We start from the raw sequence: 69,975 nt of genomic DNA, 5'->3' as shown, positions 1-69,975 counted from the left end.
GCAAACTCCAAGGGGAGGAGGTCGGGGCCTACAGGAACCACCTACACTTAACCACCTACACGTAAGCTAGCCCGCAGGCTGCAGGTCATGCAGCAGTCAGCTGATGGGGGTGAAAATCCCTGGGGACAGACCATCAGAAGGGCAGAAAGAAGGAGGCCGAGTTGTGGGAACCAGGCCAGCACTTTTGGTTTCTCTTCTTGTTGAAGGGGTTGAGGCTGGTTTCTTGAAACCAACCAGGAAGAAGACTGGAAAACGGGCCTGTCCCGACACCCAGCTCAGGAGGACGACGCCTTCCGGAAGCCCACGGCACCTATGCGGCCAGGGCCGGGGAAGCGGCTCATATCACCAGCGGGCAAGGAGAGAAATGAGAGCCCGGACTGCCCGGCTGGAAAGGTCAGGGTTGCCTGGCGCGGCTGGCGGCGCAGGCGGGAAGCCGCGCTTACGCACGCCGAGGATGCGCCCCCGCGCGGAGACGGGGCGCGTCCGGGACCCACGACCCTGAGCTGCGAATGGGCCCTTGGGAACGTCTGAACACGTTCCTGGTCCAGAGCCGGGTAAGGGAAGAAAAACCAAACTGCGGAGAGCAGGAAGGGGCGGGGCTCCTAAAGGGCTTCCCATTCACAGCCGCGCAGGACACCAGAGCCCCACGGATTTCATCAAAGCCTGACTGGAGACGACCCGCGCCCGGCAGGGGGGAGACCTAGCCCCCCAGAGCAAGGCCCTGGAGGCCATAATGGGACTCTGCGTCCAGGGCCATGGGGGAGGGGAGTTGTGAACACGGCCCCTCCCTCCCCAACCGTCCTTCTCTTCTTGCGCCTTCATGTCAGCCGGCCCCCTGCACAGCCCACGTCTGTGATGCGGGAGGTGGGTTCTCAGGGCCCAGGTCACACTCAGACCTCACACCCCTGTCCTCAACCTACGCCAAAGTGTTGCTTTGTCACCAGGCAGGGATTCAGGCAGCAGCAGGTCCCTGGAGGGGGGGCCCGGGGAAGAAGCAATGATGGGGGTGAGAGTGGCGGCAGGGTATGGCGCTCTCCAGACAGGATGGGGCTGTGAAATCTTAGTCAGAGGTTTTCGAGCTAGCTAGGCCAGCACTTTGCAGACCTGATAAGTGGCAGTTCTACAGGCACCACAACCTTTTCTTCCGATCACCCCTCAGAACCGGTCTCAAACCCGTGACAGGTAGAACCCGCACCCACAGGAACTGGCCTCCTAACACCAGCCTGTCTCTGCGGTTCCCGGGAATATCGGTCAGCAGACCATGTCACCGGAAACATTTTCACAAGTGCTGGCTCAGCGTCTCAAGCAAATCACTGGGTTGTGGAGAGGCAGTGCCCTGACTTGAAGAAGAGGTAAAAGGTTCACGAAAACCTTCCTCATGTGTTCCTCGAAGCAGCCGCCTGTCATGGCTTCTCTCTCGGTGAACTCTGGTGTGAATGGTGCTTGCAAAACAGGGACGGAGGGCAGAACACTGGTGGCAACGCCAGGCGGTGTAGGTGTCCCGCTGGCTCCCACCTGGGACTTTCCTCCCCCCACCTCCCCACAAAGAGAAGAGGGGGTCGCCTACTGCCCAGAGCCCAGTCTTGCCTTCCACCTTTTGTTAAGAGGCTGCTGAGGGACATGGGAACCAGTGTCCCAACAAATTGCTTCCCCTCAGTGAGAGGCCACAGGGTACAAAAGACAACTTCTTGCATGGGGCTGTGATTTCCTGAGGACACTACCTACTAGATGCACCCAGTGGTTCAAAAGGAATTAATGGATTTACAGTTTGTAGTTGTATTTGTTTTTATTTTTGTAACACAAAGAGGGAGAGAGGAAGTGAAGGGACAGGGCCCAGCGTCGTCCCCCAGAACAGCTTCTGAGGCATACGTTCGCCTGGATTCGTTTTGAAAAGGCAATTTTGGGGTCCGTGTTTTAGGAAACTCTCCAGGCTGTCAATCTCAGCGCAAACAGCTTAAAATAAAAACCTCCCGTCTGTTCGTCACACAGGGATCTAACACAAAATGCAAAACAAACCTGTTTGGAAAATGCCTGCCCTTAAAACAAGAGTGAGGGCTTTAAAGATTCATTAAACACAGAATCTTCAGGAATCAAGTTGGCTGCGACTTCACAAAACCAGAAGCACAGAATAACGTTTCCAACTGTAGAACTGCTGGCTGACAAAAAAAGAGGAGGATCACAAGATGACAGGCAGGGGGGTCCTCCCCCAACACCTGCCTCTTCTTTTTGTTCTGAACAGACTCATAAACTGGAGAGTAGAAACGCGGCCTTGCGGGTGGAAGCAGATGCCCGGTGGCGGTGGCTCAATCTCTGGGGAACAGAGGGGCGGCTCACTGTTTGCCCGCCTGTCTGCCTGGCTTCTTTTCTGGTTGACCTCTGCCGGTGCCTGGGATTCCACCTCGGCCCCGGCCCCCAAACACACCTGTGAGACAGGGGAAACGGGCTTTAGCAGAGCCAGGCTGGGAGGCCCACTGTGGACTGGGACCAGGAACTGGAATCCTTAGACTGTGGCCAAGTTGTTTAATCCCTCTGGGTCTCAGCTTCCACTTCTATAAAGTGAGGGCAGTGATCCCACCTCTGGCGGGAAGGGCAGGCCGAGAATCTGAGATGGAGTGTCGACCAGGGCTGGGCATGGGTAGTGCTCCAGAACATTCTCAGTGTGACAAGGGACCAGACCAGGCCCCCCAGGGGTGTAAAGGATGCCAGGGAGGACAGAGGTTGGCACCTTGGGCTTGGGGCGGGCTTCCTGGAAGAGAGGGCTGGGGGCCAAGGTGGAGGGCAGTCACCAGGACAAAGCCAGAAGGGCTTCCAGGAGGAGGGGGGGGGCACGAACTAAGACAAGGCCTGGACTCAGTCCAGGGATGGGGCAATGACCCCCAGCTGTGAGGCTGGGAGCTGCACCAGGGGACCTGGACCTTCCTTGCTCTGGCACCACCCGCATCTGGCCCAGGAGAGAAACGACTGGGTGGTTTGTGTGTGTCCAGCCTGGAGAAGGGGCAGGGGAGCCTCCTGAGCTCTGACCTCTGCAGTCAGTGGTGGGGCTGTTTCCAAAATACATTTTACGTGGAACAATGGCACTGCTGTTGGGGGAGGTGAGTAGTTGGAGGGAGGGCATGCCCCTGGCCCAGGGAGGTCCCAGAAGGATCAGGGCAGCATGGGGACATAGAAATGTACACACAGGCCCCCTTCCTCCACAGACATGCAGGGGGCCCTCTGGGGACAGAAGCCAATGCTGGCAGGGTCTGCCTAACCTCACGTCTCATGGGGCAAGACCAGCTTTGCCAAGGGGAGCCTGGCTATGCGGGGACCCCTGTGAGAGTCCCACTGGCTGTGGAAGGCCCCGTGGCCTCCGTTCGGAGCCGCCCGAGCAAGCCGCTCTCCCCGTCCTCCCTGCTCCTTCAGGCAGTTTACTTGACAGTGGTGGCCTCCAGTGAAGGGTCTAGCCCCGGGGACAGGTCCTGGGACCCCTGGGACCCTGCTCACCCCCATCCTAGGCTACTCTCCACCTGGGGTGCCCTCCTGCCCTCTTCCATCTGGCTCCTTTCTGATTGTCACGTGAGCCTCAGCTCATGGCTGGCTCCTGTGCCCTTCCCAGCCCTGCCCATGAGCCCCCAAGGTGGGCCCCGGGCCTGGCACACAGGAGGCCCCTCCAGATGCAAGAGACAAAGCCAGGTCCCTCCAAGAACAGGAGCCGGGCGGGGGAGGCGGGAAGGGCAGGGTCTGCAGATGGCCTCTGGGCTCAGGCCCCAGCTGACTGCACAAGTTTAATTTTATGCCAGATTTATAATCTCAGGGTGGTGTGCTGAGATCTATCCAAAAGGCATGACCTTGGCTTTGTATAAAGGAGTCATAGCAGGGAAGGGTTCCATGCCGGGGCCCCGCGCTGGGGTACTCACCCGCAGTCTAGTGAGGCGGGCACTGTGGGACCCTCTCTGCAGAGGGGAAACTGAGCCTTGGCGAGGTGCCCAGAGCACCTGCCAGGAAACACAGGCAGGGCTCAAGTCCCAGGTCTATGTGGGCCTGGACCCAGACCTAAGGGAGCACTGAGAGCCACTGTGGGGCAGGAGGGCCCAGGTGGGTGAGGGTCAGCACTGACCACCAGGACTCAGCTGGGCTCCCCGGGTTGGGCTCCTGCGGTGGGGACAGGCGGCAACCAGCAGCATCAGCTGTTCTGCAGAGGAGCCCCATGAGTCACAGCCCCCCAGCTCCACGTAGGAGGGGCTCAGAGCCAGGCCCTCGGCACCATGACGGCACCAGCCAAGAATGTCAACACTGGGCCGGGACGGATGCCACGTGCTAGAGTCACCCCCGCCAATAGGGAGGCCCCAGCAGCCTGCTAGGGAGGAAGCAGGGAGAGAAGGGCATACCTCGCCCAGCGCCCCCCATTCCGCGGCCCTTCTGCTGCTTCTGCTGCTGCAGGCCACCGCGGCCGCGGCCCTTGGCCACCACCTCCTCCTTGACCATGTCGATGATCTCATCAGGGATGCGCAGGTACTTGATGGTGCTGCCGCGGATGTAGCACTCGGGCATCCGCCAGAATTTGTCCCCGTCCTGTGAGAGAGGGTGTGTGTGTCAGATCTTTTGCGGGGGTGGTAGGGTCCCTGCAGAGCAGGTGCAGATGGCCGGGGCAGCATCTGTCCCCTCAGGCCGCCTGCACCTGGCATCGCCCCCGCAGGCCCCGCAGGCTGCAAAGTTCTTCGTCCTGGACGGGACACTGGAGGGGCCGCACTCCAGCAGGATCTCTCCAGATCCTTGGCAGCCCTTCACACATGAGAGAGGGTGGGGCAGGGCCTCGTGAGAAGCCTCCGTGTCCTCAGCCTGTCCTCCAGTGGGGGATGCAGCCCGAAGCCTGGAGAGGGGTGAGGCTGTCCCACGCGCCAGGTGCTGCCACAGCCCAGCTCCTCCCCCTCCTGCCCCCAGCCTTCCAGAATTCACCTTCTGGAACCCTCTCTATGCACCCTGACTCATTCATTCACACAAGTATCTCGTGGCAGGGTCTGAGCTGGGCATGGGACACAAGTGAGCAGGACAGAGACCCTGCGTGATGGGTGAAGAGGGCCAGGACGGGGGTGGGGAGCCAGGTCTGGGGCCAGCCAGGGGCAGCTCCCAGTGATGCCAGTTTTCAGGAGAGCTATTGGAGGCTAGAGAGACAAGGGGCTTGTAAAGTTGCAGACTCCTGAGCAACGCCAACCCTGCAGTTCTTAGGATGCTGACTGTTTCCCCCCCACCACCATATACCCTGCGACCAGCAAAAGGCCTTCCCTCCACGCTACCTCCTACTGCCCTTGGGCGGGAGCCCGGGGCCTCATCCATCAGATGAATTCTCCGGCCCCATCCCTGTTGCCCAGGCCAGAAGCCTGGTAACCCTCCCCCGCCACGCCTAGAAATCAGACCAAGACACCTCCCTGCTTAGATCCCAATCAGCGCCCCGTTGGCCCAAGGACGAGGTCCAAACTCCTCAGTGTGGTTCCAGAGGGCCTGAGATCCAGCCCCACCCTGGCTGCCCTCTCTCGGCACTCGATGTGCCTTCCAGATGGAACTTTCTGGAACACACACGGTGGGCTTCCGGGCCCCAGCACTTTGCACACGCTGTTCCCACCTTTTCACGTCTGGCTAACTCCAGTCCTCAACAGGCCTTGCTTCCAGCCTCCCTGCAAGCCCCAGTCCTGCATGACACTCATCAGCGGTGCCTGGGCCGATCTGGCCCAGCCCAGTGGAGGTACTCGGCAGGGACAAATGGAATGTTTGCGGGCCAACTCTTCCCAGGAACACACACGAGAGCCCCCGACCCATACAGGAACCCCAAGAGGCCTCAGAGCATTCCTTTCCCAGAAATGGTAGGCGAGGGGCCAAGTCTGTGGGGATGCAAAGTACAGCCAGACAGAAACAATGATTGTGTGGAAGCTCAGGGCCGGGGCTGGGGCTGGGGCCGGGGCCGGTGGCTCAGCGCGAGGCTTTCCCTCAGCCAAGGGCAGGCCGAGCCCAGCGCGCTCCCTGTAGGAACAGGGTTTACTGTGCTTTCCATGGGGGGCAGCTAAATGCCTCCCGACCCTTGCTCTCCCGTGCTTTCTCAGCCCCTGGGATCTCTGTTCAGCCACCTGCTACCCAAGGGAAGGAGGGGCTGCCATCACCTGTTTACAGATGAGGACTCTGCGTGGCCTGCGTGAGACGGTACCTCCCACCAGCCTCTCCTCCCAACCGCTGGGTCACAGAGGGGGACTCCCCAGGGGGAGCCACGTGTCCAGTCTCGGCTGGCCATGGAGGCCGGACGGACCTTGCCCTGAGACCCAGCGATTGGTTCTAGGTCCCAGAAGTGGACACAGACGTAACAGCGGCGTGCAGAAGGACAAGCGCTCAGCTGTGCACTGTGGCATCGTCTGCCACAGGCACACTGGAAACGCCTGCCACCAGGAGTTCGGTCCTAAGAAGCAGGTCACAGAGCCAAGCAGGTGAGGGTAGGGGGTCACAGCCCTCTGTCTGCCTTTTGGGGTGTGAACTGTCCAGGAGCACAGACTGGGGTGAGAGTGGCTGCCTTGTGCTCTGCCGTATGCTGGCGTTGTGAGCCCTGGGGCACACTGCCTGTGGCTCAAGACAGCCGGGCCCTGCCTGGGCCCTCCAGGAGCTTCCTCCCTGTAACATGAGGGGCTATCTTGGGCAGGGGGACAGAGACTGGAATCAAGGTGAAAGGAAAGCTCTAGCAGAACCCAGTGCAGATTAGGGGGAGGGAGTCCTGCCTTCATCACCGTCCTCATCACTCTGTGGATCATCCCAAGGCGGGGATGACCCTGGGGAACATTCTCCCCCACCCCGGCCCTGCACTTCCTGGTTTCAGGCCTCAGGGGAAACAAGCCCCGTGGTGGCCTGCACATCCCCCAGTCACGCCACCACGGCCCACATGGTGGGCAATGCCCACAGCCAGGACCAAAGGCAGCAGAGGCTAACAAGGAGGGTGGGGCCTGCCCTGGAGCCCACCCCCTCCCTGTAGAGCAGGGATTTATGGCCAGAAGCACCCCCCAGGCCTAAGTCCTTCTTGGTCAGGGGTGGCACCCGGGGATGCAGGAGCAGCTCAGTGCCTGCTGGGCAGCATCCCCGCAGGTGCAAAGTCCAGGGCACTAGAGAGACTTGGAGCCTTGTCCGGCTGTTCCCCCCAACATCCTGACTAGTCCCTCGGGCCCCGCCCCTGCAAGAGGCCCTGCCCCTGGCAGGATGACTGGTGGTATAGGCTGCGGTAGGCACCCTCCCACTCCTCCCACACGTCCAGGGAAGGGCTTTTACCCCACTTGGAGGCGAGGATGCTGAGGCTCTGTAAAGCCCCAGGTCCCAGTGCGCATTCCTGGCCACACGACCCCCACTCGCTCTGCCCACCAGACCGGAGCTGCCCCAAGGCCCCCAGGCAGCAAGAGCAGACTCGGGGCGGAGGGCACTCACCCTGGACGTGCAGATCACTTCACGCAAGTTGATGTTCATCCAGTTGTCGCAGCTCACCAGGTGCCCATTGTACGTCTCCCCGTTTTTGAGCTCCACCAACTGGAGAGAAAACGGGTCCCACGTCAGTCTCAGGCCCTAAGAGGGGTGCAGACTTACCCCGAAGAGCAGGCCACCACCACCAGGCCTCATTCAGACACATCCTCGTGTCTTCTTCGGACCCACTGGCCACAGCACACGGTGCCCAGGCCCCCAGGGGCCCACCTTACAGGAGACACGCTCTGCTTTCTCGCTACGCTTTGCTGGGCATTGTAGACTTTCTACGATGAAATCATTTTTTTGTGTGCGGAAGAAAGAAACAGACAACCCCCCCCCCCACATCTTTAAAGGAATGAGTAAGGGTGGCCGGGGGCCGGGCAGGTGCCCGGTGATGGCACACATGTGATCCTTGGTGGTCTGGAAAAACTGTTTTTCATTGCAATAACTACTTGCTTATTTTGATGTGTTTCCGGAAAAGCGCGTCATGCAGAAGACAGGCTTTTGCTAGGAAAAGGCTGAGACTTAAAAAAGAATCAATTTAGAGAATGAACTTATGGTTACCAGAGGGGATTGGTGGGGGGAAGGGATAGTTAGGGAATTTGGGATTGACATGTACACAGGACTATATTTAAAATGGATAACCAACAAGGAAGTACTGTATAGCACAGGGAACTCCGCTCAATATTATGTAACAACCTAAATGGGAAAAGAATTTGAAAAAGAATAGACACATGTATATGTATAACCGAATCACTTTGCTGTACACCTGAAACTAACAACATTGTTAATCAACTATACTCCAACATAAAATAAAAAGTTAAAAAAAAAAATCAACTCTCAGGGCTGGAGAGGCACGGGGCTCACAGCCGCCACCTCTGTATTGTTCCATGGGCTGGGCATGGGTGCAGGCGCCGGCATAATGAGCGCCAGCGGCAGCCTGGTCCGTGCCTATGACTTCCTGCTGAAGTTCCTGCTGGTGGGTGACAGTGACGTGGCGAGGGTGAGATCTTGGCGAGCCTGCAGGACGATACAGCCGAGTCCCCGTACGGCCACCTGGCAGACATCATGCGCTCTCCTGCTGCCTTCTGCAGTGCTGCAGACATTTTCCAGCTACTCTGCCCGTTTCCCTTGGCAACCACTTTAAGATTTAAAATATGATTTGTAAAGTCATCACTTTCAAGTTTGGAAAAAAAAAAAGAAATAAAAGGAATCAACTCAGCTATCTGCCCAAGAGAAACGAAGACATACATCCATGGAAAAATGTGTTCACGGATGTTCCCAGCAGCTAAAATCTTCACGAATAGCCAAAAAGTGGTAACAACCCAAATGTCCATCATCAGTGGACAAATGGATAAATAAAATGTGGTGTATCCACACAATGGAATATCACCTGGCCGTAAGGAATGAAGCTTTGACACATGCTACAATGTGGACAAACCCCAAGAACATCACGCTAAGTGAAGGAAGCCAGACATGAAAAGCCACATGTTGTGTGATCCCACTTACAGGAAATGTCCAGAACAGACAAATCCACAGAGACAGAAAGCAGATTCGTGGTTGCCCGGGGCTGGGGCAGGGGGGCGGGTGGAGGGGGAGGGGAGCAGCTGCTAATGGAGACTGGGTCACCTTTTGGGGTGACAGGATTGCTCTGGAACTACATAGAGGTGGTGGTTGCACAAAACTGTGAATGTACTGAACGTCCCTAAACTGTACTTCGAAAGGTTGAATTGTATGGTATGTGAATAACGTCTGAATTTAAAAAAAAGAAAAGACAACAGGACATATTGACAGATACTACACTTTATCACGAAAGGACAAAGCAGCTTAGGGAATGAGCATCGCATGAACCTATCCATATTTTAAAAACTCATTCACGCTTACACACACGTTAAAAGTCCAGATGTGTGTATATCAAAGAATAGTTAAATTGTTGGGAAGATGAACGAAGAGGGGCTTCCACTTTCTCTGAGTCTCTAGTATTTGACACTTTTAATAAGCATGTATTACTTTGATCAGGAGCAGAAATGACACAGGTCCTGACGCATGTGGGAGGGAAAAGAGGACAGGCAGGAAGTGGCTTTGGCTGGAGGCACCTCACCCTTTGCCCAGTGTCCCTGTCCCTGTGCTGAGGCTGGTCCCCGCTGAAATGTGCCATCCCAGACCAGCATGTACTCACCATTGGGTGATTCTGAGCCGTTTTCAGCAGTGACAAAGGAAGCTGAAAGGCAAACAAAAGCACATGACTTGTTTCATCAGCCAGCGCTGTGGAGCCCTGGCCTCTGGGCAGGGCTGAGACTCCAGGAGCACACATTCCCCGACAGAAATGCAGCTTCTGAACTCTGCCCAAGCCCAGGACACATACCTGCCTCCTAGCTTAGGACAGAAAAGTCTCAGGAACACCCCCACCCCTGCAATTGCAGAGGCATCTGCCCTCTGGTCTTGGCGCTGACCATTCCGGGCATTTCTTTGTAGCTCAGGCTGCATATAGTCCCACCCCTGACAGGACCAGGTGTAGCCCTCCATGCTTATCAACAGCATCACAGCACACAGGTTCTGCTGCTGCTTGAATTTTTTGCTCCACTGATGTTTCTGAGATACATCCAGGCTAATACATGCAGCTCTAGCTAGGCCTTTCATTGTCGGCATGGTAGGTGGTTATCATCACACCCACTTTATGGACGGAGATACTGCAGCTTAGAGACTGAGGAACTTGCCCGGCACCAGTGAGCTAGTGAGAGACGGAGCTTGACTTGACCCCATCTGTCAGAAGCCAGCTCACGCTGAGCCCACAGGGGGCTCAGGGGGCAGCTCTGATTGAACCAAGAGTGATTTGGCCAGGCGCAACTGGCCTCCCAATCAGAGGCCACATCTGAGCTGGGTGTTCATAGAGGAATTCACCAGGTGAGAGGAAGAAACATTTCAGAAGAAGCCTGTGGTCACTGCAAGTGAGAGCAGATAAAGGATGGGATTTAAAAACGCCCCCTGATAAGGTGAACTTTCAAGATAGTTCTTTTCCCATTATTGCTGAATTTCTTTTTTATAAAAAACATATAGTGTAACTGGGGAAAATAAGTCAGTTCTTTTCATTTTAGGTACACAAATCACAACCCATACACTGGGGCCTGTCTCTGGGTCTCCAGAACGGTGGCTCAGGTGGCAGTGCTTGGGTCCAGGGTCCAGTGACAGCCTATCCAGTATAGTCAGGTGAAGGTTCTAGACCAAGGGCCCCACAAGATGGGAAACTGCCTCAGCAAGGATCACACCTTGCCCGAGCAACTTTGCAATCCTAAGTTGGCCTGAGCCCCAGGACTTCTTGGCAGGGGAGTCCCAGCCCACCCTCACCCTCCAATAGGAGGCAGCTGCTTCTCCAGGTGGTGGGGACTGTGTGGCCTCTCTCAGGAGGCCACAAGGGGCCCTCAACCCCCAGAGGATGGCTCCCTATGGAAGGGCTTGGTGGGGGGATATCTCACATCCCACGGGCCTTCCCTAAGAGCCACCCGGGGAAGATCCAGGGGCGGCAGGAAGCCAGGCCCAAGCCCACTTCCTGCACTGGCTTCCTGGAAGGGCACGATAAGGAGGAAGAAGGAGCCACGTGGAGAGGAGGTGGCTGCTCCGAGGAGGGTGGGCAGGCAGGCTGGGGTCCCAATGTGGCCAACCTGCAGCTCCTGCCCTCTCCTCCGGAATGCATCTGTGTGATGCTGCCGGGTGCGGAGAGCTGGAGGCTCAGCCGCGCGTGCGCGAGCCACACACCCAGGGGGTATTTTACAACGGAGAAGCCTCACGCTTTGCTGGGCAAGCCTGTTCTCTGTGCCCACAATGGGAATCTGGACCAGGGCGATGACACACCTAGGTCCTCCTCCCAGATCAGCAGAGAGGGGACAGGACCAGCTTAGCCCTGGAAGGCGAGAATGAAGATGGACTCAGTGCTGAGAGGTGGAGGGAGGGTCACAGCAGTACAGTCAAGGCCCCTCTAGATGAGGCACCAGCGGTAGAGCAGATGGGACCTGCCCAGGGACATGGAGCAAGATCCCGCTAAAGCCGGGGAAAGTAGGCTGATGCCTGCCAGCAGGGGACCCACAGACGTCCTTCAGTGGCATACAGAGCCTCTATGCCAGTCCCTCTCAGGTTGCCACCCTGTCCCAGCTACCGGCAGCACAGCCCTGAAGGACCCACAGCCTCCTTAGCTGTTGCTGGCAGTGTGCCCTCAGAATACGGCTGCAACACAGATGGGTCCAGCACCTGCTCACAACCCTCGCCTGCGCAGCCGCCCCCTAGGCGGGCCAGAGCCAGGCCTGACACGGTCCAGCAAACTGGCCCACTCAGCGCCTCACACACCATGCCCGGTGCTGCTGGCCAACCTTTGTTCCTCGGTTCCCTCTGCCTGGGGTGCCCTTCCCCAGGCTGGTGGCTGCTCCCTCGGCCAGGCCCTCATTATAACCCCATGGAGGGAACACGGTTTCCACCTGGGCCACCCTCTGCTGTTTCTATTATAGGACGTAGCCAGTCTCTAATTAACTTGTTTATTTATTATGTCTCCCTGGCTAGACTGGAAGTGCCACAAGCCTCCTGCTAGACTGGAAAATTCAGAGGGTGTGGACTTTGTCCAGCACTGAACACCAGGGCCAGGCACACGTGAAGGACTCAGTAAATATTTTCTGAACAAATACAGCACACACCACCAAGGGAGGCACTTGGGGCAGGGGGGATTCTTGCTCAAAGGAGAGGCTCAAAGGAGAGGTGGCACTGGGATAGCAATGCCAAGCAGTGGTCACATCTTGCCATCTTCTACGTCCTTGTCCCCAAACTGTGCTGGAGACAGAGCCGAAGGGAAGGGGAGGATCCTCGGTGAACTTAAAAGCCAAGGGGAAGGGGCGGCGGCAGGGGTGTGGGGATGGAAGACACTTGAAGGTGCCAGGGAGACAGGAAAGGGCCAAACACCCAGTTCAGGGGGAGACAGGGTCATCTGGAGTCGGGAAAGTCATAAAAGAGCTTTAGGCATGAGAACTCCTTTTTCTGGCCTTTCTCAGAACGCCTGGGGTCTGACCCTCAGGCCTGGACCAATCCAGGACTAGACCTAATAGTATCCTGAGGCTCCCAACTCAGGAAGCTGGTTGCAGACCACCCACTCCCTCGCCCACACCTCTGCTTCCGGCCCTGCCCTGCCCTGACCACAGGGAACAGGCAGTGTGTCATGCCTTGTCCACTCCTGAACACTCCTCAGAAGGCGCGAACAGGCTGAATGAATGAATCTGTACTTCACACAGACACTGTTCTAGGCTCTGGGACTATATGAAGATAAAAGACAAAGATCCTGTCTCCACGCCCAGTCCCTCAGACCAACTCTACCCTCCAGCAGAGAGGAACCTGCTTCCTTCTCTCCATCCTTACACTGACCAGGAGAATTTAGCGAGCCCTCACGGTCGGCTCTGAAAAATGTGCAACCGTCTCAGAGCAACTCAGGTGCTGATGGGCCAGGTACTCTCCCAAGAAGCTCTCAGCTCTCAATTCCTCTGTGTGGACCTCCGTTTCCCTGTCATACGCTGGGGGCACAGACACTCTCTGGGTTAGATCTACAACTTCCACAACTTGTGAGCGCCATGGCCCTGGGGAGGCTTCCTGTCAGGGCCTCAATTTTTCTTTTTGTGAACTGGGAGGGTGCAGTTAGTCCATCCTTAGCTCAAAATACCCCCTCTCCCTCTGAACGACATACTGTGTGACACAGGAAGAAGCAAACCCTTCTCTGGGTCTGTTTGTCAGCCTGAAAAAGAGAGGCACAGGAGGTTGTGCGGCTAGCATTCTAAGGGCCTTACAAGCCCTGAAATTCCCTAAATTGGTTTAATTTGAGAACGCACACCGGCCCCCTACTTCTTGGCGCTCTAGCTTTACAATCTATGAGGTTAGACTGGGTCGGATGCACTCGGAGTCACTTCCCTGCCCGAAAAGTCACTCTGCGGCATTCACCGGGCCCTTCGGTGGGTCCCTTTCCTCTCCGGCCTGTTTCCCCACCTGAAAAATGGGAAGACTGCGGCTACACCGCTATACTATGATTACACGTTCGGTCAGTCCCAAGTTCCCCTGAGACCGACATGCTGGGTGTCCTGAAAGAAGCCCCTGCCGTCCCCGGTCTCAGTTACCACCCCCTCGGGCCGGGGGTGGGAGGACTCGAGGCCCGGATGGCACGCTCGCTCCGCAACACCCCCTGCCCCAGCACCGCCCCGAGGGCCCTTGGCGGCCGGCTCCCCCGTCGTCTTGCCCTCACCATGGTGTCGGCGGGGACCGGGCTCGCCGGCCACTTCCGCCACCGCCGCCGCCGCTCACGTTCCCGCCGGTAGCAGCCCCGCTGCGCGCCACTAGGCTGAAATGGAGTGGCAGCGACGCGAGCCAGTCAGAGAGGGGCTCGTGGGAAGGGCAACCAATCCACGCAGAGTAAGGCTAGGCCTACTAAGCACGAGGGCGGGGCGGGCCGTATTCTCACAGGAGAAATGAGGGACAGACTCGTAAAGTGCCGCCGTGAGTGCTGCAAAAGGGGGCGGAGCAATGTGCGCAGGCGCAGGAGGCCTTGTGGGCAAAAGCGCATGCGCAGGCGAAACCCTCGCGGATCTCGGCTCCACGTCGTGGGCGAAGGCGGTTATTACCTCCAGTTTCGAGAGAGAGAAATGGAAGCTGTTTGGTTGTTATTGGGATGTGCTTATGTCTCCCTTCGGGCCCCTCCTCTCCTGAGTCTCATGATTGTAGTTGACCATTATCCAAGGCATGTCTTTTGGTAGGTTGGAATCCCGGCTGTGCCCTTTGAGCCTCAGTTTGCCTCCCTTTGAAATGGCCGTAATAATAGTGTATGCGCTAGAAGGTTGCAGTGAGGACAGAACGAGTTAAGCCACGGAAGAGCACGTAGAACAGAATCTGGCACATACTGAGCACTTGATACACGGGTGTGCAACATTGAGCACCTACTATGGACCCGCTCCTAGAAACACATAAGTGAATAAACCGGACAAAACTCCAGGCCCTCCTGAGGCTTAGGAGCCCACTGAGGAGACAGCCGGTAAACAAAATAATTAGGAAAAGGTATTAGTTTCCTTGGGCTACCGTAACAGAGGGATCAAACTGGGTGACTTTAAACCATAAAACTTGACCCAGAAGTTGAAATCAAGGTGTTGGCAGGGTTGGTTCCTTCTGAAGGATCTGAGGCACAATTCATCCTATGCCTCTCTCCCAGCAATCCTTGTAGTCTTTGGTTTATTTATTTCTTTTTATCTTTTTATAAATGTATTTATATTTATTTTTGGCTGTGTTGGGTCTTCGTTGCTGCGTGCGGGCTTTCTCTAGTTGTGGCGAGCAGGAGCCACTCTTCACTGTGGTGTGTGGGCCTCTCACTGCGGTGGCTTCTCTTGTTCCAGAGCACGGGCTCTAGGCATGTAGGCTCAGTAGTTGTGGCACACGGGCTTAGTTGTTCTGCGGCATGTGGGATCTTCCCAGACCAGGGCTCGAACCCGTGTCGCCTGCATTGGCAGGCAAATTCTTAACCACTGTGCCACCAGGGAAGTCCTGTAGGGCTTGGTTTATAAACACATTACTCCAGTCTCTGACTCTGACATCACATGGCTTTTCTCTGTCTCAGATCTTCCTCTTCATTTCTATGAGGACACTCCTTTCTCTTATTAGACCCACCCTAAATCTAGGATAAATTTCATCTTGAGATCCTTAATTATATCTGCAAAAAGACTTTATTTCAAATAAGGTCATATTCACAGATATGGAGGTTAGAACTTATCTATGTTATCCAAGATATGCTAGAACATTTCTTTTTAGGGACAATACTCAACCCACTACATCAAGTATTAGCTATGATTCCTTTGAACATAGACATTTATTTGAATAGTTCATGTCTCCTAGGTGACCATGCATGTACTTTCACACACTCATGAGCATATCTGCAGCCTAAATTTCCAGGAAAGGTCCAGCTGGATGACCATCGAGGGTTCCTTCCTCTGCCTTGACTTTCACAGATGTCTTGACCTTCAGGTCTGTAAATGAGACATAGGTGTTCTCCTCCAGTGACTACCCTTTTCCAGGCCTCCTTAGTGTCAGCGCTGGCCCGAGAGCTTTTTCTTTTCTTTTTAATTTTTTGACTGCACCACGTGGCTTGTGGAATCTTAGTTCCACGACCAGGGATTGAACCCGCCCTGGCAGTGTCACTGACAAGTCCTAACCACTGGACGGCCAGGGAATTCCCGAGAGCTTTTTCTTACCAAGCCCAGAGCCAAGCTCTTCCAGCTGTAAAGTCCCTATTCCTCTCAGAGCCAGCTCAGGGAGCCCCTGATGCTCAGCTTCTCAATAAAAGATTCCCCTGCATCAGGTCTACCCTGATCTACCCTCCAGGACCTGGTGAGGGGAAAGGGGTCTGGGGACCAGCTTTGCTATGAAGGGACCGAGTGACTCAGGCATGTTTCTCCCTCTCCCTTCTCATTAAAAACAGGAATACAGGAGCTTCCCTGGTGGCGCAGTGGTTGAGAGTCCGCCTGCTGTTGCAGGGGACATGGGTTTGTGCCCCGGTCCGGGAAGATCCCACATGCCGCGGAGCGGCTGGGCCCGTGAGCCATGGCCGCTGAGCCTGCGCGTCCGGAGCCTGTGCTCCGCAACGGGAGAGGCCACAACAGTGAGAGGCCCACATACCGCAAAAAAAAAAAAAAAAAAAACAGGAATACAGATCTTCCTGGACTTACGATGGGGTTACGTCCCAATAAACCCATCATACGTTGAAAATATTGTAAATTGAAAAGACATTTAATACATTTAGCCTACTAAACATCGTACCTTAAACGTACTCAGAACACTCACATTAGCCTATAGTGGAGCAAAATCATCAAACACAAACCTATTTGATAAAATGTTGAATATCTTACGTAATGTGTTGAACACTGTACTGAAAGTAAAAACCAGAATAGTTTTAAGTGTATCAGTTGTTTACCATTGTAACCATATGACTGACTGGGAGCTGAGGCTCACTGCCAGCTGCCCAGCATCACGAGAGTGTATGTCTAGCCCCGGAAAAGATCAAAATTCAAAGTTCAGTTTCTACTGAATGATTGCTTTTGCACATCATGAAGTTGAAAAATCTGAAGTCAAACCATCATAAGTCGGGGACAGTCTGTGATCATCTCTGCAAATCAGGGTTACTGTGTGGAGTGATCACATGTGAAACCCATATAGAGTGCCAAGCACCTGGTAGCCTTGGACCCACAGTTGTCCTTCATGTCTTAGTTTGGGGTCTGCCCTCCCCCAGAAGCTGACCCTGAGATGAGGACTCAAGGACACATGGAGTATTCAGGGGGTGACCCCAGGAAGTCCCCACTGGGGATGGAGACCTGAGACAGGGAGGGAAGGATCCCTGCAGTGGATGCCAATGAACAGGTGACAAAGTGGGCACCTGAGGGTTAGTCCAGCTGTGGACCTTAGGGAGACAGCATAAGAGCTTGTGTCTCAAAGTGGTCCTACCCAGGGTCAGGGCAGAGTTTATTTTCCCCTCTATCATTGTCTTGGGGATGCTCCCAGTGTTGCTGGTGAGGTCAGGGAAGTGTGCAGGATGCTAGTAAGTGGCCAACAGTGATATGCCGATTGGGCTAGAGGAATCAGTGTGACCAGCCGAGACTTATTTGCCAAGGGTAAAGGCCGCTTTGATGTAAACAACATAAACTGGGCTACATGAAGTGCTCCAGCGTCAACATGGTGGTGGAAGTAGGAAGAAAATTGCATGCTGGTTCACCTCGTTCTGACTTTATTCTAGACTTTTCTATGTTCAGTCGTTCTCCTTTTGCATAACTGACAAACTCCTGTTCATCCTTGAAAATTCTGCTTGGGTGACCCCGTGTGGCGGACTATGGTTACTGCAGATTTGGTCAGCTCTTTCAACACAGGGGTGGCCAATCGGAGTTCTCCGTCCACCTGGGCATAGTCGTTGGCCAAAGAGGAGCAAGTGACCAACCAAAGCCAATTAGACTCACCCTTGGGACGGCTACTGAGGGCCAGAAGGGAGAAAAGTGCTTTTCATAGAGGTTTTTTAAAGTGCAATAGTGAAAGCCCAGTGCCATCCCGATTGATCTTCTGGAAGAAGCTCTCTGCAGGTTGAATCTAACATAGAATTCCTCTGTGGAAAAGAGGCACAGTTTGAGCCCCTGGATCTAGCTATATCTGAAGTCATAAGGTGCGACTTTCCACTTATATAAGCCCAACAAGTTGTCTTTTTTTTTTTTTTTTTTTTTTTTTTTTTTTGCTGTACGCGGGCTTCTCACTGTTGTGGCCTCTCCCGTTGCGGAGCACAGGCTCCAGACGCGCAGGCTCAGCGGCCATGGCTCACGGGCCCAGCCGCTCCGCGGCATGTGGGATCTTCCCGGACCGGGGCACGAACCCGCGTCTCCTGCATCGGCAGGCGTACTCTCAACCACTGCGCCACCAGGGAATCCCCAACAAGTTGTCTTTTATTGCTTAATTCACTTGGAGTGTGGACTCTGTCCCTAGCAGTTGGCAGGCCCTTCACTAATGCATGGCTGCTCTGTGAATTCTTCAATGACTGCCCCCCCCCAAATCTAATCATTCCTTCTCTTATACTTTGAACTTCAGTACCTTGCATTGATTTTCATCATTACCTGGTTTGTAATTGTACCACGCTGTAATTGCTCATTTGCACACTTAAGCCTTCTTGACCCTGACTTGTAGGAGCAACGTGAGAGTTTGCATGGGCCGCTATTTTAGGCTGTCAGCACAGTTTTTCCTTCCCCCCATCATGGACACATGACCCGGGCTTAACCAATCAGAGGTCTTCCCTGGAAGTCTCCTGGAATTGCAGAGCTGGAGTAATGTGAGTCCGGTACAGACATGGCCATCTTTTCATTTTAGAGTCTTGGCCGTGTTTAATCCTGGATCCAGCTGTACCTGATGCTTCAGAAAATCGTCATCCTTTCCTATCCCTTGAAAATACTCCTCTATTTTCTTCCAGTCCAGTTTAAATTGTATTTCTGACAGCGGAAACCGGAAGAGTGTGAACCAAGGTACCTATCAAATTTAAAAAGATACACTATCCTCCACTTAAAAAAAAAGGGGAGGGGGATCATAAAACTCAGTGCTGGCAAGGTTGTCGTGAAACTGGTAGACATATATTTTCTTTTAAGTGGGGGAGAAATGGCATTATGTTTCAAAATCCATAAAAGTGTCACACCCTGCAACTCAGTAATTCACTTCTGAAATTTTATACTAAGGCGGTCTTGCAAATGAAGGGAACTGCTCCACACCAAGACCTTGCAACAATGTTGCCAATTCTAAAACAGCAGAAAGAATATAAATGTCTAACAGCAGTGGACTGGTTGAGTAAGCTATGTTTCCTCCACTAGACAGAATATTTTCCATTCGTTAAAAAATTATATGTAAATCCTCCCCCACCCCCACCCCCCCGGGAGCAGGCAGTGGGCTGAGCTTAGTGGTTAGATTCTTAAAAAGAGAGAAAAGGGGGGGGCTTCCCTGGTGGCGCAGTGGTTGAGAGTCCGCCTGCTGATGCAAGGGACACGGGTTCGTGGCCCGGTCCAGGAGAATCCCACATGCCGCCAAGCCGCTGGGTCCATGAGCCATGGCCGCTGAGACTGCGCGTCCGGAGCCTGCGCTCCACAACGCGAGAGGCCATAACAGTGAGAGGCCCGCGTACCGCCAAAAAAAAAAAAAAAAAAAAGAATCTGCCTTCCAATGCAGGGGACTCAGGTTCCATCCTTGGTTAGAGAACTAAGATCCCACATGCTTCGGGGCAACTAAGCCCGCACTCACCACAACTAGAGAGAGCCCGTGTGCCGCAACGAAGATCCAATGCAGCCAAATAAATAAACAAATAATTTTTTTAAAATGTAAGTTCTTAAAAAAAAAAGATTTATCTTCCTTAATTTTGTTTTCTTCTGTTTTAAGTTGCAGGTGGAAACTGCTTCCCCCATCTCCCCCTCCTGCCACTACAGTCATAGCTTCTGAGGATTACCAGAACCCACTTCGCAAAAGGAGTACAGGAAAAAAGGAAAATTGCTAGAAAACTATATGCATCTTTTTTTTTTCTTATTCTCTGTTTCTCTGTTTCTTTCTTTTTTAAATTTTGGCCACGTGGCTTGAAGGATCTTAGTTCCCTGATCAGACCTGCGCCCTCAGCAGTGAAAGCACGGAATCCTAACTACTGGACCGTCAGGGATCAGCACAAGCTGATCACATACCCTGCGACCCACCTCCCTCACTTGGCCTTGAAAAATGCTTTGCTGAAACCTTTCTGGGTGTTTGGGGTTTTTGAGCACAAGCCACCGGAGCCACCCTTCTCCTTGGATGGCACCTTACAATAAACCCTGCACTTTCCTTCACCACAACCTGGTGTCAGTAGATTGGCTTTACTGCACGTGGGTGAGCAAACCCAAGTTTGGTTCAGTAACAAAAGCACCCTCTCCATCCTCTAGTCTGAGCCCCCGAAAGGACTCACACATCTCAAGACCACCTGGAGAAAAAGGGGCATTCACCCTTTGAAACGCGCATGTCTACCCAGATGTCACTCTGCCTAACTCGGCCAAAAGGCCCATCCAGTCCCTGAACTGGCAGAGCCAAAAGGAAGGAGCCCCAAGAAGGCGCCATGGGGTCCCGTGGGCTTCCACTCTCTCCCACCTCCCCCAAGGCCACACCCAGCAGGAGCTGGCAATGTGAAGAGTCTTGGAGATCCTAGGGGTGGGATCTGAATCCAGCTCCAGTCCTAGCCTCCCCCACCTGGCTCTCTGTGGCTGTGAGCCCCTAATCTCCCAGGGCTGTCAGGGTCCACAGAGAAATGCAGCTTCTTTCCCAAGTCAACCTCCAGCATGGTGGGTTCTGCTCTACTTAGCATATTTATTGAGCACCGATTCGTGCTGGGCCCTGTGCACAGCAGTGACCAAGTCAGATCAGGTCCTTGCCCTCCCATGCTCACAGTCCAGAGGGAGACAGTCGGCAGCTGCACAACTGTATGAATAAAAGTGAAATTACAGCAGTGACACGTGTTAGGAGAGATTGGAGTTGGCATGGAGAGAGAGCATGTGGAAGAAACTGGATAAACTGTGGGTTTGTTGATTGACTAAGCAATACATCACACTCATCTTTCCATATGCAAACAGCGCATTCTATTTAAAAAATACTGTATAGTGCAGGTAATAAATTCAATATCCTGTGATAAACCATAACGGAAAAGAATATGAAAAAGAATGTATATATATGTATAACTGAATCACTTTGCTGTACAGTAGAAATTGACACATTGTCAATCAACTATACATCAATAAAAAAAAAGATGCTCCATGAAGACATTCTGTGTGACCACATTGTTATCTATGTTAATACTCCTATTATATACTTTACCTTCCTTCCCAGGACTCACTGGGGCCCCAGTACTCTTTGATCCCCATTTTACAGATGAGGAAACTGAGGTTTGGAATGGGAAAATAACTCATCTGAGAGCAGGCACCACGTGAGGAGCCAGGCAGAATTTGAACCCAGGCGATCTGGCTCTAACCACCACACTTGCTGCCCTCCATTCTCTCCCTAAGAATATTGCATAGAAATTCTAAAAGGAAAAATTCTTCACAAATGAAATGTTTTTATTTGTTTGTTTTGTTTCTTTGTTTGTTTTTACAACTCCAGGAAATAAGGTGTGGTACCTGAGTCCATTGCATCGTACCGTCAATTTCCTGTTTTTTGAAAAAAATTTATTTATTTATTTATTGGCTGCGTGGGGTCTTCGTTGCTGCACCCGGGCTTTCTCTAGTTGTGGCGAGCAGGGGCTACTCTTCGTTGCAGTGCACTGGCTTCTCGCTGCGTTGGCTTCTCTTGTTGCGGAGCATGGACTCTAGGCGTGTGGGCTTCAGTAGTTGTGGCACGCGGGCTCAGTAGTTGTGGCTCGCGGGCTCTAGAGTGCAGACTCAGTAGTTGCAGCGCACGGGCTTAGTTGCTCTGCCGTGTGTGGGATCTTCCTGGACCAGGGCTTGAACCTGTGTCGCCTGCATTGGCAGGAAGATTCTTAACCACTGTGCCACCAGGGAAGCCCCAATATCCTGGTTTTGACAATGGTTTAGTTAAGTGTCCATGGAGAGGGAACTATTTTTGCAACTTTTTCAGTCTTAAAATATTTCCAAATAGGAAGTTAGAAAAGTTGAATGGTCTAAAGAATTGAAAGCAGGATCTCAAAAAGATACTTGTGTATCCATGTTCACAGCAGCATTACTCAGGATGGCCAAAAAGTGGAAGCAACCCAAGTGTCCACTGATGGTTAGATGGATAAACAAAATGTGGCCCATTCATGCAGTGGAATATTATTCAGCCTTAAAAAGGAAGGACATTCTGACACATGCTACTACATGGATGAACCCTGAGGACATTATGCTAAGTGAAACGAGCCAGTCACAAAAGGACAAATACTGTATGATTCCACTCATATGAGATCCCTAGAAGTATTGAAATTCACAGTGAAAGATAATAGAATGGTGGGTGCCGGGGGCTGGGGTGGGGGGGGAATGGAGAGTTGTTTCGTGGGTACAGTTTCAGTTTTGCAAGATGAAAAGAGTTCTGAAGGTTGGTTGCACGACAATGTGAAGAATGTACTTTTAACATTGCTGAACTGTACACTTGAAAATGGTCCATTTTACGGTTTTACCACAATTTAAAAAAATCGAGTGGTGTTTTTTAAAAAAGAGAGTGTATCATCTTTATTTCTTTTTTTAAAAAATTTATTTATTATTTATTTTTGGCTGTGTTGGTTCTTCGTTGCTTTGTGCAGGCTTTCTCTATTTGCGGCGAGCAGGGGCTACTCTGTTTTGTTGCGCGGGCTTCTCGTTGCGGTGGCTTCTCTTGTTGCGGAGCATGGGCTCTAGGCATGTGGGCTTCAGTAGTTGTGGCTCATGAGTTCTAGAGCACAGGCTCAGTACTTGTGGCTCACGGGCTTAGTTGCTCCGCGGCATGTGGGATCTTCCCGGAACCCGTGGACTCTGCCTCGGCAGGTGGATTCTTAACCACCGCACCACCAGGGAAGCCCTCATCTTTTATTTCTGAGTAGTCCATGTATGTACACAGTGGAAGAAATGCTGAGGGTGTCTCCCCTCCACCCCCACTTTCACCTCCCCCATATTCTGGTTCCCTCCCCAAAGCCCCCACTGTTATCATGTTATCAATTTCTTACTCTTCCTTCCTCAGATATTTTCTGCATTTGCAAACACATTTTTCTTACTCTGACATTTGTTTTTCATTCCATCAGTGCTTCCACGCTGTTTTTTTTTTTAATCATTATGATAAAATACACATAACACTTACCACTTCAACCATTTTAAAGTGTATGATCCAGGGACTTCCCGGTGGCGCAGTGGTTAAGAGTCTGCCTGCCAATGCAGGGGACACGGGTTCGAGCCCTAGTCTGGGAAGATCCCACATGCTGTGGAGCAACTAAGCCTGTGCGCCACAACTACTGAGCCTGCGCTTTACAGCCCGCAAGCCACAACTTCTGAAGCCCGTACTCCTAGAGCCTGTGCTCCACAACAAGAGAAGCCATCACAATGAGAAGCCTGCGCACCGCAATGAAGAGTAGCCCCCCGTTCGCCACAACTAGAGAAAGTCCACATGCAGCAATGAAGACCCAACACAGCCAATAAATTAATAAAAATACAATTAAAAAAATAAAGTATATGATCCAGTGGCATTAAATACATTCACCATGCTGTGCAACCATTGCCTCTTATCTAGTTTCAGAACACTTCCATCACCCCCAAAAGAAACCCTGTCCCCATTAGCAGTCACTTCCCATCTCCCCTCCTGCAGCCCCTGGCAACCACTAGTCTGCTTTCTGTCTCTGAATTTTCCTGTTCTGGACATTTCATATCAATGGAATCATACAGTATGTGGCCTTATGAGTCTGGCTTCTTTCACTCAGCCTGGTGTTTTAAGGTTCATCCACGCAGTAGCATGTGTCAGTGCTTCATTCCTCTTCACTGTTGAGTAATATTCCATTGTATGAATGGACCACGGTTTATTTCTTTAACTGTTGATGAACATTTGTTTTCTTTTCTTCTGGCGATTGTGAATAGTGCTGTCATGAACTTTCACCTATAATATTTGGACACCTATTTAATTATTTTGGCGTTATCCCTAGGAGTGGAATTGCTGGGGCCTATGGTAACCATGTTTAACTTCTTGAGGAACTGCCAAACTTTTCCACAGTAGCTGCACCACTTTACTGCACTTGGCTTTCCAATGTAACCATCTTGGTTTTTTAAATAAAGAGCTCTCCATCCCTCACCCTCCCTTCACCTCACCCCTCACAGGCACTGAGCTGCTTGTTACACTGTTGCAAAGCCAGACTGTGTCTCTCTCTGTGAACACATAACTTAGCCCCATCTAGCCAGCTTTCTTTGGCCCTTCTTGTGCTTCCTTAAGGACTTTGGTCCTGCTTTTCCTTCCCTAAGGACTCACCCACTTATTTCTGATCCAAATCCCAGCCCCTTCCATGTGTGACTTGGGACGAGCGGCTTAGCTGCTCTGGGTCCCTTTTCCTTACTTGCAAAATGGGAGAAGAATAGTTCCTCTCTCCGAAAATTTGTGATATTAAAAAAGAGAACATCAGTGATGTGCTTAAACAGGGCCTGCATCCAGTGAATACTAACTTTTACCCCCGTCACTCTCGGCAGTAGCATGTGACTCCGTTTTTCTGATCACGGCTAACTCAGTGTCATCAATTTCCTTTTTTTTTTTTTCCCATTGCGATGGGGGGGAAAATGAAACCCTCTGTGGTTTCCCTCTCTTCACATCCCCAGCTTCCAGCAATACATGCACTTTGTACCAGACACTTATTACATGTTTGAGTTATAAAACCAGATTCTTGGTGAGATTTTTCTTCTGTTCTTTTCTTCTACTTGGCTGAGGTCTCGCTCCCACAGCTGGCCCAGGCTGGATTTCAGATTTTCTGAATTCTACCTGAAACTGCCAGAGACCAAAATAGCCACTGAGTGTGTGACCTCTGGTCTGAGCTTGCAAACAAGGCTGCCGGGCAGTTCAGAGAACATTGCTTTGGATATTCTGAGGCCTGGGCCAGAGGCAGACGGTCCTTGGTCAGCACCCTAACTAATCTGGGCCAAGGCTGCTTGGAATGAGATGTCAGTGACCCATGTCCAAGGTCCAGTCCTGTTTCTAAGGATGTGGCCAGAAACTCAGCCGTATTTTTTGGCTATATTTGGAAGAATGCTGGCCTCTGCTGAATGTGGGTTGGGGACCTACTGTGTGCCAGGCACAAGGCTCTAATGGAGACATAACCCTTTTCTGGAAGTCAGGGCAGGAAAAGGGAAATAAACCAGAAAAGCAGTGTCGGGCTTCCCTGGTGGCCCAGTGGTTAAGAATCTGCCTGCCAATGCAGGGGACACGGGTTCGAGCCCTGGTCCAGGAAGATCCCACATGCCGGGGAGCAACTAAGCCCGCGAGCCACAACTACTGAGCCCGCATGCCTAGAGCCTGTGCTCCGCAACAAGAGAAGCCCCTGCAATGAGAAGCCCGCGCACCACAATGAAGAGTAGCCCCCACTCACCGCAACTAGAGAAAAGCCCACGACGCGCAGCCAAAAATAAATAAATAAATAAAATTAAAAAAAAGAAAAGAAAAGCAGTGCCTATAAAGGAATGATTTCTGAATGTGATTAATGCTCTGAAGAGGATGAAACAAGGAAATGAGACGGACCTACTGGGGTGGTGGTGAGTTGGGGTGGGGGATTTCAGCCAGGGTGAGGAGGACCCCTAGGAGGAGGTGATGTTCCAGCTAAGCCCTGAAGAAGCAACTAGTTTTGCAGGAACCTGTAGGGTATGTTCCAGGCAGAAGAAACAGCAAGTGGTGCAAAGGCCCTAAGGTGGGACTGTGTTGGGTGGGCCCTTGGAGGACTGCTGGGTCTAGAGCAGCTGTGTTTGGGGAGAAGGAGGGAGGGGAGGCCCAGGTATCTGGGGCCACGTCAGCCTCCTTAGCAATACAGGAGCCTGCTTTGGGCACCACCCAGCTGTGGGTGCCCGGTTTTCACCTTATTTCATCCCTCCCTCAAACTCCTGGCTTGAATGCCGCATCTGTGACCCCAGGAGGATTTAGGTGAATGGCCTTCCGAACCATGCCTCAGTTTCCTCATCTGTAAAAGGGGCCGAATAATGGAGCCTTGCTCACAGGGAGGTGGGGGGCACCGATATAACTCACAGCAAGCGATCGGTGAACATTGTGGAATGCATAACAGCCTCGTCCCCAGCGTGTGACTCGAGTTCAAGCGGCCACAGCCTGCAGGACGAACTGTCCCCATCGTACGGGTGGGTAAACTGAGGTTGGGGAGTGGGGGCAACCACGCACTACTGTGGGGAGAGTTAGGGATGGGGCGTGCACTCTGCGTCTTGGTCGCGGGGACGCGCACGCCCAGCAGCCCGGCCGGGGGCGGGGCCAGGGCGGGGCGGGGCCGGGCTTGGGGGCGGGGCGGCGCGGTGGCCGAGCGGCGGCAGCGGCAGCAACGGGCTCGCCGGGCCGGACAGGAGTGGGTCAAAGGCGCAGCCTGAGCCCGCCATGGAACAGCCCAGGAAGGCGGTGGTGGTGACGGGTACGCGAGTAGTGCTCTGATGGCGGCCGCGGCAGCCGCGGCCCGTGGCGGGGGCGGGTCGGGCGGCTCCGGAGGCAGCGGGGCCGGAAGAAGCGCGGTGGCCCGGGTGGGGCAGGTGCTAGAAGTCGTCCCAGGTTTGGCAGATGTCATCGCCCGCGGGAGCCCAGCTCAGTCCGCGCGACAGAGAAAGTGGAGAAGGGGGCGCCCCTGTGGTCCCACTGTCAGGAGTCGGGGCAGGCAAGGACGTGGGTGTCCTGCCAAGTGCCCCACACGGAGCAGGCCCCTCTGGCCTCCTTCCTTCCCCGGTTGGGGACAGGGACCCTCCGGGCGCTTGTTTCTTGTGTCTGCCCGGCCGGCAGGCTGGACTGGACTCCTCCCTGCCCCTCCCGAGGTCGGGTTTGTCACCACCCCCGGTCCCAGGGGACAAAGGTCGATTTGCGGGCAGGAAGTGCCGCGTGATAAGTTAATCTCTTGCCAACCACTGCTCCCCGAGCCCTGCGCTAATGGGGGGTTGCTCCCCCCAGGCAGGGGCAGGTGAAGTTTGGGGAACCTCGGGTGCCCGGCCGTTCTTCCGCTTGTCCCAAGGACTGTCTTGGTCAAAATCTTTCCTTCCCGGGCTGTTTGTGGGTGAGTCTGGACCCCTGCCCCACTGTCACTGACTCCCCAAAACTAACTGCTTCTCCTCTAGGAGACTCCACCTCGGAGCCTCGTGTGCGGTCAGTTTCTGCCAGGCCTCTGGTCGGCGTGGGGGCGTGCGGTATTTTGACCCTGTCAGGAGGGTCAGAGTGAGAAATCCAGCTAAGGTTCGAACAGGTATATTGTGGTCCAGGGAGGTTTGGGCTGGTCCTGGAATTCCCAGGAATACGGAAGAAGCCACTTATCTGACAAACAGGTGTGTCGAGTTGCCAGAGGGTCACTTTCCCCTGCAGCCCTCCTATATCTGCTTATTTATTACTTTAGTCCTGACTCAGCAGGCAGCCACGGGACTGGGCATTTTTCTTGCATGAGCTCGTTAAATCTTTACTGCCTCCATTTTGCAGAGGGGGAAACTGAGGCTCACAGAGGTCACCTTGTTTGTAAGTGGCTGAGCTGGGACTCATACTTGGTCCATGCAGGAGGAGGAAAGGGGTGGAGAGGTTCTGACCCTACTTGGGGGCCCCCTGCTGATCCAGGGAACAGCATCCCTCCCAGGGCCATGATACCACTTGGGACACTTGGCCCAACTGGAGTGACCCATGGTTCAATGACAGCCTTTCTTAGAGAGGTTTATTTTTTAGAGAGGTTTATTTTTTAGGTGTGTTGGGGGCGATTAGAAGAGGGAGGCCACAGACTTTCCTGGGTCTGTGTTTGAATCCGTGCTCTTCCGTCTTCTTGCTGTGAGACCTTGGGCAGCTGGCTTCACCTCTCTGTGCCTCAGTCCCAGCTCCTCTAAAATGGGCCCAGGAAACACCTGTGCCTGAAAGAGAGGCACAGGGAGGCTGAATGCCACAGGGCATGCAGAGCACTTAGCACATCCTCAGGTGAGAATCTGGTTTGTAAATGGGGCCTGGAGTTTGAGTGAGTAGGGAGGAGGGTGGTGGGATGATGTCTGGACAGCCTGACCTGGGAGATATACACATGCATCCCTTAAGGGCCGTTCCTTATCAGGTGATGATTCACAGACCGCCTATGGCCCTGCAGTTCCAGAGTCCAGGGAGGAGGCACAAAGACAGTGATAAAATTATATTATATTTAGGGGTCAAGGATAGGGGAAGAAATCGGGAAGGGAGCAAGGCCAGCCTTTTCTGGGGCAAAAGGAGGGCACTGGCCTCTTGCTGGGCATGAAGGTCAGGTGAAAGTGAGGACGAGAAAGGACTCACAGCTTCTGTTAAGAGCAGACAAGTTTGTGTGATGGAGGGCTCTGAAGGGCCACTGGGTGCACCCCAAACTTGGGACCAGGCCCCCGACATTGTCCCAGGTGGCAGCTGCTCCCGAAGCTCCCTGTTCCATTCTCCTGGATGAAAGCAGCAGCCTGGCCCTGGGCAGGCCAGGAGGGGCCGCTGGGTGGTGACATGCTGCTTTTCTTATTTTTTTCAGGGTTCGGCCCTTTTGGGGAACACACTGTGAATGCCAGCTGGATTGCAGTCCAGGTAACTGGATCCAGAGGGGAGGAATCAGGCTTGGGGCTGGGCTTCCCCTGGAAATACTTGACACCAAAGAAAGGAAGTAACCTACGAAGAGAATGTCTCCTGTGAAGCTTCCTGAGAGATATTTAAGTCTGATATACACTTCCTCTCAGATAGTTACCACTGTAGCTTGCGTTTGTTGAGTGCTTGCTCTGCGCCAAGTGTTTTTTGCTGCCCAGCATGCTGAATTCTCCCAGCAACCCTTAGGTGCAGTTATTCTTGTGCCCACTTTATGGATGAGGAAACTGAGGCACAGAGAGAGTTATCTGAGGTCATCCAGCTCAGAAACCAGAGTGGCATTTCTTCGGAAGTATCCCATGCCACAGCCAGGTTTTGGGGGACCAGGCAGGGATATTGGGGGATGTATTAACCTTGTAGAGGGGGTGCAGTGACCCTCAGTGTTGCTTCCTGGCAGCTGGAGGAAGCAAAGGCTGCATATTGCGGGGGAGGAGGTCTCTCCCGCTGTCCTGAGCCTTCCAGTTTCTTTGTCAGCTGGGGCATTTGGAGGGACAGACTGGGGAACAATGGGCAGAGAGAAAGAGAGAAAAGTTTCCTCCTTATATAAATCAGATCTGCACGGACCAGAGCCAAGCTCTTGTTAATCCTAGCCCATTAGCTTCTTGATTTAAAGCATCCCCTGCTTTCCACTCCAGAGCCCTGAATTCGGAGAAAAATCCAAGCTGAAACCTCAGTGTGTCTATTCCCAGTTGGGGTGCCCCACCTTTTTTGTTACCCTTCTTCCAGACCTCAAAATCTTGGCCACATTCCTCTCCCTTTTTAAAAATTTTCACCCCACTTTGCTAGCGGAACAGAGGGACAGGATCCCCGGGATTCCGCAGATGGGAGCATGTCTGAGGCCCTGCTCGTCGCACCCGCTCCCTGGAGCCCCAGACAAAAAGGAAACAGCGTGTTTCTGAAGACGTGTGTGTCTGGCTTTGTGCGAGTTTCAGACAGGAGTCTTCACGGGGCTGAGTGGACACAAAGCCGTGTGTCTGAATTCCTGGGCCCCAGACACTATGATCTGCATCTAAATAGGAGAAAAATCAATTAAACAATCTTTGGAAATCCCTCCGAGCTTTGGGACTCGGATGGTGGAGGATGGCAGCTTTTCATCCTGCTGCCGGTGGGGACATACCCCTTATATTTCAGTCACCCATCTCTCCAGACCTCACCTCTAGAAGACTTTCAGTTTTCCTCCTCAACTTTATGAGACAAGAAGAGAGAATTCTCCACCATTCCCCAGCTAAAAAATGCCAACCTTCCCAGATCCAATTGTTTCCCTTAAAAAAGCAACAACAGCAAAAACTGGAGTTGCCCGTACATACCCTGAGTGCGCACAGCAGTGTTAGCCCATGAAATTTGACACGTGTACCTCCGCAGCACCTGAGTTCAGATCAAGACCTAGAACATTCTCAGCCCCTTCTCTGTTCGTCCCCATTGCAGAAGCCCCTTGTGTCCTTTCCCAGCTACTCCCACTCCGCCCGCCAACCCCACTCCCAGGTGTAAACCTCTCTGCTGACTTTATGGCCTCCATAGGTGCGTTTTACCTGTTCTAGAACTTGGTGTCATTGGAATTGCACTTGGGTCCTATGCCTTCTGCACAGCAGAGCATCTGCCGGATCCACCCATGGGGTGGCTAGGAGCTGCTGGTGGTGCTTTTCAGTTACTCTGGATAAAACAGATTTGCCCATGGAAAGGGTGTAGTCATTGGATGGGTCAAATCCGTCCCTCAAGAAAATATGCCTCAGAGTGTTCTTGGTGTGATCCAGACATGAGTTGTGGGCAACCATTGATGTCTGTCACCTCAAGCTGAAGATGGGTGTTTGGTGAGGCGGAGTGAGCAGCCGTTACTTCCTGTCCCAACTGATTTTTCTGAAGCTCGAGTTGCCACCTGTGGAAGGAACTCCTTCTCCTCTGCCAGGGACCAACTCACTTCTCTCTGTCTGTCTCTCCCCTTCTCTCTGTTTCTCTGTCACTCTCAGTCTCTCTCTGGGTGCCTCTATCTCTCTCTGGGTCTCTGTCTCTTCCTGACTCTCTCCCTCCCCCACCTCCTTCTCTCTCTCTCTCTCTCTCTCTCTCTCTCTCTTTCTCTTTCTGTCTCTCTCCTCTCTCTCTTATCTGACCTTCCTTCTTCATGCCCTGGGTGAACTGGCGCCCCAGCAGAGAGTGAACTGTTTCCCACCAGCCACATTCTGGAGGTGGGAGTTCTGGGGACAGAGGGGCACCCCTCCTTTCCTCTTTCCCAGGAAAAAATGCCGCTGCCCCTGGCACCCCACACAGGAGGGACTGCATTTTTCAAGTGTCCCGTCTCCCCGCAGGTCTTGGGTGGCGGGAGTGGGATGCTGGCTGCGGGTCTTTCTCGCCCTAGGAGGCTCAGGTGGGTGTTGAGGGCTTGGACTCTGTTGGCTTGGGGCCAACTGTAGCCTTCTCTGCCCAAGTGGGGCAAGGAGGAGTCGGGTCACAGGACAATTACTGCCACAGTGAGTCTAGACAGACCTGCTAAGGATATTAACCAGGGAACAAAGCGGGTCTTTGTTATGGGGTCAAGGGAATCGGTCAGACGCAGCCGCGCGGCAGGGTCTTGTCAGGTAGGTGGGGTGTAGACAATGTGTTGTCTGGGGCGCACAAGCCCCGTTACTTTCACAGTCTGTGCTTGGTGGCTGTGCTGGCTGCAGATTGTTGTGGGACTTGGGGTGCGCCGCTACCCTCCCCCCAGGAGGACTGTCCAGTCCTTTTGGAGCAGAAAGTGGTCAGAGGCCAAGAATTTCGCTTGATTACGGGCCACCTGCTTCTCTTAACTTCAGATGAATGGTACAGCTGCTCCTCCCCCACCATTGCCCTTATTAAAATTGGGGAATCATTTGTATAAAAACATGTACAGATCTTCAGTGCCCCCATCACTTTGGTGAAAAGTGTTTATGCCCATGTCACCAATACTTCGATCAAGGTGGTTGATTCCCATCAACCCAGAACATTCTTTCCTGCTACCCCACCCCCCGCCCCCCATCGCTCCTCAGCTGCTTCCTGAGCTCCGTCACCGCAGATGAGTTTTGCCTGGTCTCAAGCTGCAAAGAAATGAATGGGATGGTGTGTTCCTCTGGCACCGGCTGCTTTTCCTCACCCTGTATTGGTGTGTGTGTGTGTGTGTGTGTGTGTGTATGTGTGTGTGTGGCGGGGGGACAACTGTCTCCTTTCCCGACCCACCCCTCCTCCCATTGGCACTGACACCGGGGGCTTCAGGGTTTGCTCCCCAAGAGTAAAGCAACAAGGATGCCCCTCTCAGGGTCTCTAGCGAGCATGCGGACGCCTCTCTGTGGGGATGCTGGCCATGGTGTGTGTGTATTTCTTTGATGGTGGGTTTCTTAGTTTATTTTTTCCCCTAGATGGGGAGGGGGTAGGTGGGGACCCAGAGGACATGAGGAGGAAAGGTTAGGACAAGAAGGTGACTCACTCCATGGCTCCCTGGTGGCACCAGGTCATTTCCTACCGTCAAAAGTCGATGTGGGCGATTCTTCCCACTAATGCTTGGTAAACATCACCCAGTGGGAGAGACCCTTGAGTTACTCTGGGCGGGCAGTGGTGCTCAGCATGTAGCGCCTGTTCTGCTGGGTGAAGGGAGAGGGGCAGAGAGACAGGATCCATAAGGCGGGGCTGCTGCCCTGAGCTGGGGGTCCGACCTTGGCGTATCAGATGTCATGGTGGCCACCGGGAGGGTTACTGCGCCGTATAGAGGGTTCCTTGGCTTGGTCACTAACCGAGTTAGTAGCATCCTCAGTACCCCACCCCCCCTGCCCATAGAGATTCTTCCACCAAATTGACTTGCCTGGGCATATGGGTGGCCTGTCCCGTGGACAGCTTTGGCGATAACTCCCTGAGTGAAACTCTGAACAAATAAAGATGATCCTTTTAAGTCCTCACTTAACCTGGGGGATGGATTCTTTTCACTACTGGACTTTCAACATGTTGCCAGAAAGCACTGCCAGGGCCATGCGGAAAAGAAACGGGAGGGGGCAGGGAACTTTCAAGCTGTGGGGGACAGGAGGGTAAGAAAAAGTTGGGTCGTGGTTGACAGGATGTAAAGATAGATGAGATTATTTACCTTATGCTGAGATGTCTTTGCTGGAGATCTCTCCTCCCAGCCACGGCAGGAGAGGAAGACAAAGAAGTCCTTTCACACCCAGGTTCCCCAAGTGTTAACATTATATTACATTTGCTCTTTCTCTATAGATAAATAGGTAGGTAGATAAATATAGTTTAAACATTTTTTGACTTCCAAGTCATTTTTTAAACTATGGTAAAATATATATAACATAAGCTTTACCACCTTAACCATTATTATAAAGTGTACAGTTGAGCGGCATTGAGCACCTTCACATTGTTGTGCAGCCATCACCATCATTGGTTTCCAGAACTTTTTCATCTTCCTAAACTGAAACCCTGTCCCCATTAAACACTAACTGCTCATTCCTCACTCTCCCGGCTCCTGGCAGCTACCACATTCTCCTTTCTGTCTCTATGGATCTGACTACGCTAGGGACCTCATATAAATGCAAGCATACAGTTTTGTGCTTCTGCGCCTGGCTTATTTCATTTGGCATAATGTTTTCAAGGTTCATTCGTGTTGTAGCATGTGTCAGAATTTCCTTCCTCTTGAAGGTTGATATATATCCCATTGCCTGTCGCAAGCTGTATATACCACATTTTGCTTATCCATTAATAGGTCAGTAGACACTCGGGTTGCGTCTACATCTTAGCTCTTACGAATAATGCGGCCGTGAACATGGGCCTACAAATATCTCTTCAAGGTCCTGCTTTCAGTCCTTGTGGGTATAGACCCTGAAGTGGAATGACTGCATCCTATGGTAATTCTGTGTTTAATATTTTGAGGAACTGTCGTGCTCTGTGTCATTTAAGGGTCAGTTGCAGACATGATACTCCTCTATCCCTAAATAAGCCACCGTGTGTTTCCTAAAACACAGCCTCAGCACAGTGATCAAAATCAGGCTTATTGGACATTGATACAATTCTATAATCTACAGACCTTATTCAGATTTGCCAACCACCCTGTTAATGTCCTTCACAGCAGAAGAAAGTTCCAGATTATATGTAGGGTTCAGTTGTCCCATTTCTTTAATCCCCTGTGGTCTGGAAAATTCCTCAGTCTTCCTTTGCGTCTCACGGCATGACATGTTTGTCAAGAACTGCTCAATCCTTCGGAGAGTGTCCGTCAGGGTGGCTCCTCCAGCATTTCCTCATGACTAGATGGAGGCTGTGTGTGTATTGGGGGCAGGAATCCCACAGAAGTAACGTTGTGTCCTTCTCCGTGCATCATATCAGGAGGCACTGGTTATATTGCTGCGTCTCATTCTTGGTATCATTGACCTTGATCACTTGCTAAAGGTGAGGTCTGATGGATTTCTTCTTTGCAAAGTTACTCTCTTGCCCTTTGTGATGAGAAAGCATCCATAGAGAGATACTTTGAGACCCTGTAAAGAGATGCTTTGAGACCATATTAGCATCCCCTGGTGAGTCTCACCTGAATCAGTTATTATTTTAGTATGATGCTTGCCAAATGATGGTTTTCTAGTTCCATCTTACCTTTGACACTTTTTAAGACCTTCTGTGAGTTTATTTGTATCTGCGTGGACTCATGGGTACTGTCTTCAACAGATGATAATCTCTTAATTTTTTTTAAATTTTTATTTTATATTGGAGTATAGTTGGTTTACAGTGTTGTGTTAGTTTCAGGTCTACAGCAAAGTGATTCAGTTATACATATACATATATCTATTATTTTTCAGATTCTTTTCCTGTATAGGTTATTACATCCTTCTCTCTTAATTTTGATGTTCAAATTGTCCCGGATTTGGCCCGTGGCAGCCCCTTCAGGCTGGCTCCTGTATCATTCTTGAGCACTTCTTCCCTTTTTGGTTTCAGGCTCACTTTTTGGAAACGCATTTTTTTTAACTTTTTTTTTTATTCAAACAGAAAGTCACACAAATTATAATCATCCTCATCAGTTCACTCAGTCCCATGTAATTAATTGTTTTTCATCTTGGTCTTTTGTTAGCACTTTTATGAATTCATCACTTTTCCATTAGAGTTCTGAAAATGCTTATTCATGCAGTTCAGCAGTATAGTCAGTTACCAGAAACCTGTACTTGTCAGAGCCTTTTCCATGAATTCTTTGAAGATGAAACCCTTTTATAGGAACTTTTTTTTTTTTTTTTTTTTTTGCGGCACGCGGGCCTCTCACCGCTGTGGCCTCTCCCGTTGGCGGAGCACAGGCTCCGGACGCGCAGGCTCAGCGGCCATGGCTCACGGGTGCAGCCGCTCCGCGGCACGTGGGATCCTCTCGGACCGGGGCACGAACCCGCGTCCCCTGCATCGGCAGGCGGACCCCCAACCACTGCACCACCAGGGAAGCCCAAGCCAAGTGTGTTTGACTTTAGCCTCTTTGGGCCAAGTGCTCACTTTTTCTTTTTCACTTTTGAAAACATAATTGAATGTGGCCTTTTATGTCTCCTTTCACTCAGCATAACATTTTCAAGGTCCGTCCCTGCTGTAGCATGAATCAATGCTTCACTGCTTTCCATGGCTGTGTTGGGTCTTTGTTGCTGCGTGCAGGCTTTCTCTAGTTGCAGCAAGCGGGGGCTACTCTTCGTTGCAGTGTGCGGGCTTCTCACTGCAGTGTCTTCTCTTGTTGCGGAGCACAGGCTATAGGCACGTGGGCTTCAGTAGTTGTTGCATGTGGGCTCAGTAGTTGTGGCTCGTGGGCTCAGTAGTTGTGGCTCGCAGGCTCTAGAGCGCAGGCTCAGTAGTTGTGGTGCACAGGCTTAGTTGCTCGGCGGCATGTGGGATCTTCCCAGACCAGGGCTCGAACCCGTGTCCCCTGCATTGGCAGGCGGATTCTTAACCACTGTGCCATCAGGGAAGTCCCCACTTTCCTTAAAAATGAAAAGTTTGTGTATCCCCATTTCCCCTACATGTTCAAGATCCTGATAAAGGGACACAGTTCATCATTTAAAGGAAAAGAGGAGGACCCCAGATTGGGTGCCTTCACATATCTGGGTCCTTCCTCCTGCCCAGGCAGTTGGGAATTTGAAATTCCTGCAAATTATGTGTGTGTGGAGGGCTTGGAAGTGGATATTTACTCTGTAGATTTTATTTTGTTTCACTTCATTTCATTTCTTTTTTTTTTTTTTTTTTTTTTTTTTTTTTTGGCCATGCCACGTGGCTTGAGGGATCTTAGTTTCCTGACCAGGGATTGAACCCGGGCCATCGGCAGTGAAAGCATGAAATCCTAATCACTGAAATCCTAATCACTCGACCACCAGGGAATTCCCTTGTCCTGTTTCTTTTCTTTTCTTTTTTTTTCCTTTCTTTTTAAAAAATATTTATTTATTTTATTTTTGGCTGCATTGGGTCTTCGTTGCTGCGTGCGGTCTTTCTTTAGTTGTGGCGAGCGGGGACTACTCTTTGTTGCGGTGCGCGAGCTTCTCATTGCAGTGGCTTCTCTTGTTGCGGAGCTTGGGCTCTAGGTGCTCGGGCTTTAGTAGTTGTGGCATGCGGGCTTCAGTTGTTGTGACTCACGGGCCTAGTTGCTCCGCTGCATGTGGGATTCCTGGACCAGGGCTTGAACCCGTGCCCCCTGCATTGGCAGGCGGATTCTTAACCACTGCGCCACCAGGGAAGCCCCCGGTCCTGTTTCTATTGATTGATTTTTCTCTTCATTATGGGTGGTAGTTTTTGGCTTCTTTGCATGCCTGGTAAGTTTCAACTGATGCCAGACCTTGTGAATTTTACCTTGTGGCATGCTGTATCCTTTTGTATTTCCTCAAAATATTCTTGATCTTTGTTCTGGGATACAATTAAGCTACTGGAAACAGTTCCTTTCCAGCCTTGCTGTTCAGTTTTGTTAGGCAGAACCAGAGCAGTCTCCGCTCTGGGGCTAATTTTTCTCCACTTCCTTGTGAAGTTTTTCCACTCTGGCTGGTGGGAACAAGTATTTCCAACCTGGTGTGAGCTCGGAGGCTTGTTCCCTCTGTTCCTTTCAAGTGGCTCTGTCCCTGGCCTCTGCATGCGTGTAAACCCATCAGTCCTCAGACTCTCAAAAGATCTCTGGATCAACTTCTAGATTGATCTCTCTCTCTCTTCCTCCCTCTCTCTCCCTCTCTCTTCCTCTCTCCCTCTCTACACACACTCTCTACCTACTTCCCTCCTCCCCTTCCCCTCCCCCCTCCTCTCCCTCCCCCTACCTCCTCTTCCCCCCAGGTACCTCCTGTCCACGACTCCACTCTGCAAACTGTAGCCTTCTTACACTTTCTAGAACCTCAGCTTTGACTCCTCAACTCCACGTCTGAAAACTGTTATTTTACACATTTTATCTATTTTTTTTTCACTTATGCCATATTAGGCAGAAATTTTGGATTTTTTTTGGATTTTTTTGGATTTTTTTTAAAGGAAACACATTAATGTTTTAAAATATAATTTAACATTGTTTTATTTTTTCTAGTTTCTTCTATTGTTTTATTTTTTCTCCCTATGACATGGATACTACTGTTCACCCATTTACAGATGAGGGAGCTAAAGCACAGAGAGGTTGAGTGACTTACCCAGGGTCACCCTGCCAGGGAGTGAGGGGAGGGGAGGGAGAACAAACCTGGTCACCTGGCTCTAGAGGCTCCACCCCTGATTCCTACCCTCCACCATCCATGCAATTAAGAGCTGCTTTTTTCCTTTTTAAAAAAATTGAGATGAACTTGCATAGTATAAAACTATTTTAAAGTATACAAATCAGGGCTTCCCTGGTGGCGCAGTGGTTGAGAGTCCGCCTGCCGATGCAGGGGACGTGGGTTCGTGCCCCGGTCTGGGAGGATCCCGCATGCCGCGGAGCGGCTGGGCCCGTGAGCCATGGCCGCTGAGCCTGCGCATCTGGAGCCTGTGCTCCGCAACGGGAGAGGTCACAGCAGTGAGAGGCCCGCGTAACGCAAAAAAAAAAAAAAAAAAAAAAAAAAAAAATAAAGTATACAAATCAGTGGCATTTATTACATTCACAGTGTTGTCCAACCACCACCTCTATTTAATTCCAGAACATTTTTATCATCCAAAAAGGAAATCCTGTCCCCGTTAGCAGTCACTCCCCATCCCCAGTCCCCAAGCCCCTGGCAACCATTGATCTGCTTTCTGTCTCTGTGGATTTGCCTGTCCTGGACATTTCACATAAACAGAGTCATATAATATGTGACCTTTTGTGTCTGGCTCTTTTCATGCAGCATGATGTTTTCAAGGTTCATCCACATTGTAGCATGTGTCAGTGCTTCATTCCTTTTCATGGCTGAGTAATATTCCACTGTATGGATGGACCACATTTTGTTTATATTCTTTCATCCAGTGATGGATACTTCAGCTGTTGCAAATAGTTAGGAGCTACTTTTAAATGTAGGAAAGGATGAAAAGGAAAGCGGTCACAGCCAGCAGTGAGTCCAAACCCCCACTTACAGTTAAGAAAAACAAGGCACCCTCAGGAGGGTCGGGTACTTGCCCAGGCTCACCTGGGTCTGTATTTGTTCTCAGTCCAAGCTTGAACTGCTCACTTGTTCAGCCGACATTCACCAGCACCGAATGTGTGCACATCTTGGGCCGTGGCCAAGACATTGACCTGTGGGACCAAGAGAGCATGTAAAGCAGGCTGGGCATCCAGAATGTCTTCTTGGGAGGCTGAGACATGAAGGCTAAGGAGTCAACTGACTGGAAAGTGATGGGAAGAGCATTCTAAGTGGAGGGAATAGCCAGTGCAAAGGCCCTGAGGCAGGAGTGAGTCTGGTATGTGGGAGGCTGTGTTGGGAGAAGTGAGCAGAAGGGGGACAAAGGGAGAGGAGGGCAGCATCCCGACCCCTCAGGGCATCGTGGGCTATGGTGGGGAGTTAAGATTTTTATTCTGAGCGTGGCAGGAGCCACAGCAGAGTGGAAGCAGGGAAAGCCTGCGTTGTGATTTTAGATGCTGCCTTGGGGGACAGGAGGCTGGGGCAGTGCTGGGGAGGAGGTGGGGCTTGATCTCCAAATCAATTTGCCAAAACAAAACTTGGGTGTATCCAACAAGCGTCAAGCAAACAGTGGTCTATAACCTCCTATTATTTTTAATGTGTGGCCATTCAGAATAATCACTCCGGGCGTGCAGCGTGCACAAACAGGGTGAATATTGATAAAATCACGGGAATGGAAACAGGGAGCACAGATCTAAAACCTCCAGCGCTTCTCAGGGGTTCAATGGTGTAAAAAACAATACGGTCAGGTAGGAATCATGGTTGTGTGCCAGCGAGCACCAGGCCTGCCTCGTCTCTGAATCCATAAACCCTTGAAGAAAGTCCCCTCTGATTCCCACCACCACACTCCAGGGAGTTGAGAAGACAAAGGAGCATGAAGAATAAAAATATTAGTGACTAAGAAAAATGATTGTGGGAGAAATTAAATAGTTTACAAAGTTTTCTCTTTAGCGTCTTTTAAAATAGATCTCACACAAAATATAACCACCCTCCCCCCCAGCCCTCTACCCATCAGTGTCTGCAGCTCGCCGTGCACCACGTTTGGGGAGCAGGTTTGCGCTCTGCCCTCTTCTGTCCGGCGGGGAGGGCTTCCTGATGTCACACGTAACTGGGCTTAGCAAGAGGGCTGGGGTCCCAGATCCTGGTGTTGGCATTTGAGACTCCCCCCCGCACACACACCTGCCTCGCCCCACCTACCCTCCAGATGTCCTTGTCTCCAGGTGACCTCTCTGGGGAGCAATTTGGAATTAGCTATCAGTGAGGAAAGACCTGCTGTTCCAGGCATCGGATACTCTCCAGAGCAACTGCAGTCAGTGGGGCACAGATTTGGCATAGCGTGGGTATAGCAAGGTCAAGGCAACTAGAGAAAGAAATCCTGCAGCCGCTGCAGGAGATGCAAGAACTCACCTCTAGGGACTTCCCTGGTGGTCCAGTGGTTAGGACTCCACACTTTCACTGCCGTGGGCCTGGGTTCAGTTCCTGGTCGGGGAACTAAGATCCCACAAGCCGCGCAGCGTGACCAAAAAAAAAAAAAAAAAAAAAAAGAGCTCACCTCTAGTGAATTCGGCACGGCCAGATGCAAAAACTGCTTCGCCTGGGACCTGCCCATAGAACTCTGTAACATCCGCCAGTGGTAGCATGTCCAAATTACTGCATGAGATCTGAGAATAATATGAAACAGCCTGACCGATAATCATTATTTGGGGTATTAATTTTACCATGAAGAATGCTCAGTTTTTGATATTGAGCTGAAACCTTCATCCCTGAACGTCTCTGCTCACCCCTGGACGCCAGAGCTGCCAGGATCATCATTCCTCCGGGAAAGTTGGTTCTGGGTCTGCTGTGCTCTGGGTTGTGGGCCATCTGGGGGAAGGAGGCCCAGTCATGGGCTCTGCCACATTGAGAATCTGAGGAAAGCATCCGTGTTTCCCCAGAAAAGTACGCATGTGGTGATCCATCATAGCCCTTTTTTCCCAGATATATATTTATATATACATATATATGTATGTACTTATGTATACATATTCTTTTTCAGATTTTTTCCATTATAGTTTATTACAAGATAGTGAATATAGTTCCCTGTGCTGTACAGTAGGTCCTTGTTGGTTATCTATTTTGTATATAGTAGTGTGGATCTGTTAATCCCAAACTTCTAATTTATCCCTCCCTGCCCTTTCCCCTTTGATAACCGTCAGTTTGTTTCCTGGGTCTGTGAGTCTGTCTCTGTTTTGTAAATAAGTACATTTGTATCATTTTTTTTTAGATTCCACATATAAGTGAGATCATATGGTATTTGTCTTTCTCTGCTTGACTGACTTCACTTGGTATGATAATCTCTAGGGCTATCCATGTTGCTGCAAATGGCATTATTTCACTCTTTTTTTAAAAAAATTATTTATTTTTGGCTGTGTTGGGTCTTTGTTGCTGCGTGCAGGCTTTCTCTAGTTGCAGCGAGCGAGGGCTACTCTTCGTTGCAGTGTGCGGGCTTCTCATTGCAGTGTCTTCTCTTGTTGCGGAGTACAGGCTATAGGCACGTGGGCTTCAGTAGTTGTGGCACGTGAGCTCAGTAGTTGTGGCTTGTGGGCTCAGTAGTTGTGGCTCGTGGGCTCAGTAGTTGTGGCTTGCAGGCTCTAGAGCGCAGGCTCAGTAGTTGTGGTGCACAGGCTTAGTTGCTCCGCGGCATGTGGGATCTTCCCGGACCAGGGCTCGAACCCATGTCCCCTGCATTGGCAGGCAGATTCTTAACCACTGTGCCACCAGGGAAGTCCCTATTTCACTCTCTTTTGTGGCTGAGTAATATTCCATTTATATATATATCACATCTTCTTTATCCATTCATCTGTTGATGGACATATTTAGGTTGCTTCCATGTCTTGGCTATTGTAAATAGTGCTGCTATGAAATTTGGGGTCATCATAGCCCATTTTTGTTTATAATTCATGATGTTCTTAAACCCCTTCATTCCTGAGATGGTTAGAGGCTCCCTAAGGAGTTGGGTCCATCTGTAAATATATGTTGAGACCCTGCTATCTACCATGCACCAAGTCTATAAATAATTCTTAACAGGTGTAACAAAGGGAGAGCGTAATAACAAACAACAAAAATAATAGTAGTAATGGTAGTCAACATTATTCGAGTCCCTACAGTATGCCAAACATTGCTTGGAACTCTTTAGCGTGAATTAGTTCCTTCATTTGTTATAACTACCTTGTGAAGTAAGTACTTTATTATCCCCATTTTACAGATGAGGAAACTGAGGCACAGAGAGGTTGAGTGACTTGCCCAAGTCACTGCCCTTCCCCCCACAGGCAGGGTTCAAATCCAGGAGACTAGCCTCAGAGGCCATGGTATCATGCTGCTGCCCACGGAGATGCTGAGAGAGGGGGTGGGGAAGGGGCTGAGGGAGGATCTTTGGGATAGGCCAGCGCATGTGCCTTCCCGCTCTGCAGTGAGTCAGGAACCCCGCCTGTCTTCTGAGGATAGGTCACTCTGTCCCCAGGGATCTAGTTATCCCTGCAGCCCTGACCTAATGCCACATTTCCTCTGCTCTTGCTCCCAGGAGCTGGAGAAGCTGGGGCTCGGTGACAGCGTGGACCTGCATGTGTATGAGATTCCAGTGGAGTACAAGACAGTCCAGAGGCTCATCCCCGCTCTGTGGGAGAAGCACAGTCCACAGGTAAATGGGGCAAAGATGAGTGGGGGAAAGGTAGGTGCTTCCCCATCAGGACCTGCAGGTGGGTGCCCCACACATGGATGGCTCGTGTGACTTTGTTCCTGCTCTCATCACATGGCTGACGCCACAGCCTTATTTCCTAAAGTGCCGCACTTTCCTGGGTTACCCTTAGAGGTGAGGGAGGAAAGCGAACATCTGGAACTTCACAGAGCCTGGTTCTGTCCCACTTGAGTTCTGTATCAGTCATGACCTGTTTGGTGATAAGTGACAGTCAAATCACACCTCAATCCAGCTTGAGCCCAAATGTTGGTATGCTTTAGGCATAGCTTCAGGTGCTTCAGGTGGTATAGATTCAGGTGCTCACCCAGTGTCGTCAGCCTCCTCTCTTGACCACGTAGCTTTGCTTTGCTTTCCACTTTGCTTTTGCTGTGGCAAAGATAGGTGGTTGCTGGCTGATATCCTCCCAACTCAGCCGCTCAGCAGAAAGAGAACACCTCTCCTCCAAATAATTCCCCAAAGTCTATGGCTGATTCTCATTGGCTGGCTCGGGTCACAGGCCAGTCCCTGAGCCAATCACTATGGTTGGGGAAGAAGGAATGCTCTGATTTGTGAAGCCTGAGTCCCACATGCCCACTCCGGTGGCCAGAGGGTGGTGTCACCTCTCTCCAAACCTCCTAGAATGAGAAGAAGTGGAGGGTGGTCCACAAAGGGAAAATAGCTGTGGGAGAGAGCTGTGGTTTTAACCCGATATGATGGAATGGAGGCCAGACAGGCAGGAACCACACCCTCCCACAGAGGTAGTTTTGGCCCAGCCAAGACCTTGGGCAGGAGCCATCTGGGAACTTACCTGGGCTGGTATCTCTGACAAGTGCAGTCCCAGTCCCCTTTGTGGGGGCCTCACTCAGCTTCCGACCCTAGCCTGCTGTTTCAGATCCTCCAGGGCTGGCTGGAGGTATCTTCCTTTCTAAGAAGCCCTCTCATTGCACCTCAAGTAGAATTTGTCCCGTAAGGGGTGGGTGGGTGGGATAAAGTGGGAGGTTGGGATTAACATACACACACTACTATATATAAAATAGATAACTAATAAGGACCTACTGTATAGCATAGGGAACTCTACTCAATACTCTGTAATGGCCTATATGGGAAAGTAATCTAAAAATCAGTGGATATATGTATAACTGATTCACTTTGCTGTACACCTGAAACACAACATTGTAAATCAACTATACTCCAATAAAAAAAATTTTTTTGAATGTGGCTACTTTCTTATTTTTATTATTGTAATTAATGAAGTTCTGTGTTCTAAGGTACACATTACACTTTGTATCCATGGACCCTTCTTGATACATAAAAGTATCATCAAGTATGTAAAAAACAAAAAGGTCAGGCAATAAAGCAAAAATAGGACAGTAAAAACAATCCGATATTCACTTTTGTTTCCTTTAACACAGAAGTGTTCTTAACAATTGCTTGCTGTTGGCTCACAGAACTAGAGAATGTATATTAGAACATCTGTACTCAGAACAATGATCTTCCTTGGCCGTTACTGTGATAAGAAGCAGTAAGCCATATAATTTGCAAGAAGAAAGCTAATGAATCCTTCAGAAAACACAACTGGCCGTTTATCTTCAGTGCAAAATAATAAGGTGGCAGGAGTATATAGAGAAACAAGTCTTGGAGAACATCCTGTAAGGGAAGCCAGCTGTGCTTGTATGGTCACAAGCTTGTTATAGAAATCAAACAATTCCTCGTGACTGAATTCCACAAGAACTTCCTTCAGGCTCTTCGACTCTTCATTGCTCACTCCTAGCTGTAACACAGCTTGAAGAGATTTTAGTTTTGCTTGGGCAGAGTGGGCCATCTATCTGAAGGTTAAGCTGCCATCGACCGTCTCCAGCTTGTGGGGTGCGAGAATCCTCTGCCTGAATTTTTCAATTGCTTCGTGACCCATAGACGACCAAGCATTGACAAATGCTTCTGCTTTGTCTTGTCTAAGATGAATGTTCTCTAACTGCTGCTGCAAAGCAGCTGGCTTCACGTTGTGATATACGGCCTGTTCTAAAATGAATGATATTGTTGCAAGAACTAGGTGAAGATCTTGTCTCTCTAGAGAAAATGCAGCTTGGAGTCTTTCTTCCTCTTCTTCACTGAAACTATTCTCAGCCTTCAGGTGAAGTTTTTGAAGAATTGGGGTGAGCAATCGTGGAAGTTTTCCTATATCTATTTCATTTATCAGCGACACTGCTTTTTTCATGCTGGGGCTCTCCTGCAGAGTCAGTGCCGTGGATGCCGCCATCCTTGAAGCTCCCTCAAAACTCTTTTTTAAAAATTAGAATTTGGGGGCTTCCCTGATGGCGCAGTGGTTGAGAATCTGCCTGCCAATGCAGGCGACGCGGGTTCGTGCCCCGGTCCGGGAAGATCCCACATGCCGCGGAGCAACTGGACCCGTGAGCCACAACTACTGAGCCTGCGCGTCTGGAGCCTGTGCTCCGCAGAGAACAAGAGAGGCAGCGGTAGTGAGAGGCCCGCGCACCGCGATGAAGAGTGGCCCCCGCTCGCCGCAACTAGAGAAAGCCCTCGCACAGAAACGAAGACCCAACACAGCCAAAAATAAATAAATAAATTTATTTTTTAAAAAAATTAGAATTTGTCCCTTTTTACAGAGGGGGACCTGGAGGCTCAGTGAGATGTGACTGAAGGTTCTGTGAATGAGCTTTTTCCTCTACTGTCTATATAGTCCTGCCTTATTCTAGCTAAAAAGAAAACCTAAGGCATGAAGATGTCTTAAAAATGTCTCACTATATAGAAAGGAATAAAGAAGAAGCATTTTGGGTCCAGGCTGCTACTGATGAGCTGTGAGGTCTCAGGGAAGCTCCTTGGGCTCCCCGTGCCTCAGTTTCCTCCTGTGACAGGTGGAAATAATAATAGTCAGGAATCAACCAAGCACAGATCAAAAATATTTGAAAAAAAATTCCAGAGAATTCCCTGGTGGTCCAGTGGTTAGAACCCCATGCTTCCACTGCTGGGGGCCCGGGTTTAATCCCTGGTTGGGGAACTAACATCCAGTAAGCCGTGCAGTGCAGAATAAATAAATAAATACATAAATTCAGAAAGTTCCAGAAAGCAAAACTTGAATTTGCCTTGAGCTGACAGCTATTTATTTATATAACATTTGCATTCTATTAGGTATCGTAAGCAATCCAAAGATGATCTGAGGTACACAGGAAGATGTGCAGTAGGTTATATGAAAATACTACGCCATTTTAGATGAGAGACTTGAGCATCCCCAGCTGTTGTTATCTGAAGAGGGGGGGAACCTGGAACCAATCTCCTGTGGATACCGAAGCGAGGGGTGACTGAAGTACTAAAATTCTACCACCCAATTCCAGCGCGTGGGTGGGGTTATCCCCACACCAAGCAATTCTTGGAGAGCGGCTGTGGGTCCTACAATTCAACTCAATTCTGACACTACCTACCCAGAGATAGAATCGCATTCCACAGGGTAAGGGCTCCATCCTACAGCACTGCCCTCCACTTCAGATGCCAATCTTTTTTTTTTTTTTTTTGAAGTATAGTTGATTTACAATGTTGTGTTAATTTCTGCTGTACAGCAAAGTGATTCAGTTATACATATATATACATTCTTTTTTTAATATTCTTTTCCATTATGGTTATCACAGGATATGGAATATAGTTCCCTGTGCTCTACAGTAGGACCTTATTGTTTATCCATTCTATATAAAATAGTTTGCATATGCCAATCTTAAGTCTAGGTTGTTACCTGTGCTTCTGTCCAACTGGCTATAAATCAGGGGTTCCCATGACCCCTTCCTTGGGTTCCATTAATTTGCTAGAGCAGCTCACAGAACTCAGGAACCCCATTTACTCACTGGATTACCGGTTTACTATAAAAGCATATAACTCAGGAACAGCCAGCCAGATGAAAGAGATGCATAGGACAATGTATGCTTTGTCCTACGCCCTCCCAAGCATATGCTGCTTCGCCCTCCCAAGCGCCCTACTCTCCCCAGCTGAACTCCATCTCCAGGCCCTCTCCCTTCCTCTGAGGTAGGGGGGTGGGGCTGAAAGTTCCAACCCTCTAATCATGTGGTTGGTTCCCCTGGCAACCAGCCCCCATTCTAAGGTGCTTTCCAAAAGTTACCTCATTAACAAAACAGGGGAATTCCCTGGAAGTGCAGTGGTTAGGACTCCACGCTTCCATTGCAGAGGGCACGGGTTTGATTCCTGGTCAGGGAACTAAGATCCCACATGCCATGCAGCAGAAAAAAAAAAAAAAAAAAATTAACCGAACAGGACATCTTTATTGCTCTCATCACTTAGGGAACTCTAACGGTTTTAGGAGCTCTGTGCCAGGAAGAGTGAACTAAGAACAAATATATATTTCTCTTTTTATTTTTAATATTTATTTATTTATTTTGGCTGCACTGGGTCTTAGTTGCGGCATGCGGGCTTTTAGCTATGGCATGAGAACTTTTAGTTGCAGCATGCATGTGGGATCTAGTTCCCCAACCAGGGATCGAACCCCAGGCCCCTGCATTGGGAGCATGGGGTCTCACCCCCTGCACCACCAGGGAAGTTCCAACACATGTATGTCTCTTACTACAGATCTCGCTATCACAAGCACTAACATCATGAGTTTGTGGTGGGGATGAGAGAGATGAGGCCAGTAGGGCAGTAAACAATTCTCAGCCCACCCCAGGGTTTCTCAGCTACACTGGAGCCAGAGCCTGCTCTGTGATGGGCTGTGCTGTGCACTGTAGGGTGCTGAGCAGAATCCCTGACCACCACCCATGAGATGCCAGGAGCACCGTGTCTCCAGTTTGATACCCCATAACGTTTCCAGATGTTGCCAAACATCCTCTGGAGGCAGGCTTACCCCTGGTTGAGAACTCCTGGTCTGTAGTAAGCTCTTTTTTAAAAAAAATATTTATTTATTTAGGCTGCGCCAGGTCTTAGTTTGGCACAGGGCATCTTCGTTGCGGCATGTGGACTCTTAGTTGTGGCATGCGGACTTCTTAGTTGTGGCACACAGACTTCTTAGTTGCGGCATGCATGCAGGATATAGTTCCCCAACCAGGGATAGAACCCCAAGCCCCTTGCATTGGGAGCGTGGAGTCTTACCCACTGGACCACCAGGAAAGTCCCTATAGTAAGCTCGTAATAGTGGTTAACTGGTACCATGGCTATTGTCATCACTCACATCTTCTTCACACACATGCATCTTCATATACATTTGTGCTCACCCGCAAGTACTGTTTAAGCATCGTACTGCATGGATTAGCATCCTGTGGCTGACGTAACAATTGACTGCCAACTAGGTGTCTTAAAACTACAGAAATTTATAAGCACACAGTTCTGGAGGCCAGAAGTCCAAAATCAAGGCATGAGCAGGGCTGTGGCTCCCTCCAAAGGCTCTAGGGGAGGATCCTTCCTTGTCTCTTCCAGCTTCTGGTGGCCCCAGGCATTCCTTGGCTTGTGGCCTCATCACTCTATCCTCTGCCACTGTCTCCGCATGACCTTCTCCTTTCCTCTCTCTCTGTCCCTGCTCTGTGTGTCTCTTTTAAGGGCATTTGTCAATGGATTTTGAGCCCATCCAGGTAATCCAGGAGGACCTCATCTCAAGATCCTTTACTTAATTACATCTGCAAAGACCCTTTCCCAAATAAGGTCCCAGTCACAGTTTCCAGGTATTAGGACAGGGACATACCTTTCCTTTTCTTTTTTTTGGTGGTGGTGGTGGAGTCACCATTCAACCCTCTATACTACAGCTACTTTTTTTTTTTTTTTACTTTTTAGCCGCACCGTGCGGCATGTGAGATCTCCGTGCTCTGCAGTCGAGTCTTAACACGCAGGGTCTTAACCGCTGGACCACCAGGGAAGTCCCTACATTCTTTTTTCATGCCCAGTCTCTGAAACTGTTGTGTGTGCTGCACTGGCATCTCAATCTGTATCAGCCATGTGCTGGCAATCTGTATATCTTCTTTGGGGAAATGTCTATTTAGGTCTTCCACCCATTTTTGGATTGGGTTGTTTGTTTTTTTGATATTGAGCTGCTTGTATATTTTGGAGATTAATCCTTTGTCAGTTGCTTCATTTGCAAATATTTTCTCCTATTCTGAGGGTTATATTTTCGTCTTGGTTATGGTTTCCTTTGCTGTGCAAAAGCTTTTAATTTTCATTAGGTCCCATTTGTTTATTTTTGTTTTTATTTCCATTCCTCTAGGAGGTGGGTCAAGAAGGATCTTGCTGTGATTTATGTCATAGAGTGGTCTGCCTATGTTTTCCTCTAAGGGTTTTATAGTGTGTGGCCTTTCATTTAGGTCTTTAATCCATTTTGTGTGTTTTTTTAAAATTAATTATTTATATTTATTTTTGGCTGTGTTGGGTCTTCATTTCTGTGCAAGGGCTTTCTCTAGTTGCGGCAAGCCGGGGCCACTCTTCATCGCGGTGCGCGGGCCTCTCACTACCGCGGCCTCTCTTGTTGCGGAGCACAGGCTCCAGATGCGCAGGCTCAGTAGTTGTGGCTCACGGGTCTAGTTGCTCCGCGGCATGTGGGATCTTCCCAGACCAGGGCTCGAACCCGTGCCCCCTCCATTGGCAGGCAGATTCTCAACCTCTGCGCCACCAGGGAAGCCCATTTTGTGTTTATTTTTGGACATGGAAGCAACCTAAGTGTCCACTGACAGATGAATGGATAAGGAAGATGTGGCACATATGTGCAATGGAATATTACTCAGCCATAAAAAGAAATGAAATTGAGTTATTTGTAGTGAGGTGGATGGACCTAGAGTCTGTCATACAGCGTGAAGTATGTCAGAAAGAGAAAAACAAATACCGTATGCTAACACGTATATATGAAATCTAAAAAAACAAAAAATGGTTCTGATGAACCTAGAGGCAGGACAGGAATAAAGACGCAGACATAGAGAATGGACTTGAGGACATGGGAAGGAGGAAGCATAAGCTGGGACGAAGTGAGAGAGTAGCATTGACGTATATATACTAGTGGGAAACAGCCGTATAGCACAGGGAGATCAGCTCGATGCTTTGTGATGACCTAGAGGGGTGGGCTAGGGAGGGTGGGAAGGAGGCGCAAGAGGGAGGGGATATGGGGATGTGTGTATACATACAGCTGATTCACTTTGTTGTACAGCAGAAACTAATACAACATTGTAAAGCAATTATACTCCAGTAAAGATGTGGAAAAAGAAAAGTCACTGTGAGATATATCACCGTAGGGAAATAACCAATAATCAAATAAAGAAAATGCATAGAAAAAAAGCTTGTATCAGCCACATTTCAAATGGTCAATAGCCACATGTGTCCTGTGACTGCCCTATGGCACAGTGTGCTCATCAGTCTTTATTTTAAATGTTCACATATTTTCTTACAGTGCCCTTTCTGTATATAAACATGCACACAAATAATTAATATTTGAAGTTAAACTGTATTCAGTTTGGTATCCTGCCTCTTATAAATATGTTATCATGAGCATTTAACCACACAGGTCATGAAAAATTCTCCCTTAACATTATTTTAACAGCTGGGTGATATTTAATAATTAATACAACCATTCTCCTATTATTGGGCATGCTGGTCATTTCTATGTTTTGGGGTTTTTTTCCTCACTTTTATAAATAACACCGAAGTGACCGTCGGCAAATTATTATCCCTTTGATTGTTTTTAGGTTAGATTCCTGGAAATTATACCTTGCCTTTTGTGTTTGGCCATATGTCTTGAAGATTATTTCACACAGAATTGCCTTGGGCATGTTAACAGCTACAAAGTAGCTCATACTTTATTTATCCAACCCCCCCCCCGCCCCCACCTCACCATGGATGTCTAATTAGGTTGTTTCCAATATTTGATTGTAATGACAAAGCTGCAATGAACATCTTTGCATATTTCACATTCTTGCATGTTTCACTTGGCACACCTTTCTGTAAGAGTGACTGTAGGGTCTATTCCAGCAGCAAGATGTCAGAAAGCACGTAACCCCCAGCAGAGCTCTGTGAGGATGCTGCCCTCTCCTTGGCCTGGGGGGACTCCCAGTCCCATGACCAGACCCTATTAAGCCTTGCCCATCTGTCTGCAGCTGGTGGTGCATGTGGGGGTGTCAGGCATGGCGACCACAGTCACGCTGGAGAAGTGCGGGCACAACAAGGGCTACAAGGGGCTGGACAACTGCCGATTCTGCCCTGGCTCCCAGTGCTGTGTGGAGGATGGGCCTGAAAGCATTGACTCCATCATTGACATGGACGCTGTATGTAAGAGGGTTACTACACTGGGCCTGGATGTGTCAGTGACCATCTCACAAGATGCCGGCAGGTAAGGCACCATGGGGCCCTATGGTGTAGGTGTGAGTAGGGGTTTCCCTCCTACATCAGCCTAGGCTGGGTGTTGAACAAGCCAAGTGTGTTTGACTTTAGCCTCTTTGGGCCAAGTGCTCACTTTTTCTTTTTCACTTTTTTTTTTTTTTTTTCGGTACGCGGGCCTCTCACTATTGTGGCCTCTCCCGTTGCAGAGCACAGGCTCCGGATGCGCAGGCTCAGTGGCCATGGCTCACGGGCCTAGCCGTTCCGCGGCATGTGGGATCTTCCCAGATTGGGGCACAAACCTGTGTCCTCTGCATCAGCAGGCGGACTCTCAACCACTGCGCCACCAGGGAAACCCTCTTTTTCACTTCTGAAAACATAATTGATTTACCACCCGATTAAAGCATGGGATAATTTTTTTTACGCATGGGATATTTTAACAGTATTATACATGATATTTTTACATAGAATTTCACAGTATATAAACCTCACCATCCATGAGGCACAGAGTTCAGTATATATGTGTATGTGTGTGTATATATATATAAAACAGGTTCCACGGATTCTGCTCCTGGAACTCATTGTGTGTGGATTGTGGACCCCGGCATCTCCCACCTGCACGTTGCTCCGGCCGTCTCCCTGCTGTTCCTCCGGCCACCTCTACCCCAACCCTGACAGTCCTTCTCTCCTAAGCAGTCAGTTTGTCTGTTAGTTTCCTGTGGCTGCTATATATAACAAATTACCACGTTGGTGGCTTAGGGCAACAAACATTTATTCTCTCCCAGGTCTGGAGACTAAAAGTCCAAAATCAAGGTGTCCGCAGGGTTGGCTCCTTCTGGAGGTGCTGAGGGGAATCTGTTCCATGCCTCTCTGGCTTATGGGGGCTGCTGACAGCGCTGAGTGTTCCGCGCCTTGAGATGCTTTACCCCAGTCTCCGCCTTCACCTCCACACGGCCTTCTTCCCTGTGTGTGTCTTCACATGGCCTTCTTTTCTTTTATTTTTTTTAAGATTTTTTTGATGTGGACCATTTTTAAAGTTTTTATTGAATTTGTTACAATATCGCTTCTGTTTTTTTTAAATATATAAATGTATTTATTTATTTTTGGCTGCGTTGGGTCTTCGTTGCTGCGCACAGGCTTTCTCTAGTTGCAGCGAGTGGGGGCTACTCTTCGTTGCAGTGCGCGGGCTTCTCATTGCAGTGGCTTCTCTTGCTGCGGAACTTGGGCTCTAGGAGCGCGGGCATCAGTAGTTGTGGCATGTGGGCTCAGTAGCTGTGGCTCGCAGGCTCTAGAGTGCAGGCTTAGTAGTTGTGGCGCACGGGCTTAGTTGCTCTGCGGCATGTGGGATCTTCCTGGGCCAGGGATCAAACCCGTTTTTCCCTGCATTGGCAGGCGGATTCTTAACCACTGCGCCACCAGGGAAGTCCCTGCTTCTGTTTTATGTTTCAGTTTTTTGGCTGCGAGGCACATGGGATCTTAGCTCCTCGACCTGGGATCGAACCCACACCCCCGGCACTGGAAGGCGAAGTCTTAACCACGGTACAGCCAGGGAAGTCCCCATGTGGCCTTCTTACAAGGACACCAATCATTGGACTTAGGACCTACCCTAAACCACTATGACCTCATCCTAACTAATTACACCTGCAAAAACCCTATCTCCAAATCAGGTCACATTTTGAGGTTCTAGATGAACACAGATTTGGGACAGAAACTAACTATCCAGCCTATTAGAGGGTCTATTAATTTAAGTCCGATGATGTCCCTAACTTGCTTAATTCTTCCTACAGCTTCCACTGCACCTCGAATGAAATCCCAACTCTCCACCATGCACAGGTTCTGTGCGGTCTGACCCCTGCCCACCTCTCCACCGTCCTCTGCCTTCACTCTTGCCTCACCACTGCCTTCCAGACCCACAAACCAGCCTCCTCCTGTTCCTCAAACACACCAAGCTCACTCTAGCATCAGGGCCTTTGCACATGCTAAGACCTCTGCCCAGAGCTCACCTCCCTCTGGTAATACCTCTTTCAGGTCTTAACTCCAAAATGTTGCCCCTTTGGGAAGGACTCCCCAGCCTCCCAGACCTCTCTGTTCTATGCCCTCTCAACACCAGATACCTTGATTTCTCAACACTTTGTACACCTCTCCAGTCCAAAGGCAGCAGGTGGCAAATTCAGTTGACAGAATGAAGTGGCTGAATTTACCATCAGTCTTTTTTTTTAAATTATTATTATTTTTTAAAGATTCATTTATTATTTCTTTATTTAATTTATTTTTGGCTGCGTCAGGTCTTAATTGCAGCATGCGAGATCTTCCCTGTGGCATGTGGGATCTTTCGTTGCCACACGCGGGCTCTTCTCATTGTGATGCGTGGGCTTCTCTCTAGCTGTGGCGTGTGGGTTTTTTCTTTTCTCTAGTTGTGGCACATGGGCTCCAGGGCACGTGGGCTCTGTAGTTTGTGGCACTTGGGCTCTTTAGTTGAGGCTTCTGAGCTCAGTGGTTGTGGCGTGCAGGCCCAGTTGCCCCGTGGCATGTGGGATCCCAGTTCCCTGACCAGGGATTGAACCCGTGTCCCCCTCATTGTAAGGCAGACTCATTACCACTGGACCACCAGGGAAGTCCCTTAATTTTTTTTTTATTAAAGTATAGTTGATGTACAATAGTATACGTTACAGATGTTCAATACAGTGATTCACAGTTTTTAAAAGTTACACTCCTGGGCTTCCCTGGTGGCGCAGTGGTTAAGAATCCGCCTGCCAATGCAGGGGACACAGGTTCGAGCCCTGGTCTGGGAAGATCCCACATGCCGTGGAGCAACAAAGCCCGTGTACCACAACTACCTAGCCTGTGCTCTAGAGCCTGCGAGCCACAACTACTGAGCCCATGTGCCACAACTACTGAAGCCCACATGCCTAGAGCCCATGCTCCGCAACAAGAGAAGCCACCACAATGAGAAGCCCGCTCAAGGAAGAGTAAGCCCCCACTTGCCGCAGCTAGAGAAAGCCTGCACACAGCAACGAAGACCCAAGCAGCCAAAAAGAAATAAATAAATTTATTTTTAAAAAATTATACTCCATTTATAGTTATTATAAAATATTGGCTATATTCCCTGTATTGTACAATATATCCTTGTAGCTTATTTTATACCGAATAGTTTGTACCTCTTAATCCCCTTCTCCTACATTGCCCCGTCCCCCTCCCACCAGTCCTTTTTTTTTAAAAATTTATTTATTTTTGGCTGCATTGGGTCTTCATTTCTGCACGTGGGTTTTCTCCAGTTGCAGCGATCAGGGGCTACTCTTTGGTGCAGTGTGCAGGCTTCTCATTGCGGTGGCTTCTCTTGTTGCGGAGCACGGGCTGCAGGCGCACGGGCTTCAGTATTTGTGGCACGCGGGCTCAGTCTTTTTTTTCAACTAATTTTTTTTTTGTTTTTGGCTGCGCCACACAGCTTGCAGGATCTCAGTTCCCTGACCAGGGATTGAACCCGGGCCCTGTCGGCGTAAACCCGGAACCCTAACCATTAGGCCACTAGGGAACTCTCCTAAAATTAATTTTAAGTTACTCAGATAATTCTAGAGAATATTCTCATACTTTCCTGTTGTGAAAGATTCTCTTGCCCTCTCTCCTCCCCACCGCCCCTCCCCGCCCCAGGGATCCCTCGGTTAAATCAGAGACTTAAATTATGACCCTTCCTACTCACCCACACATATGTTTCCATACATATGTAGGCCATCTGGCGTACTACTTTCGAATTTTGTCCTGTTTCACTTCGCTTTCACGTGGATGGGGTTACGTGGTGTGCATTTTCATGAGAGTTCCCTTCGTTGGTTTCACTTGTGGGCATGCGACATGGGTCTTAGCGAGTTCTGTCTTCCTGTGGCTCCACTGCCTGCCTTGTGAACGGCTGCATAGTATTCCACTGTGCAGATGAACCAGAGTTTCTTAAGCCACTCCTCTGTCAGTGGACACTTAGGTGGTGTTTTAGTCTGCTATAACCAAAAAAAAACCCCAGACTGGGCAGTGTATAAACAACAGAAAGTTACTGCTCACAGCTCTGGAGGCAAGGAAGTTCAGGATCCAGGCACCCTCACGGTGGTGTCCTGATAAAGGCCTTCCTATAGGTTGCAGACTGCCGACTTCTGGCCGTGTCCTCACAGGGCGGGAGGGGATTTGGGGGGACATTCAGATCCTAGCCGGTTGCTTCCTGTTTTTCTGCTTTTACACATCATGCTGCAGCAGATACCTTGTTCGTCTTTCTCGTGCTCGTGTGCAGATGGCTCCTGAGATAGTCTAAAAACTCAAAACATCAGGTCATAAAGTCTATGCACTTGTAATTTTTAAAAAATTATTATTATTTATTTTTTTTGCGTTACGTGGGCCTCTCACTGTTGTGGCCTCTCCCGTTGCGGAGTGCAGCCTCCGGACGCGCAGGCTCAGCGGCCATGGCTCACGGGCCCAGCCGCTCCCCGGCATGTGGGATCTTCCCGGACCGGGGCACGAACCCGTGTCCCCTGCATCGGCAGGAGGACTCTCAACCACTGCGCCACCAGGGAAGCCCAAAAATTATTTTTAAAAAATTTTATTGAAGTATGGTTCATTCACAATGTTGTGTTAATTTCTGCTGTACAGCAAAGTGATTGAGAGATATATATATATATATATGTATATATATATTCTGTTTCATATTCTTTTCCATTAAGGTTTATCACAAAATATTGAATATTGCACATTTGTAATTTTTCTAGCCTGCCAGATTGCCCTCCCCTGGGGCAATTTGTATCCCAGCCAGCAGCATCTCACACTGCTTCCTTCCCCACATATACCCCAGCACTTGGAGTTATTTATTTATTTATTTATTTGCTGGCCTGGGGAGGGAGAAGCAGTATTCCGTCTTGTGGATGACTGGTGAGGTTGGGGCGGGGGGGGTGTCTTATGATGGATTTCAATGGAACATTCACTCTCTGACCCCGTTTGGTCTCCTTCCCATCCCCCACGCCCTGTGGCTTAGGTACCTCTGCGACTTCGCCTACTATACCTCTCTGTACCAGAGTCACGGCCGCTCAGCCTTTGTTCACGTGCCCCCTCTGGGCAAGCCCTACAATGCAGACCAGCTGGGCCGGGCACTTCAGGCCATCATCGAGGAGATGCTGGACGTCCTAGAGCAGTCAGAAGGCAAACTCAACTGTTGCCACAAACACTGATTGCTGCTCAGGCCTCCCAAGACCTCATTCTGCCAGGGACCCTGAGAGAGACGTCCGCCCTCCGGGGCCTGACCGGGAAGGACGAGCCCATCAGCTGGGGATCTATTTTGGATCAAATATGCCAACTTACACACCTCCTCTCCCTTTTTCTCTGCAAAAGCACTGGTTGATTTGAAGGCCGCAGTGAAGAATTTTTTTCTCTATTTCTCTTTGCATCTGGGGATACAGCTGTGGCGGCCAGGAAGCCGGGAGGTCCTGATTTCTGCAGAGAACCCCGCTCAGGTGTCTCTATCCCGTGATCCCATGGCTGGGGCTACCTGCCATTCTAAGTCTGTGGTGGAGGGATTCCAGAGTTCCCTCCGTCCGTGACTGTTTCTTCCCAAATGTAAACACGTCATGGAGACTCTCTACCCCGATCCATGTCCCAGCAGCCTGGACAGCCCCGGCAAGGGCTGCCTTGGGACGTGGCATGGCTTTTTTTCTTCTTTCTTATTCTCTTTTTAAAAACAATAGTGCTAGTTTGGGCACCGAGTAATTTATATTCCCTTTGGTTAAAACGCGGGCTTTAGCCAAACATAGAAGTGTCTTTTCTTTTTCCTGGGGTGCAGCCCCTTCAGCCTCCTGCCCTGAACACTGGACCTACAACTTTGTTTTGGGGGTGACATTGAGGTCCCCTTGCTCAGGGCTTGTGGCACTGGGCCCATGGCCGGACCACGGGGAGTGGGGGGTGGCTGTTGCCCCAGGAGACTGAAAGGGTTGGCTGACCCTTTCAACGACCGAGCTGTGAGCTGTACCCACGGGGCCGCTGGGGCCGGGCTGCCGGTGGGAAAGCAGACTCTCATTTCAACATGCACATGACTTTTTTTTTTTTTTTTTTTTAATGGAAAAGTGCATAGGAGCTGCAAACCTACCCCACATCTGACCTGGATTTTCAGTCTTGGTGCTTGTTTTCCTTAAGGGGAGAGGGCCAAAATGGAGTCTGGGGGCTGAGCTCTATGCGTGCTGGTGTATTTGAGCAGGAGAGCGGTGGGGCAGCCAGCAGGCTTCGTGTAGTTGGTTTTTGGATGCGCCTAGGACACGGTAAATATTTATCTCACTACCTGGTAAATTTTTATCTCACTCCCTGGTGACTTTGAACTTAGCAGCAGGGTTGAGAGTGACATCTCCCAGGAGGCAACTAAATTCAGCTGGACCCTGGCACCCATCAGAGAGAGGGGGTGGCAGAAGCAACCGTGAGGAAAACACACGTTTTGGAAGTATCCTTCTATTTTTTTGGAGAACGCGCAGTTTTATCGCTTCACTAAGTGTGAAGCGTGCTGTAGTCTGATGCTGTGTTGGATCATGTTGGTGTTTCCCAGCATGCAGCTCTTTTGAAAACAGCTGAGATTTTTGTTTTGTTTCATTTTCTTAAACATTCGCCCTCTTTCCCTGCTGTTCCGATGCCCAGGGTGGTTGCTGCCTCCGTTGAGCTGCTGTGTCGCTTGGAGACCAGATTGATAGGTTTCTGAGTGAAATGCATTTTCTGAGTCCTGGGCTTTTTCTGGAGGGGAAAAGTGGGCACAGGTGGGTGACCTGGGGTCAGCATATGGCATATGGTGACGTGGGGTCAGCATATGGTGGGTGTGTACCATGGCCCGCAGGGTAAAATGATCAGGACCTAGCTCCCCTCTCCATGCCAGCCCTCCATCTGCCAGAAATGCCCCCTCCACATCCCTGGTCCGAGTTTGCAGTCTCCTGAGAAATCTGGAGCATAGGATGTCATGGCATCTACTCACTCAGCTGGCTTCTGTGAGCAGAGGTTGTGGCTTTTTGAATGCGGCGGGGGGCTCAAGGCCAGGGGGTCCCCCAGAGGTCTTATGAAGAATGGCATCTGGCTCTAACTAGCTCTGTTCTCTAAAGGTCTGATCTGTGGGGCTCTGAGGAGGAAATGGACCTAGGCAAGCTGGAGTAGGGAGGGAAGACTGGAAGTGAGCCAGGTTTGAGCTTAGCTGGGTGCCCACGGAACCCAGACACACCATCTCCAAACTCTGCATTTTCATCTTTCTTTTGTCCTCCCTTCTCTTCTCTGTTTAAAGCACCATGTGGTTTAGCAACTTAGAGACATAATTTATTGTCTGATCATTGTCGAGTGTGTGTGTGTCATTTTTGTGTTCCTGCCATGGTTTTAGATTTCCTCCTCAAGTCAAACCAGAACCCTGTTCTTGTTCATGATACAGAGCACATAGCTCATTTTTGTTTAATCAGATAGCCATTAAACGTTTCACTCGCTCCCTGCCAGCTTTTAAATTTTCCTGTTTTAATTACTTTTTATCATTTTCTTTGGGGCAAACTCAGCCATTCAATCCATGGTATATCTGTCTGCATTTGTTGGGTCCCGGAAAAAAATGTCCTTGTGTGAGAAGAGGGGGGCCAAGTCTCATTCCTTCTGCCTTGTCATTTCAGAGTCTGGGTTGTCGGGGGCACAGAATAGGGAAAGGGATGAGCCTGTGAAGTGGGTGCAGCTTGGCATGTACGGAGGTGAGCAATGCCAGGAGGGGTGGGTGCAGTGAGTGTTAATGGTGGAAGGATGGGCTGAGGGATGTGGCGGGAAGGCTGGTGGGGGAAAAGTGAGAAGTGATGCTGGGGGTGGACTCATAGGAAAGTGGAGGGGGCCTCTCTCTGGTGAGTCCTGTGGAGGGTACTGAGGTGGGGGATGGGGGCAGAGACAGTGATCTGGGCGTCGGGTGATGGCATCTCTTTTAAGGTGCCAGAGCCTCTGCACCTTATAACTTTATTCTTCTCTAAGCCCCTTTGACGCCCCGCTTCCCACCAAAAAGGAGGTCGGTGGTCTGCATATGAGTACGTAGCTCGGAAAAGAAATAAGACGGAGTGGATAGAAAGAAAGGTGGGAAGAAGCAGCAATTCCAGTTGGTGGACTGGGCTTGGTGCCACCTGGCTCACCTGGTCCAATCAAGGAACAGCCAAGGTCTCCTGGCCACTGAGAGAGACAGGGCCGTGGGCAGCAGGGGGTGGTGGGCAGAGGTCATGGCTTCCCAGTCGGTGCCAGGTCTTTGGGGAAAGGTCAGATTGTGATAGTTTCAGCAAGAAAAATAGTTTTCAGCTACCCTGCTCTTTGCTGGCGTGGAAACTTCTAGAACAGAAAGGGCCGGCTCAAGGGGACGACTGGAAAAGGATACTGTTGATGCCTTTTTGTTATCTTAGAAGTTTCTGCCAGGAAGCCGGGCCAGGGGGTGTGCATGTACCCCCACAGGCCTGTTCCCCCGAGGGGTGGCCGGGAGGGGGAAGGGAGCTGCTCGTGGAAATCCACCCACCACACTGGCCTGTTTTTTGCTGCCACTGTCTAGACTGTTGACCTTTGACCTCTTCACCTCTTGGAGTGTCTGAACACAGAAGTCCCCTTCGGGGATGGTGGGACAAAGCCCCATTCTCCTCTGAGGGCCCAGCCTCTGCCCTGAGGCCACTGGAAGCCTTCTCAAGCCTGCAGCCAGCGTGAGGCGCTGATGGTGGTCATACAGGCAGAGGCTGCTGCCTTATTGTCAGGTCATCCCTCGTGGCCAAGAGTCTCATGGCCTCCACAGACTTGTGGGGAGCTAAAAAGGGCTTTGTTTTTATAACCCCAATTAAATTTCCCTTCTCATGGAACAAGTGCCTCGTAAAGGGACCAGGGCTGCCACTGGGAGGAAAAACATCTCCACTTTTGCAGTGAAGAAGTGTGTTAAAGGCCAGGATCCCCCTCAGACCCAGGGCAGAATGGCTGTCGAGGGGAAAGGACATTTGCCCAAAATCCACATCTTGAAAGTTAGTTCTTGGATGGACACTGGGCATACCTGCTACGAGATCCTGTCCTCCAGTTTAGGGGCAGTTGTCACAGCTTGAGTTTCAGGGGTTCCTAGACCCCCAAGGGCTCCAGTCCAGCCCGAGCTGCTCCCCCCACTTAAGACCTTTTTCTCCTCCTCCCTCCCCTCACCCAAGGCTTCCCTTCAGCTGCCCAGAGACCCACAGAAGTGCCTGCCTCTGCAGTACACATGGGGCACAGAGAGGGGACAGGATGGGAAAGAGAGAAGCACCCCCAGGCCCTGGTTCCCCGCTGCCCAGACCGGCCTCACCCAAGCCGTTCGCAGGGGTGGGACCTGGGGCCAGTGGCTTTTGTGTCCTGTACACTTGGAGGAAATCCCAGAGAAAGCCGGTTTGGAATTGGGCTCTGTGCTCCCAAGGCCTGGCTGGATGCCACGGGAGACCCATCTGGATCGTGGGAAACAGAGTTGGCCTTCCTCCTGCTCAGGCGTGTTTCCGGGGCTCCCTTAACATCTCAGGTTTCTATCTTGTCGTAAATCTCTCTCTAGGAAAAACCCTTCCCGCTGAAGGTGACCCCATGTTCTGTCCCCAAAGGAGGGTCCAGCCCCTGCAGCTTCGGGGTGGCTTTTCCCTGAACCCTATGAGTGCCTTGTCTGAAAGCGCCGTGTCTGGGACCCCAGGCCGGGCAAGGGTCTGCCAGACTTTGCTGGGGGCTGGACCCTGGGAGACCCCAAACTTGACACCCCAGAAAGCAAATAAAACAGTTGAAATATGCAATATCTTGTGTGTCTTTGTGAGAAGCTGGCATCCGCCAGGATCATCCTCAACCTGGGGTCATCAACTGGCAGAGGGGGCCTCAAATCACCAGTATTTCTGTCCTTGGTGCTTGGTGTGTGACCTGGTACTTGGTGTGTGGCCACTGCAATGAGTGTGCTGAGTGGATAATGATGAGAGGATTTCTGTACTGAGTGTTCTACCTCCTACAACTCACTGCCTTGGTTCTGATGCACAGAGAGGTTGAGTAACTTGCCTATGGTCACACAGCAAGCGGGGTGGGGAGTGGGATTTGAATCGTGATCATGCTGACCCCCAGTGTGTGCAGAATTCCCCTGTGGGGGAGATGCTATTACCACCTTTTACAGCTGGGGAAACTGAGTCTCTGTCAGTTGAAGCCCCTTGTCCCAAGGAGAGGAGGGGCGGGAATGTGAACCCAAGCCGGCTACTCTGGACTGAGCAGCTTGAACACCGGAAACAGGATTCGGTCATCCCCCTGTGTCTGTCCTCAGCAGGAATGGGGACACTCCAGAGTCAGTGGCCTTCAAAGAAGAAGGGGCTTCAGCAGTAAGGAAATGGCTTGTTTTGGGGAACATGGGTCCCAGGGGAAGGGGTACCCCCTCCAAGTCCCTGAGCCCCCAAGGTCTTTGCACCCCAAGATGAGGTGTCTATAGCACGGTGGTTTTGCTTCTAAGGCTGGCTCGTTCCACGGCCCCGGGGTGTGAGCAGGGTCCCAGGTGTACCATATAGATGCTCCTGTGGTCACTGGAAGGGGCTGTGTCCTTTTTACATGGGGGAATCCTTTTCCCAAATCCTGGAAACCTCCCCTCACCTCCCTGGTTCAACGGGAACCGCCGCCTACCCTTGGCCACGCTGCCCAGAGAGAAACCCCCTGACCTCAACCGTACCCTACAAGTTGCAGACCAAGAAGGATGGCTGTGTGTGGAGGAGATTGGGTGATTCAGGTGGAGGGGATGTGGGAGGGGTAGCAGGGCTGATGGCGCAGGGTCTCAAGGCCTGGCGAGTGGTCTGGGTGTTATTCCAAAGGCTATGAGAAGCTGAGAGGTGGGGGACGATCTGAGGCCCACTTCCCTGAGCCTCCGTTCCCCACACTCATGGGCCTTGTGTGAGAATTCAGTGAGACTCTGCTTTTACAGCTCTGGCACATAGTACTTACTTAATAAGTACAACCACTATTACTTCCTCCTCTAGGAAGCCCTCCTGGCTGTCCAGGTACCTCCTCTGCCTCCCATAGCTGCCTGGTTCCCCCCCACCCTCGTGCCAACATACTCTGGGTAGTAACTGACTAGTTCTGTGGGAGTCCCGGAGGACAGGCAGGTCTGTCTGGGGTCCCCTGTGTCTGTTGCACCCAGAACAGCCCTGGGCACATAATAGGTGTGCAATAAGCTATGGGAGAGAGGAGAGGGGTCGGGGCTGGGTGTTCCATTCTGAGGCCAACAGGGGGCGCAGGGAGGCGCAGGAGCCTCCGGGGAGGGGAAGGGGGATGACACGCCCCTGAAGGCCAGGCGCCTCCTCCAGCTGAGGCCCCCACCCTGCCTGCTCCCTGCCTCTAGAGCCCCATCTCCTCTTGGCTGCTCCAGGAACTTATAAATTACCTACTGTGCACTGGGCTTTGGACTGGGGACACACCAGGAAACCAGCAGCTTCCAGGCTGGGAGTACAGTGCAGGGGTCCCAGCTGTGATGGGGGACAGACAGGCAGCTGAAGGGTCTAAGGTATATTCAGGGAGGCTCATTCAAGGGTAAGCCTTGGCCCCATTCAACAGAGTTTTCCCCCAGCTCTCGCTTGGATGTTCTCGGTCTTAAAGGTGAGGGTCTCAGACAAGAGTCCATCCCATTCCAGGGATCTGCCTGGGCCTCTCTCCACCTCTCACACCCTTGGTGGCTCCCCTTGGCCCACAGGAGCAAGCCAGACTCCTCTGCTGGACATCTGAACCCCTTTTCCCTTGTCTCTGCTGACCCCAGCTTGTCTTTTCTGCCTGGAAGTCCCCCCTCCTCCATCTACACCTAGATAACTCCTATGCATCCCTCAAAACCCAAAGTTTTGGGGGAAGATGCTGAGGTCATCTTGGGACACTCTGAGTGTGACAGGCCTGGGTGGGGGTAAGAAGGGCAAAGCACCACACCGGAAATCCCAAACTAGGCCTTCCTGCACACCCTCTTCAACCTTCCTACTGGCTCCTTCCTGCCCTGGCATCTTGCCACTAGGCAGTCAGCAGTTTCTACAAGGAGTGTCCAGACCTGCCCGGACGTGTCCTGGTCCCCTGGAAGAGAGGAGGGGTGCGTTCAGGCTGTCCCCACCCCCAACACACACACACACACACACATACACACTGATGGGGGTGGTGGTGAGAAACAGAAAAACAGAAATGCAGAGAGAACAAAGGAGAGAGAGAGAGGGACTGAGGGAGGCAAAGAGAGAAAACGTGGAAACTTCCTAGCTGTTTTTTCTTCTAAGTTGCCGTGTTTAGGGTGAGGACACCTAGAGGCGGAGAGGGCCCCAGCCAGCCAAGGAGGAGGATTTGGGATGCTGGGTGACTGGGACACCACGCTGTGTGAGTCATGCACAGGGCTGCCCTGTTCTGGGCCTCAGTTTCCCCCAGTGTCAGGGAACTGATTCCCCCAGCCACCTGGCAGGGCCGGGGGTCCACACTCAGCCAGGGCCTAGCGCACAGCAGGTGCTCCGTAAATGCACACCGTGGTCAGTGAAACCATTACGGGAGCAGGCATGCAAACCAGCGTGCTGGAGGGGGTCGTGTGGGGGCGGGAGGTCGGGAGGTTATGGGTTCCGGGCAGTGAGCATGTGGGGCTCCAAGCCTGATGCCTCAGCTGACCCACTTCCTGCCCGGCCTGGGCTGTGCTGGTGACCACCCGCAGCCAGGAATCCGCACAGCCGGTCCCAGGGCCTGAGCTGACCACTTCTGTCCCCCCCTCCGCCTGCAGCCCAGGCCCTGCTGACTCACACTCAGCTGTCCCCATTCTTCCCTCACTGAGCTCTGATTCTGAGAGGTAGGGGCGCTGGCAGAGGCCCAAACCCCGAAGGCAGGGAAGTCACGGCCGGCTGAGAGCATCACGGAAGAGAGAAAATTATACCCCAGGCTTAACTGCCTGAAAAATGAAAACCTGCTCTTGACAAGGAAAAAAAATGAATACTTTTGGGACAGTCCTTTGGAATCAGTCACAATTTCAAACTTTCGGCCACCAAAAAAATCCATCAAGAAATTGAAAAGATAAGCCAGGGACAGAGAGGAGATACCTGCGATGCATTTAACTGACCAAGGAATAGCTTCCAGGACATATGAAGTGCCCCCACTCCACCAGACACACTAGACGGAAAGAAAAAACACCACACAGAAAAATGGGCAGATGGCATTGTTTTTGCCATAACAATGACCACGCACTGGGTCTTACATTTCTGCTTTACAACAGCAGAAATTTATTCTCTCACAGTTCTGGTGGCCAGAAGTCCCAAATCAAAGTGTCAGCAGGGCTGGAGACTGTGAGGGAGAATTGGTCCCAGGCCACTCTCCTGGCTTCTGGTGGCTTCTGGCACTGGTCGACGTCCCTTGGCTTGTGGCTGCATCACTCCAATCTCTGCTTCCATCTTCATGTGTCCTCTTACAAAGTAATCAGTCATTGGATTTAGGGCCCACCCTACTCCAGTATGACCTCATCTTAATGTAAATAATTACATCTACAAAGACCCTCAAGGTCACAATCTGAGGTTCTGGTGGACATGAATTTGGGGACACACTATTCAATGCAGTACAGGCATGAAAAGGCAATTCTGGGAAGATGAACCCAGGACAACCAATAAATAGAAGCTCAATCTAGTCATCAGGGAAAAAAATTCACTGAGATCCCATTTCACTCTTAGGCAGGGGACAGAGTCACTGGTGATGGGCATGGGAATTGGCTTGACCACTCAGAAGAACAATTTGGCCATGCTAACACAGCTGAGGATGGCTGGACCCTCCCTCCTGGTCCTAGTGTGAACCCTAGAGAAACCTACATGTGCATGCCTTCCCAGCAGCATGGTTCATAATAAGAAGGAGCTGGAAACTTGGGAAATATTCAGGTGTGTTCTTACGATGGAGTACTATACAGCAGTGAAAAAGGATGGGCCAGACTTGCAGGCAAAAATCTCCAATCCAGACCCGACTGAAAATAATTGTAACGGTGTGATACCATTTTTATAAAGTTTTTTTAATTTGCATTTTTGTATTGTGGTAAAATATATATAACATACATAGAATTTGCCATTTTAACCATTTTTAAGTGGACTGTTAGTGACATTAAGTACATCTGAAATGTTGAGCATACATATAGTATAACACCGCTATCTACTTCCAAAACTTTCCCATCACCCCCAAACAGAAACTCTGTAACTGTTAAGCAATAATTCCTCATTTCTACCCCCTCTTCCTCCAGCCCCTGGTAACCTAAAATTGACTTCCTGTCTCTATGAATTTGCATATTCTAGACATTTCATACCAGTGGAATCATATAATGTTTGTCCTTCTGTGACTGGCTTATTTCACTCAGCATAATGTTTCAAGGTTCATCCACGTTGTAGCATGGATCAGAACATCATTCTATTTTTATGACTGTGTAATAGTCCCTTGTGTGGATATACCAAATTTTGTTTATCCATTCAGTTATTGGTGGACATTTGCATTGTTTCCACCTTTTGGCTTTTGTGAATAGTGCTGCTGTGTACATTGGTGTACAAGCTTAGTTTGAGCCCCTGCTTTCAATTCTTTTGAATATATATCCAGAAGTGGAGTTGCTGGATCATATGGTCGTTCTGTGTTTAGCTTTGTAAGGAACTACCAAACTGTTTTCCACGGCAGCTGCACCATTTCACATTTCCCCCAGAGGTCCAAGAGGGTTCCAATTTCTCCACACCAACACTTGTTATTTTGCTAATAGCCATGCTAATGGGTATAAAATGGTATCTCAGGACTTCTTTGATGGCGCAATGGTGAAGAATCCCCCTGCCAATGCAGGGACAGGGGTTCCAGCCCTGGTCCAGGAAGATCCCACGTGCTGCGGAGCAACTAAGCACGTGCGCCGCAACTACTGAAGCCCGGGCGCCTAGAGCCCGTGCTCCGCAACGAGGGCCACGGCAATGAGAAGCCTGCGCACCGCTACGAAGAGTAGCCCCCGCTCACCGCAACTAGAGAAAGCCCACGGGCAGCAATGAAGACCCAACGCAGCCATAAACAAACAAACAAATAGATAAATACATTTAAAAAATAAATGAAGTGGTATCTCACCATAGTTTTGATTTGCCGCAACTAGAGAAAGCCCGCATGCAGCAATGAAGACCCAACGCAGCCAAAAATAAATAAATTAAATTAAATTTAAAAAGAAATTGGAGTGATGCCTCTACCAGCCGAGGAACACCAAGGATTGCCGGCAAACACCTGAGGTTAGAAGAGGCAGGGAAGGATTCTTCCCTATAGATCTCAGAAAGAGCGTGGCTCTATCAATACCTTGATTTCAGACTTGTATCCTCCAGAGCTGTGAGAAAATAAATTGCTACTGTTTTAAGCCCACCCCCGCCCCCGGCAAAAAAAAAAAAGAAGAAGAACATGAAAAAGATACGGAGATGTGGAAGGCAAGGCATCCGGGAAGGGGCGCACGGCTTCCATGCCCTCTTGCAGCACCTGCACGTGTTCACCAGCCCGGAAGCTCTCTGAACCCGGTTCTTTTGGGATCTTTATGGAGGCGTCATCACGTAGGCATGATCAATCATTAACTCCATTTTCAGGCCATCCCCCCTCTCTGGAGAATGGTGGGGGAGGGAGTTTGGCTGAAAATTCCAAACTCCTAATCATGGCTTGGCCCTCCTGGTGACCAGCCCCCATCCAGGGGCCATCCACGAGCCCACCCAGTCCCATCATTACAACGAAAGACACTCCTATCACCCAGGAAATTCCAGAGGCTCTAGGAACTCTGTGTCAGGAACTAGGGTCAAAGACCAAATATTAGAACAAAAGATGCTCCGAGGGTTCTTATCACATAGGAAGTTACAAGGTTTTCAGGAGCTCTGTGCCAGGAACCAGGGGCAGAGACCAATATATATATATATTTTTTCCTATTATCTCACAGTGTGTAATTTTCTTTTCTTGCAACATATTTACCTGTCATTATTATCAGAGTAATTCTGGCCTTGTTAGAACTGTCACTTCCCCTTCTATTATTTCGAAGAATTAGATAAGAATTGGTATTATTCCATAAATGATTCAGAATTCACCAGTGAAGCCATCTGGTCTTGGACTTCTCTGTTGGAAGGTTTATTATTATTATTATTATTATTGGTCACACAGCGTGGCATATGGGATCCTAGCTCCCTGACCGAGGATCAAACTAACGTCCCCTGCATTGCAAGCACAGAGTCTTAACCACTGGACCACCAGGGAAATCCTGAAGTTTTTTGGTTCTTTTTGTTTTTTAATTAATTAATTAATTTTTATTTTTGGCTGAGTTGGGTCTTCATGGCTGCTCACAGGCTTTTCTCTAGTTGCGGCGAGTGGGAGGGCTACTCTTCACTGCAGTGCGCGGGCTTCTCATGGCGGTGGCTTCTCTTGCTGCAGAGCACGGGCTCTAGGCGCATGGGCTTCAGTAGTTGTGGCACACAGGCTCAGTAGTTGTGGCTTGTGGGCTTTAGAGTGCAGGCTCAGTAGTTGTGGCGCACGGGCTTAGTTGCTCCATGGCCTGTGGGATCTTCCCGGCCCAGAGCTCGAACCCGTGTCTACTGCATTGGCAGGCAGATTCTTAAGCACTGCGCCACCAGGGAAGTATCTCTATTATTTCTTTATTCTCTATTTAATTTATGTCTGCTCTAATCTTTATGATTTCCTAACTTCTACTACCTTTGATTTTAGTTTACTCCTCTTTTCCTATTCCCTCAAAGTATAAAGTTAGGTTCTTGATAACTTTTAGTATGTTTATAATTGACCAGGACCCTATGGGGCCTTCCTGGGACAGCCCCCCCCCACCATGACCCCACCATGTCCTCTGCCTGCCTCTTGTCTGTAGAAGAACATTAGGCTCCTAGGCCTTCTTCAAGCTCCAAAGCATAAATTTAATCAGAGAAGTGAGAAAATGCAGAAAGGAGGGAAAACCGTCAATCAAGACAAAATAATACTAGTTTAGCCGTTAAACAAAGTCAAGAACCTTTAGTTCCATCTCAAGGGCTATAGAAAATATTCTGAGCCACATCCTTTGAGTTGTTTTTCAGATACTTGAAACCTCCACCAGGTGGAAAAGGGTAACCATATGCTGCCCACAAGCACGTAGACCTCAGGCCAGTTGGAACCAGAAGGTTGATGATGTTGACTCCCGATTACCTCACCACTGGCCAATCAGAAGAATGTCCATGAGCTGATCACATACCCACAACCCCGCTCCCTCACCTTGTCCTTAAAGACCTTTCCCTGAAAGCCACCAGGGAGTTCAGGTGTTTTGAACACTAGCTACCTGGGCACCTTGCTTGGTACCTGCAATAAATACTGCACTCTCCTTCACTACAGCCTGGTGTCAATAGATTGGCTTTACTGCACGTGGGCGAGCAGACCCAAGTTTGGTTCGTTAATGTGTTGTATTTTTGTTTTCATTCATCCCCAAGTATTTTCCAATTTCTTTTGTGATTTCTTCTTTGATCCATCGTTTCTTTAAAAGTGTGTTAGCAGTGTGCTCAGCAGTCCCGTGCATCTGTCTCTTGCTTCAACAGTGTTTGGATGGAACGGACCCAGGGACACCCTTTGCTCCAGCCTCTGACCACCCTCCAACATTTTTTTCCAGTCACAGCCTTCAGAATCAGCCACTCAGTTATCCTCGGTCACCGGGACCAGCCAACACCATTTTTCGAGATTAACTCCTTATTACCGATCAACCATGAGCTCCCAGATTCATCAGAATTATTCCACTGAGGTGGAGGCCGCCATCAACCGCCTGGTCAACGTGCTTCTGTGGGTCTCCTACACCTACCTCTCTCTGGGCTTCTAGTTTGATCCCGACGACGTGGCTCTGGAGGGCGTGGGCCACTTTTCCCTCGAATTGGCCAAAGAGAAGTGCGAGGGCGCTGAGTGTCTCTTGAAAATGCAAAACCAGCGCGGCGGCCGTGCCCTCTTCCAGGATGTGCAGAAGCCATCTCAGGATGAGTGGGGTAAAACCCAGGACGCTATGGAAGACGCCATTCTCATTGAGAAGCACCTGAACCAGGCCCTTTTGGACCTGCATGCCCTGGGTTCTGCCCATGCAGACCCCCACCTCTGTGACTTCCTGGAGAGCCACTCCCTAGATGAGGGGGTGAAACTCATCAAGAAGATGGGTGCCACCTGACCAACCTCCACGGGATGGCTGGTCCCCAGGCTGGGCTGGGCGAGTATCTCTAGGAAGTACTCACCCTCAAGCATGACTAGGAGTCTCTGAAGTCCAGCGGCCTCTGAGTAGCCCCTCTGGCATCAGAGCTTCTGCCTGAAGCCCGTCTCTGCAGCCACTAGGCAGATTTTTAACCACCCTGGAGCTCTCTCCCAAGCCTTGGACCAAATGGAAACAATAAAACTTTCTGCAGCGGAAAAAAAAAGAGTGTGTTGTTTAATATCCACATATTTGTGAACATAACAGCTTTCCTTCTGTTATTGATTTCCAGCTTTATTCCATTGTAGCTGAAGATGATTTCAGCCTTTTAAAATTTATTGAGAGTACACCTGTAACTTATATAATATTGTACATCAACTATACTTCAATAAAAAATAAAATTAAATAAATGATGCCAAAAAAAGTACTGAGAGTTGCTTTTTTGCCTAATAGCTGATCTATACTGGAGCATGTTCCATGTGCATTTGATAGAGATGTGTATTGTGGTGTTGGAGTGTTCTATAGATGTCTGTTTGGTCTAGTTGGTTTAGAGAGCTGCTCAATCCTCCATATCTTTAATCTTCTGTCTAGATGTTCTATCCATTATTAAAAGTGGGGTATTGAAGTCTCCAACTGTTATTGTAGAACTATTTACTTCTCCCTTCAAGTCTTAGATACAGCTTTGAGTTACTGTTTAGGGTCCTTTCATTTTAACCAGCAGGACTCCCTTTAGCATTTCTTGCATGGCAAGTATAATGGTAACAAACTCCCTCAACTTTTGCTTACCTGAGAATGTCTTGATTTCTCCCTTTTTCTTTCCTTCCTTCTTTCTTTCTTTTTTTTCTCTTTTTCTTTCTTTCTTTTTTTTTTTTTTTTGGCCATGCAGCACAGCTTGTGGGATCTTAGTTCCCCAGCCAGGAACTGAACCTGGACCCTGGCAGTGAAAGCGCCAAGTCCTAACCACCGGACCACCAGGGAATTCCCTCTCCCTTATTTTTGGAGAATGGTTTTGCTGGATATAGAATTCTTGGTCAACAGTTTTTCTTTCAGCAGTTTAAATATGTCATTTCATTGCCTTCTGGAGTCTAGGGTTTCTGATGAAAAACTGGCTGTTGATCTTATAGAGGATCCCTTGTACTTGATAAATAGCTTTCTCCTAATACTTTCAAGTTTCGCTTTTTCATCTCTGGCTTTCAACAGTTTGATTACAATGTGTCTCAGTGTGGGTCTGAGTATATTCTACTTGGAGTTCACTGAGCCTCTGAGATGTGTAGATTTGTATCTTTCATCAAATTTGGGAAGTTTTTGGCCATTATTTCTTCAAATATTCTTTCTGCCCTTCCTCTCTCTCTCCTCCTTCTGGGACTCTCATAATATATATGTTGGTCCTCTTGATGGTGTCCTACAGGTCCTTTAGACTCAGTTCACCTTTCTTCATTCTTATTTCTGCTCTTCAGACTTGATAATTTCAATTGTCCTGTCTTCAGGTTTGCTGATTATTTCTTCTACCTGCTCAAATCTTCTGTCGAACACCTCTAGTGAATTTTTCATTTCAGTTATTGTACTTTTCAGATTCAGAATTTCTGTTTGGTTTCTTTTTATAATTTGTGTCTCTTTATTGATAATCTCATTTTTTTCATAAACCATTTTCCTGATTTCCTTCAGTTCTTTTTTCATGTTTTCCTTTAGCTTTTTCTTTTCTTTCTTTTTTCCTTTAGCTTTTGAGCATGTTTAAAATAGTTGTTTTAAAGTTTTTGTTTAGTAGGTCTGATGTCTGGGCTTCCTTAGGGACGATTTCTGTCAATTACTTTTGTTCCTTTGAATGGGCCATTCTTTCATGTTTTTATGTCTTGTGATTTTTTTTTTGTTGAAAACTAGGCATTTGAATATTATAATGTGGCAAACTCTGGAAATCAGGTTCTATGCCTTCCTGAGGGTTTTGCTGTTTTGATTTTGTTTTTGAATTGTTGAAGGCTGCAGTATTCCTTTTGTTTAGGTACTTTTCC

At 50.1% G+C, this 69,975-nt stretch overlaps 2 protein-coding genes and 2 pseudogenes across 6 annotated transcripts; 2 read left to right on the top strand and 2 right to left on the bottom strand.

The window, feature by feature from the left end:
- Positions 1–1,749: 1,749 nt before the first annotated feature.
- Positions 1,750–13,839, bottom strand: LSM4 (LSM4 homolog, U6 small nuclear RNA and mRNA degradation associated). Its single transcript, XM_060008056.1, has 5 exons — positions 13,724–13,839; positions 9,641–9,682; positions 7,429–7,527; positions 4,368–4,551; positions 1,750–2,422 (listed from the first exon to the last, which is right to left on the bottom strand). The coding sequence occupies exons 1-5, from the start codon at positions 13,724–13,726 to the stop codon at positions 2,331–2,333; spliced, it is 420 nt and encodes a 139-aa protein (XP_059864039.1). The 5' UTR covers positions 13,727–13,839; the 3' UTR covers positions 1,750–2,330.
- A 12,126-nt stretch (positions 13,840–25,965) lies between these two features.
- PGPEP1 (pyroglutamyl-peptidase I) lies at positions 25,966–68,380 on the top strand. 5 transcript variants are annotated; one of them, XM_060008051.2, is made up of 5 exons: positions 25,966–26,092; positions 28,169–28,221; positions 41,362–41,478; positions 49,593–49,825; positions 54,818–55,142. In XM_060008051.2, exons 1-5 carry the CDS (start codon positions 26,059–26,061, stop codon positions 55,008–55,010), a joined length of 630 nt encoding a protein of 209 aa, XP_059864034.1. In that variant the 5' UTR covers positions 25,966–26,058; the 3' UTR covers positions 55,011–55,142. The 5 variants fall into 5 exon arrangements, with proteins under 5 accessions (XP_059864034.1, XP_069396656.1, XP_069396657.1 ...); XM_069540555.1 differs by having other exon boundaries at positions 54,858–55,095; XM_060008052.1 differs by lacking the exons at positions 25,966–26,092; positions 54,818–55,142 and adding exons at positions 26,104–26,719; positions 67,412–68,380.
- LOC132421836 (COMM domain-containing protein 10 pseudogene) lies at positions 42,555–44,978 on the bottom strand (annotated as a pseudogene).
- LOC132421680 (ferritin light chain pseudogene) lies at positions 67,505–67,951 on the top strand (annotated as a pseudogene).
- Positions 68,381–69,975: the final 1,595 nt, after the last annotated feature.

Source organism: Delphinus delphis, chromosome 3 (genome assembly GCF_949987515.2).
Source record: "Delphinus delphis chromosome 3, mDelDel1.2, whole genome shotgun sequence".
In the NCBI taxonomy this organism is placed as follows: Eukaryota; Metazoa; Chordata; class Mammalia; order Artiodactyla; family Delphinidae; genus Delphinus; species Delphinus delphis.
This window is presented reverse-complemented; position numbering and strand designations above follow the sequence as displayed.

What these genes read in the sequence shown, in the direction of transcription:
- PGPEP1 (XM_069540554.1), top strand. Translation starts at nt 26,596, where the DNA reads ATGGGGGGTTGCTCCCCCCAGGCAGGGGCAGGTGAAGTTTGGGGAACC. An exon ending in CCTTCCCGGGCTGTTTGTGG is followed by an intron (nt 26,720 to 28,168) that starts GTGAGTCTGGAC and finishes TATTTTTTTCAG; the next exon opens with GGTTCGGCCCTTTTGGGGAA. An exon ending in ATCTCACAAGATGCCGGCAG is followed by an intron (nt 49,826 to 54,817) that starts GTAAGGCACCAT and finishes CCTGTGGCTTAG; the next exon opens with GTACCTCTGCGACTTCGCCT.
- LSM4 (XM_060008056.1), bottom strand. An exon ending in CGGCTCAGAATCACCCAATG is followed by an intron (nt 7,528 to 9,640) that starts GTGAGTACATGC and finishes TTTTCTCTCCAG; the next exon opens with TTGGTGGAGCTCAAAAACGG. An exon ending in AAGTGATCTGCACGTCCAGG is followed by an intron (nt 4,552 to 7,428) that starts GTGAGTGCCCTC and finishes CCTCTCTCACAG; the next exon opens with GACGGGGACAAATTCTGGCG.